Genomic DNA, 72,089 nt, shown 5'->3' with positions numbered 1-72,089 from the left:
TTCCCAAATGTTTGTTTCTCAGCGCCTGCCTTATAGAATCGACCTGCTTTAAAATGAAAAAATAAAACCAGGAAAATGCATCAACAAAATCAAATCTATAAGCTATTGCAAGTATACAGAGGACATAAAAGTCCAATGAAAGTGCAGAATTGCTAAATCAGCTGAGGTAAACATTACATCCTAGCCTGCTTCAGAGAGTCTTAAGTGATGTGGAAAGAATTACCAATATCCATCATAAATAAACCATTTTGTGAACCATCACAATTCTTCATGGTAATAAACAATTGTTAGGTTGTACAATATAGAAGATGTCTACAAAGTGGTCTGTTTCTATCTCTCTGTTTTACCATACTTTAAAGAAATATGTATTTTTTTAATAAACACATTACGGCAAACCCATTATAAAATGTATACAGATCAATGGAAACCCAATTTTACCTTTTTTCCTTCTGATAAAACACAAACTTCCCTTTGGGACCGATCTCCCCATTGGTCTTTTTTACAGGGCCAGTTCCTGAGTATGTTTTGCACTATTTGTACCACTTCAACAATCTCCTCTTCATTGGACCAAGACATGGTTGTGGTATCTAACTTGCAAGTCCCTCGGACATGATGGAACTTCAGGGGATGGAACTGAGGGTGAGGAGGGATATTTCCCATTGCTTTGATGGCATCACTCTTTCCGACATAGAAATATGTAGATACAAAATCCACTATCTCTTTAGTGGAGCGATAGTTCTCATTGAAGATGATTCTGCTTTTGGAAGCTATCTCATGTTTCTCTCCCTGGTAGAAATGGAAGAGGCGGTTCAGCAGAGTGTAGTCTGAGTGCTGTCCGTTCTCCACCGAGAAGAGCTTCGGCCCCATCTGCATGTGATCTCCAGCCAGCACCACTCGGGTTCCTTTCCCAGCCAGACCGAGTGGCATCAGAGCAGCGCACTCCAGCATCTGAGAGGCCTCATCAATCAGGATATGAGTGAAGTAGCCAGGCGAGAGCAAGCCATGGAAACGCCTGGCCATGGTGGTGGTTGTGATGACTATCCGACTTAAATCCAGTGTCATTTTGTCTGGGAATTTGAATGACTGACCGTCTTCTGAAAGATTGCAGTAGTTGAGAGTGATGCGATCAGTGGCAGTGACCCCTGCTCCTTTTCTATTGGATTTAATTCTCAGTGGAACAGTATGCATTGTATTCACCCTGGTGTGGAAGTAGTCTTTTACGTAAATATCTGCAGAGCTGCAAGAAACAGAACAGAAAAATATGTTTTTTTTTATCTTCAAAATACAGAATGATATATCATATTTCTTTTCCACAGTTAGAAGTGTGACAACCGTTACATAGCACATCACAGACTAAAAATGTTTGTACTTTTCCATCTGTCACTCAACCCCATCTAATCTATATTAATGATCTGGACTCAGGGATAGTTAGCAAACTTCTCAAATTTGCAGATGATACTAAAATAGGCTCAGCAGATACAATCTCGGCAGCTCAGGTTATTCAAAGGGACTTAGATAATATTCAGTTGTGGGCCGACACCTGGCAGATGAAATTCAATGTGGACAAGTACAAGGTATTACATGCAGGTAACAAAAATGTCCACTATAATTACACTATGGGAGGAATAGAACTAGATTAAGTATCACATGAGAAAGACCTATGAGTCTATGTGGACTCCTCACTTTCTCCATCCAAACAATGGAGAAGCAAAAGGCTTCAAGGCATTCAAGACATAAAACAGGAGACACTTCTTCACACAGAGAGTAGTCACAATCTGGAATAAACTCCCCAGCGATGTGGTTGAAGCTGAAAATTTGGGAACATCTAAAAATAGACTGGATAGGATCCTTGGATCACTTAGTTATTAATGGACACCAAACGATGGGTCGAATGTCCTCCTCTCGTTTTGTAAACTTTCTTATGTTCTTATCTCCAATTAGTCTTCTCTCCCTTTACCCCTTCCTTTTAACATAGATTAAAAATTGTATTTAGGCATTTTGTTTCTTATATCATTAATGCCCCTGCAGCGGTAAAATGCCTTTCAGAGAACTGAACATTTTGTTTTACTCAGTGTATCTTTGTACCTGTTCGTATGAGTGCAGATCAAGACTCTGGTGTCAGGCTGACGGACAAGTTCGATCGCAGCTGCTGCCAGTGTGAAAGTCTTCCCTGTCCCGAATGGTCCATAAATCAGCAGGGGTGGCACTGGTCCTCGTCCATCTGCCTCGCCAATAATGAAAGCCATGGCTGCCTTCTGTTTGGCATTGAGCTTAAGGAATTCTCCATTGTGCGCAGGTACAGAGCAGGTGGTCAGATCTGGCAGCACTATACTGACCGATGGGAGGAGGTCAACAGCTTGGTGCCACTCGCAGAATTGTAGGCGGTTCAACTGAAACTGGACCTCCATCTGATGTTCTGAGTTCTTCTGGAGACCAAGGTCAGAGCAGCATCTTCCTGAAAGCTCCAGATAGAATTCACCTTCACCACACAGTTGCCAAAGCATGATTGCTTCATACACTTTCTTGTCACTCTGTGGAAACGGAGCTAAAAGAGCAGAGTGGACTGCATTCCTCAACACGTAACCCTCGTTGGTGTCAGGTGTCAGTGCATACTGACATACTGGGACTTTTGCACAGAATTCCCCATCTTTGCCATGCTTTTTCTCCACTTCATCAAAGATGGTCATTGTAGCTTGCAGGCTCATCCTACAATCAGTAAAAATAGCACAATTGTGAATTTAATACACCATACTTATTTTATAATAAATCACAATGACATCATCTCTACCACTGAGGAATCTCAAACTAATACAATTGATAGAAAACATTTCCAATACATTACTGCAAATTAAACGGTTAGACAAAATACTATGAGCCAAATGTATAGTATTACATTTAAAAGAAACGTACATGCATGCATACATGCTAGACTAATAATATTTCACCTTGTGGCTCACATATCTTAAAAACATATCACATAAACGTAAAAACACGATCTGCAAAACAGGAAATGTCTGAAAGGAAGCAAGCAGATTAGCAAATGTCACCTTTTTAACACCTCCTCTTGTGCCAGCTCTTCTCTGTAGAGGAAGCTGTGCATTCTCTCCTTGTAGTTGTCTTGAGTTATAGGTACACTGCCCTCTGCTTCAGGTCTGAACTGCAGGTTCAGCTGAGGGGGCTTGTACTCCTTCAGCAGGTCTTCCTCGGCCTCTGTTTTCTCCAGGCAGGGGATGATCGTTCTGTTGCCACGGTGCCAGCGCTCCAGTCTCTGGAACTGGGGCCTACTCTCTGGTGCGCCCTTAGGCTGAGTGAAGCTCTGCTTACCCACTCTCACCTGGATCTTCTTCAGCAGCACGGGCCTTGTGTCGAAGTCAAACACCACCCACTGCTCGTAGAAGCCTGAGGTGACCGATTTGAAGGAGACGGGAATGTCGAAGGTCAACTCTGCTTTATAGTACTGGGCTCCTATACCATAAGTGCATGGACTGTCAGGGTTGTTTTCCCCCAAAGTAAAAACAGCTCCAGGATCCTGTTTCAGCAGGGCAATGTGTAACAGTGGAGTCTGTGAACACAAAAATCCATGGCTAGAATCCAATAGAATTTGTGACACTGAGACTGATGCAAAGCCTGCTTTCTTGGGACTCTACTCACATTTCTTCTTGCTCCATTTCACATGTATTAATATGAGGTTGAACAGAATCTCCTCCTGTTACTTATAGGAGCATCTTTCTTAAGCACTATTTATAAAAAAATCGACAAACAAACAAACAAATACATATTTTCTAATGTGGCAAACGATTGGATTTCATTTTTTCTAAGTCTTACATAGAGTATGTATGTGTAAAACTGACATAGCACCAACACAGGTGATAATGTCAATCTTTGATAGTTGAAGAAGACGATATTCATTCGATTCTTGATGTTAGCGTGTCCTCTATAGGTAAAAAATATTGTATAATGAACATTCGGCTTTACATTTCTGCTTTCTGTTTACCAATATTTTGCTGAATATGTGCATTCCATGCTTTAACTATACTATTTACGAATATTTTTTTTGATTATGTGAAATGTTTTCAAAGGACGAGGAGGCACCAAAAATTAGATCAGCTTGGCAAGTGGTTCTTTTGACATTGTAGACTAGATCAACAATGACTAATGTCTGACTGCAAATTCTGAGACAGGGAAACGTGTTCCAAAAGTCCAACAATTATAACAGTAGAAACCAGAGCATAACTAATCAAGTTCAGTAAAGGTCAGAAAAAATCAGGAGACTCTTACCTCCGATTCTATATGGAAAACCCACTTCAGTTCCATACAGTCTTCTTTGCAGTGAATGTTTAAATCCGTATCAGAGCTGACTCTGATGCCTGGTATATTCTCTGACATCTGAAAGGGAGATTAAAAAAACAAATCAAATGGCACTATACTGATCACTGCTACAGGAAATGTATCTATTGCCACCCGCAGTTATCAGTGATCAAGCAGATTTTGGTTCAAGTCAATAGGTCAACAAAAGAGGGATGCAACCATCTGCAATTATGGTTAATGGAAATGTTGAATCGTGTCATTTCAAAACATAGCCTTATATATTTTAATTTAGGCTTGTTGATCAAATTATCTCTTACATTGTGTATTCGTCTGATACCTCACTTCTAGAATCAGACAGTTTAACCATAAACATTTGAGATTTTAATAGTCTCAAAATTCCTGTATTATTTCCATGACCCTGAACCTATTACCTTGCCTGCTGTCACAACATATAATACTCTGCCTTGACATTAGCTTTGTAATGCAATATATGTGTTCCCAAGCATAAAAAGCATACACATACCATAATATAAAAAAGAATATATTAAATGTTCCTCCATGCTAAGTTTACATCAGAATTACAAGTAATAAGAATGAGGCTGCATACCGACACATAACTCTTTCACGGCACTAATGTAGATGGTGGCTTTTTACAGTAAAAGAAACTGCAATGGGGTACAAGTTTGTAATTTGCAATCTGTGGGTAGGTCAAAGTTTTGATTTGTTCTAAGCCTTGGTCTTTCTGAATATAGCCTGAGGCCCTTACAATGTGAACTTCATTGCTGCTGTTCTTGTACTCCATCAGTAATTGGTCCTGGTAGGACAGTAAGCCTTCCTGCTGGGCCAACCTCTTCATCTTCTGGGCAGACTTGTTCCTCAAGATCCACTCTTGAAGCTCCTCCTTAGAATGAGCAGCAACACAATTTTGACCATACTCACAGGTACTGGGCCTGTGGAGAAAGGGTTGATCAAAATGACTGATTATAAACTGGTGGCATGTTATACATTATTTTTCTCTGCTTTTGTTAACCCCAAATTAAACCTACTCTTTAGTTAAATCATTTAATTACCTGTGGTGGGGGGCGGGGGGGAAACACAATGTATGTAATATACATTTTTGTATTTCTATATGTGTTCAGTTGTCTCCTATGAAAATTGTTTTATATATATATATATATATATATATATATATATTTTTTTTTTCATAATGGTTACAAAAAGATGCAAAGTATTGGGGTCCTCGTGTAGAACTGGACAAGTGTCATGTAAGAATTACTTTAAAAACATTAATCAAATATGAACCAAAGGGTCTTTCCCCATGAACTTACACAATAAAATGCTAAACCAGTGGTGGAAGAGTTGCATCTCTGCATGCAACTATTCATCTTAGTATCCCAATTACTTAAACCAGATCATAACCAGGTGATGCCCTACCTACCTGCAAGACTGTGGCTTTCAAGGATCAACATTGACCACCATTACTCTAAAACTTCCAGACATTTTCCTACATACAGCAAAGTTATACAACAAGTAACAAATCAAATAAATAAGAAATCAAATGTATAAATTATAACTTTTTTGACCTAGGAACAAGACCACAGATACTTTTAAGGCAATGGGGGTCAGAAAAGGGCCACATCAACATATGAGCAGTGAGTGAATAACTACCTGTAGCAAAGCACAAAACCATCTGTCTGGTTCGCAGGCGGGGGGCGGCATTTCCACTGCGTCATCTGGTCCTCTCTGATCTTCCTGGTGTGGTCCAGGGAGGCACAGTGGTTCCTGAAGCTCTGCTGTGTGGAATACGTCACCTTACAGAACTTGCAGTAGAAATGATCAGCGTGTGGTTCTGAGGCTGAGGCTCGAGCTTCTATTCTCGGGGGCCCTCTGAGCAAATCTGAGCGATTCAAGCCCTCCTGGAGCTCTGCTTTCCACACAACCAGTTCGGCATCGCTGTGAGCAAACCTGCATCGCCAGCGCCCGTGCCGACATGGTTGACCACTGAGGACATACATGCAGCACTGCAGTGTGGTTAATGAAGGCATGGGTCTGATATCATGGAATGCAACTATCCCTGACCCTATGTATTTATGCAAAACCAGGATTGGTTTCCACACATGCCTGGATCTGGAATTACAAAATGGACCCAGACCCTTCATAACAATTTGCTGGGGACTACCAAAGAAGCAGCCTTCGCAAAGCTCCATGAATTGGCCATTACAATAGGCTTGCAGTTTTGCAGCCACCCCACACTGCTGAAAGAGAGATCTCGCCTCAGTGGGCTGAGGTTTTTCCTTCACTAGGTGTACCAAGGTGTTGTAGTCAAGTCCATATTTCTTTTGGAAGTTCCATACGCTGGCTTCTTCTTCACTTGTAGCAAATGTGCATTTTTTCATGTGCTTTGTGCATCCTTGGCCTGGCTTGATAAAACAGCACACCTCATATTTTAATGGGACAGGAGATTTTGGCTTCTGATGTACCCTCTTCCACTTGCTTTGGCCTTTCTGTCTAGCTAGTAACAGTTCGCTCTTACACTGGTGCTTCTCCCGCTTTAAGGAGAACGTTATATAGTCTATGTATTGGATGCACTGGTAACATGCTAAATGCAAGTCATGTGTAACTAGATTGTTCAAAACATGATTGTTTGGTTGAGTTCCCACCATTTTCACTGATTTCTTTTTTGAAATTTACATGATAATATTTGATCCTGAAAGAAAAAGAAAAGTCAAGGTAGGCATATACAGTGCTTATGTTTAAAAACCTCCATTGTAAATTAATTAATGTTGAGGTATAACAATGTGTAAATAAAATAGGGATCTGATACACCTATTAGTCAGTTATTTGTAGTAATTTATAAAGCAGTAACTTTAATTTAATATGGCATTTAGCAACTTATTTACAATCACTTAAACCCCGTCTATATTTTCATTTCAGAGCACATCTTCAAAGAGCAAAGGAAATACAGTGGCTGAGGTGTGGAAATGGAAAATATTATCAATAAGGATAATGATACTGATAACGTCAAAGTGAAATGACTTTATAGTATGTGTAAATAAAGCATTGTTTGTGTTTGTATACTTCCTCTTGGAAACAAGGTGATTATGTGTACCCATACTGTAGATTATATTTATTTGTAGAATATATGAAACAATTTCTGCATCTGTAGTTTCACATGTAATATGTTAGCCTTCTATTATACATCTGTAAAGTAATAGAAGCATTATCATTAGGCCTAATAATACATAAATCAATTATTATTATTATTATTATTTATAATAATAATAATATGATTATATGTCCCTTTTAACTTGATACAAACAAAACAATATACATACCTATGCACGATTATGACAACATAGCCTAATTACATTTATCCTAACTTAAGTAATCGTAATAGTTAAATCTTTGAGAAAACAGTTAAGGTTAAGCGATGCTAACCTACTTTTGCAACAATTACATTAAAATGTGAAATATTTCAGAAAGTGGTAAAAAGGTGGAAAGTGGAAGTGGTACCTTCCCAGTTGTACATGTACAGGTTGAATTTATTAATAGTTATATGAGCTACTTTGATCAGAATGATCAAAACTCAAAATGACTTGTTACCTAGCTGTCCGATAAAACGTTATCCTAGTATAAAGTGCATTGCTTAATATTAACTACTTACGTCTTGGTCCTTTCAGGTAGTTTCAGTTAAAAAACAAAACGAAAAACAAAAACATAATTTAAGTCTCTTCTGAGATAATATACAAACATGAAGAAAAAAGTAAAAATGATTATTTATCCTGACAATGATTGCTCTGACAGGAACACATCGTATCCGACTACGTTCAGCTGGAAATCAACTGACGGCAGTCAACGCGAATAGCGGCTCTGCCGGCGCGGCTGCGGGCGGCAGGATTATAGCACAGTCGGCAGTCGGGTGCCCCCCTCACAGAGGCCGGTCGACTTTTAGTTTCGTTTCATGAAAAAACGAAACATCTTTCGTTACAAAATAGGTACTGAATAAAAACCGCCCAGTAAACGCGCCGTTGATAAGCAGACATTTTTGCAGATTCATGCCTAGTTTTTCTTATTTTAGACTGTTGTATAAGACGACGCAATATACTTATTTAGATTGAAACATTTATAGTGTCAAACGTATATCTATATATCGGTGGGTTGAATGGAGCAGCCTATTGTAATAATTGTCATTTATTTTGAATTACTACTTAGAAAAACGACATATAGTAGCATGCATACGTGTAGATGACGCAGCCAGTCCACAGGCCGTTTGATCCCAGAGGACGGGCGATGAATACATCCCAGCAGTTGCAGAGTGTAAAAGACACTCACCTACATTGTTGTGAAAAGCAGTATATTGAAGTATGCCTTAGCCCCGGATTTGTACAGTACAATCTCCTGAACAAAGAAAATATGGCGACGTCCATTTGGTTCTGTTTCTGTTCATGGATCGTGATTGCTTGGCTGCTTCCTGTAGTTTTTATTCTAAATTGTGTATTTCCTTTGTGTCCACCTTTTCAGCACTTTAATCAAAGAAAGGTTTAAACAAACTGGGCAGAGCTAATCTTAGACATGAAGGTACATCGTTTTTTTTAGGTATTTTGTTATTTAGTGTGTGTGTATTTTAGATAGCTTGCCCTGAGAAAATATACTTCCACTCCAATCAGTACTGGCACTAAATTGATGCAATGTTAAAAATCTGTTTTCATATTCTAGATATAATAATCATCACCATACTATCTTTAGCATAGAAACATCTGGAGCACTTAGTTTTGTTATTGTGGAACAGAAAGCAGAGGTAGATGTTAGTGGTATCCTGGAATGCAGGTCAAGATTAGTGTATCATACTTGACTCATATTCTGGTTACCTCCCATTGGCCAGATCTATTATTTAACACTCAAGGTGTGATTAATGCTTTATCCATTTTTAATTACCATAAATAATCCAACTACTTGACTACGTCACTACCTGACAGAACTGGTGATGTGAGAAACAATCCAGGGTGTATTTTCCAAGACAATATAATTATATTTTAACCAGCAAAACCAGTTCATTTTAATTTCAAGCTATAATAGATTGTCCAACCTTTCACTTAAGAGTTTGTTTCTGTATTTTAAAGAATAAATACTTAAATATGCCCTATACTTTGATGAAAACACCTTGATTTATCTGCAAAAATGACAAGCATTAACATGGGTTTAAGAACTGTACAAATATTTAATATCAAATCTCATGTTGCAGTCTTACATAATTCAAAAAGCTTTACTTCTTGAAAACTAGTACCAAGTACAAAACAAAATCTAGCTCACTACTGTAAATTACAAACCTAAAGTCTGACATCTGTCTTAAGGCATTCCCTGTTATTATTTTTGTATAATAAATGCAAATAACAATGATTTCAGTGTACAGTAAAATACATTTACATGGTTTGTAAACATTATTTGTTTTGTACAACAGAAAACTTTCACTATTTACAAGGCCATGAAGTCAATGTACTTATACACACAACTAAAAACAAAGAAAAACAAGCCACGAAATGATCAAGCTTTTGAAATAAAACACCCTTCGCTGTGGATCGGGTGAAAGGGAAGCAGACATCAGCCAGTGTGTAATGGGTTATACACCCCTATATGAAAACTGCTTTTCTGCTTTGCTGCCCTCTATGCTCAGTCACCAGTATTTACTGCTCAATTAAATGCTTTTTTAAAATTTCTAATTGAATGGATGTGTCTACTGTTGAAAGGTTTAACGTTAGGATTAGGGACCCACAAATTACTGCTCAAAGTCATGTTCGAACCTTCATGCACTGAATTAGATATGAAGAGGTGATCATATTATTGTCCAATAGAAAATGTTAATGAACCAGGAGATAAATTGTTTACCTGTGATGAAACGAGAGACAAAGTGCTATATGTATGAAGTGACTGTACTATTAAAGCAAGGTTAGTATCACACAGCCTAACCTATAATTTTCCAATGAAAGAGTAGCCTATATTATTCTTTTGATTAATCATATATCAATGTGCAGAAATTGAGGCACTATTTTTCAGCATAGCTTTCACTGAAGTAGGTTTGGTTGATGAACCATTATTAAATAAAAAATCAACCAACATTGGATTTAGACAAAACAAATAAACAAATGCTGCACTCACATTTTACTTGATTCAAGGTCTTGAGAAAGTAAATTACCCCATATAATAGACATACATATTGTTTCAACATATCAACAATGTAGTTTAATGTCTATAACCTCACAGGTGTGCAAATATTAAATATGCCACAGAGATTATTTAACATTTTGAAACTGGTCAATTTCACATATTTGTTTCACCAGTTCCTATAACTTATGTTTTATAACAATTAGAAAACAGAGAGAATTGTTATTTTTAAAATGATTATGTTTCTGCCCTATTGTCTGCCCAAACAAAAGTGGATGGGAGGGGGAAATAAATATAAATATTGACTGAAGTATCACCTGGGGCAGACATAAGAACCTTAACCTGAAGCTGCTAACAAGTTTTAAAACTGATGGTTTGTGACACAACTGATTTGATCCTGGCCAGCTATGCAACTGCTTAATACATTATTCCAGTGTTTCTCACACACTGAGAGATTGGTTTTCAAAAGTAACCCTTCAAGGTTCAAACTGTAGACTGTAAAAGTCAGTGGTTTTGTAGTTTTACCTTAAGATACCTCATCACTTTTACCCCCTTCTGAAAGAATTCTGTACACAGAATATGCAAACGACTTACCCAAATTTAAATAAAATCTATTGTCAAATCAAAGCATTATATACAGATTGTACAGCAAAATGTGTAACTTAAGAATTTGAGTATATACAGCCAATTAAATGCTATTAAATGATGAGTAAACAAGACTTTCAAACTAAAATGTGTTCTAAACAGTCATGAGTACTGAGGTTTGACTTCTGATCAATTTGTGAATTTAAGAAAATGAAATGCTGAGACAATGACGGATGTTTCTACATTTGAAAAAAGAACCCCCCTAAAAAAATGTAATACTGACTGGAGCAGGAGCACAGAAGGGAAGTATGAGTGAAGAAATATGAGTGAAGAAAGAGGACTTTGGGTATCCTTACGATTAAGTGCACAATATGATTGCTAAAGATCAGATTTCCTGTTACTTCATGTTGTTTGTTGGAAGGAATATGACTATGGAAGCTTCCTGAACAGCTGTCACAAGAAAATATGACGAAACAAACTGCCACCTTTTATTACACTTAAGTGGGAAGACGATTCTAAATATAATAATCATTTTTAAAAAGTGCTTAAGAAAAATGAATGATTGAAACACTTTGTTGTCACGACTGCTTGACTGAAATCCACTGCTTGCACCAAATCCATCTATGCTGTGGGATATCTGGCAATCATCAAATTCAGTCGGTTAAGGCTGTTGTAAAAAGATGACAGTAAAAATAAACAATGTCTATACCTGTGGGTGTCCTTGTGACTTCACATCACCTTTGTGCATGAAGCAACTGCATTATTATCCAAATTTGAGCAAAAAAAAAAAAAAAAAAAAAAATATATATATATATATATATATATATATATATATATATATATACACATAAAAGCTTTACATACATTCCAGATTGTGCTCAGAAGACACTGGAAAAATTTGCATTGAAATATATGAAACAAACACAGCAGATGGCTGTCTTACACCATGCAGATTAGCTTTTTTTTTTAGACAGTTCACTACCATCACCAAGATGGCGGTTTAGTTTGTGTTTTCATTGCTTTTCCACTTGATCATCCTTGACTTCGATCACCGTGGTCTCCTCGGCCTGCGTCATGGTGGTTTCCATGGTGCTCGTGGGCACCGCCACGATGGTCCCGCCAGCTGTTGCCATATTTTGAAGGGTGGCGCCCAGCGCTGGCAGCGTGAGTAACTGGAAGGGGCTGACCACTTTGACAATAGTGCTGCCGTCCTGGATGGCCGCCGTACTGAGGACAGTCAAGTTGGAAGCGTCAGGCTGGATTTCAACCGCGTTGGAGATGCCCGAGCCAGGAGAAGCCAGGACAGTGTAGCCCCCGAGAAGAGGCGAGTTGGAAGTGGTGAAGGTGGCAGTTTGCTGGGAGGAGTTACTGATGCCGGAGCCCTGGATGGCTGACACTACTTTGCCAAGAGGCAGGTTGGTCAGCTGCGTCACTGGCACCCCTGAGGCCAGTGTGATCTGCGTAGGCTGGGTGGACACGTGGGTGGCCACAGAAGCAGGGCCGGAGGTGGCGCGGGTCAGTCGGGGGCGTTTGGGGGCGGGAGGGTTGGTGACCGGCGTCAGGGTCATCAAGACATTGTTCAGGTGCTGCGATTTGTTCTTCAGCTCCTTGGCCCTCTTGCGGTGCTCGTCACACTGCTGCTCCAGCGCTGTAACAAAAGCCAAAGAGCAGCCGGTGTATTGCATATTCAAAATCGATACATTACAGGACCACTTCATCCCACAGTGCTTTGTTCATTAGCAGCAGAAAGTCATTATGCACATGATTTTCTTTGCCCCCGTTCCATTCTTCTGCATTAACCAAGTGAGTCTTTTAATTCAGAAATTCAAAGTATGTTGTTATTTAGTCAGGCACCCAGTAATCCTTTAAACAGATCTGCTGAGTTACTCACCTACTAGGCTGCGTGTGTACTGCTCCCGGTAGCGATCCATTTGACTCTTGTGGCTTGCTAAGACTTTCTTCACCAGGTCTAACATGCCGAAGTTTTGCACTATGTTATTCAACAGGACAGCATCTGCAATATAATTTCCAGTAAAGCAACCAGCAGATTGAAACTGATATACTAGAAAATCTTAAGTTCCTCATAATCACAAACTTCTGGCACAAAATACAAGAGCCTGAGCCAGAGATGCTTATCCAAGCAATTTCCCAATGGTATGTGTGTTTATTGTGAACTTTTATTGTGACATTTGTGTTTTTTTTTGTTTTTTTTTGCCAGAACAGAGCATGGCTTGGTGGCCGCCATTATAAAATCCCATTTACAATGTACTACTGTTTAATTAACGGAAAGAATAAAACTAAAGACAGAGACAGAAATCACTGTTTTGCATAAAGTGTTCCTCATTCTTGTCAGCATTTCACATAAGAGAATGTTATGGAAGTCCACTATTACAGTAGGGAATTTAGCCAAAGAGGGAGAAAACCAATAGAATTCTTAACTTTTATATTATCAGTGGGACTGTAAGCAGCCCAACGCAAGACTATTGGTGATTCCTGTCTGATAGAAGCAGGTGGCTTAACTCTCAATATAAAATAACAATAATATTATAAATAAGTGATTTAGCAGACATGCTTATCTAAAGCCACATGCAGGGGCGAGGGAACAAACCGCACAAAATAATTACTGCTGTATAGACGTGTCCTTGGTTGAATGTCTCGTCTGAAAGATGGATGTGAAAAAGAGGGACAGATATCTACAGCAGCCCCACAGTGTGTGCAGATTGAAGCGGGCTTGCTGTACTGACCATTGACCTGTAAGGGAGGCTGCTGTATTCGGTCTTGCAGTCCTTTCAGGGTTTCTTTGACCTCCTTCTGGAACTCCTCGATCACTTCCTCCAACAGCCCGGCATCCTTCAGCCCTCGCCAGAAAGCAACAGTATCCTCTGGAAAGTGAAGCACAAGAGGCAAAGACATTTTCCAGGCCCAGTCAGTCCCATAGCAGTACAGCTTTCACATCTTCCACATTAAGCCCAGAAGAGATGGCCAAGCAACATAATTTCAGTTTCACCAACCTCCGATGGTTGTCACCCATTCGGTACTGTCTTCTGAAGCCTCCACTGTGAAAGTGGCCGGTGAACCGTTTACTGCAAGATCAGGGGGAAATGGCGAAATCAGTGATCATTGAAAATAACTAGATGTCGCATTCCGAAATGTTTACATTAATTAAAACAAGTTGCACACCTAATTAAATTCTAGATGAAAAGCTGTGTGACATCAAATTTGTATCTGTACAGTTGTATGGAGCACAGAAGCTCTTCCTAAAAATTAAAGGATTCTGTTGCCATAGTTTAAAATGTTGCTGAAGACTCTAGGCCTTACATTTGAATGAATATATGGTTTTGTGTATATAGTCAAATGTGTTTTTTTAATTACATTTTCCACTTAGGATGAAAGTATCTCCTGAATTTGGGGGACTAAATATAAAACACAATCTAATAAAACAACTACACAGCAAAATATAAGCAACGGCGAAGATTACACTTTTTGTTTTGATGTGGGTGGTTTCACACAATTGTTCTTCAACACATTTATTTTAGTTGTCTTCTCACATGATTTGCACCAATAGGCAGGAGTTTCACTATGAAAAAGTGGTTGTGTAAAGGATCACTCACTGAGGGCTTGAAAGTTTGAAAGGCAGTTACCATCGGCCGAGGCGGGGGTTATGGGAATGAACTCTGTGGATGGCTGGCTGCTGAAGGAGGCCCGATTGCCCACAAGGTCGATCTTAGTGCTACGGCAGGTATTTGAACACACCTTGGAGTGCTGGTAGAAGTCAAGTTCCCCAGAGTCCATGATTTTCCTGAAGTAAAAATGTAAATTCCTTGGTTGTGATCATGGATTCAAGGTGTATTTAAATGTACTACATCGTAACATGTGCATATGTGTATGCATAAATATACTTCATGTCATTATTTTTGTTAAATGTGAATAATGCAAGCGATTTCACACAGGACTTCGAATCCCAGCTGCAAAATGCTTTCTTGCAAATCCAAGGTCAGACAGCTTTCTGACACCATACTTTACATTGTACTTAAACTGTTTAATCATCCAGACAGCTCAAACAGCATCTCTTTAATTAAGCAATAATTCTATTCTCTCACAAGTTTCTGTTCTACTGAACTATTGATCAGTCGCAGCTGTCTGATCTTTCCTTGAAGTTGTCCCTTGAGGAAATGGGAAGACTCGACACACCTTGCAAATACAAATTACAGCACCCAGCAGTCAGCCTAAAGCTTATATGTAAAACCATTAGAGAAATGTTGCATGTCTTTTTTATTTTACCTTAGCATGATACCATTCAAGCGAATCGCTCTCTTCCAGTCCTTCAGCGTTGATTTCCCAGCTAAATGCACAAATTCTTTAGGACTGATCAGGTGCTCATTATACTGCAATAAATAAATAAATAAATAAATATACATACATATATAAAACCATAGTTACAGGTGAAAATGTATGAGAATGTGTGATGTACAATGTAAGTAGTATATCATTAGACATTATAGTATCCCTGTATCTCAACTTAGCAAAGAAAATAAGGTAAATAACTATGTTTTTATAATGTCAGAGAACTAGTGCTTAACTAATTTAATAGCAGTACACTAGAACACTGTTGGTAACAGAGTTAAAAAGAGGAGAACATTCTGCTAATCTATAACTTTCGGAAGACCTTCTACATTTCAATCATTGGAATTCTCCTGAATAAGCAGTGCGTCACAAAGCCAGTGTAACATTTACATTTCTTCTTTTTGTTGACACTGTTTGTCAGTAATATTGGAGAAATAATGTATTGGGGACTTGCATATAACTACAGAAGCCTGTTAAGAAAAACAGGTAGATTTCTGCAGTTTTTAGTGTGACAGTTGATTGGACACTGAACACAATGCAGACTCACTTGGACACACTTTATATTAATTCCAGGACAAACAAATTTCTTCCACACAAGGTTGGCTTTGCTGTCACCACAGGTTATGGGGTAGATAATTTCTGGCTCCATATTCTCCACTTCTTCTGCCAATTTCACAGCTAGGAGAATGCAAATTAAGAGAAAATCATTATGGTGTAATGAGAATACTCCAGGACCAATGGCTTTTTCTGTGGTCAGTAATCACAGGCAATTTTTACATCAGTAAAGCACCATTACTATCAATATAATATGCTTTGAGATACTGTTTGAGAAGTCAGTGCAGGGTGCAGGATGTTAATTAATGTACCTTAAGTAATACAGGGATGATAAAAATGCTAATATTAATAACTAATATTATAGGAATAGAACAGTCATTATTTTAAATTACCATAAAATAAATACACAAATGAAGGATCCATTCATAAAGTAAACGGTAGTGTTGTAAACTTTGCAACTACTACCCGCCCGCTCCAGCTCATCCAAAACTCTGCAGCTCGTCTGGTATTCTCACACGCTACTCCACTGCTCCGCTCCCTCCACTGGCTCAGTTCAAGACAATGACCCTCACCTACAGCTGTCTCGACCAGACTGCACCGAGCTACCTTCAGACACTGACATCTCCCATCTGTACATTCCTTTTAGACCTCTCTAGTCCTCCTGCTCCAGAAGACTAACTTTGCCTCCTCTCCACTCCCCTTCCAGAGCCTTTTCATCCCTGACCCCTAAGTGGCACCAATTATTATATTTAAGATGCTTTTTCCAGAATGTATAGGAAGTAATTTAACTGAAACTACAGGGTGATCTAAGGTGGTTTGTGATGTCCTGGATTTGGTTGAAGCAGCAAGCAAAAATGTGCTGGAATCTCAAATCTTAAATTGCAGCAGAAATTGTTTTAAACTTTGCATTTAATAATCCTTATCTTTAAGCCTCTGAAAGCTACAACTACAGAATATTTGCTTCTGGATAAAACAAAAACAAAAACAATTTTGTTTTATATTTGAGTAGCATTCAGTTTAGATCATACCAGAATGGTGATAATGTGGCAAATACAAATACTATTCATCACTGCTGTTCAAGTGCATTATTTTCATAATACTGGGGAAGGTATCTCATCTGAAAATCTTGCCAAGTTTCATTTTATTTTTCTTCCTTACAGTACAATGTCAATGACGCACATTAATCTGCATCTTGATAATTTGACTCCCGTTTCTGTTCTTTCTCAAATGCTACACAAACACAAAACTTAGGCGAGAGGCAAATTAATTCAGGCACTGTTATCTATGGGTCTCCGGTTTTAAAATAGCTGAGAGTGAACACATGTAATTATGCAGCAACACATCTGAGAACTCCTACACATTGTCCCCCGTGATCTTGATAAACAAAACAAAATCTATCAGGGCTGCTTATTATTCAGCTTGCACAGATCATTTCTCTCTACCAGCGCACTCGCAGTATAATTGCAGTAGGGACCTGCTAGCAAATAACATCACAAACAGGTGATATTTACTGCTTGCAACTGGTGCTACTACTCACACTTCAGGTCATACCTAGAACAGCTTCTTTCTCTAGGAGGGGGGTGGCAGTGTAAGTGGTGGTCTCAGTCTCCGATTCCATGCACTCCTCTGTGAGGTCTTCACTGAAAAACAATGACAATTTGACCGGATCGTAAAACAAACACCTGTTGACTTCAAGCGGCTGTAGTCCTTGGGGATCGTGTGCATTGCATCCCTGACAGCCACAGGAGGAACACCCCAAATACAGAGCAATGGCTGTAAAGGTAACATGGCCCCTGTTTGCGTGCAGTTGCTGTGTCATCCACACTAACGCTACATGACGAAGCAAAGGCATCCTGTTTGTGGTGTAAGTCTTGTTTTATACAATGGAACCTGCATATTAAGGGCACTCCATTCTTGTAAGAAAGAGCAGGGCAAAAGCACAATACCACCAGACTAAATAATTACTGCGTCTATCTTATAGCGTGCTCTGCCTCCTTGACTCAATGAAACCTTTCTTCTAGGTGATAGTACAGACTCGAAAAGCAGTTTCAGTGTATGTCACCCTCTTACAGTGACAGTAACGTCATGAAATGAAATACACACTAAATAGGAAGCAGACGGTTCTTCATGTTTGTTCATTGAAATAGATTGTATTTCCCTATTCTAATTAGCTTACTAGTTTTGGTATCAGATCATTATTTGCCTTGCTAATGGACAAGCAAGGCTTCTGAAAAGTCCACTCAAAGCAGACTGTAACATTTACATACAGAGCAATTCACTCAGCAATACACAAAGCTAAGATGCCCATAGTTTAAGCGTTATTTAAGAAGTCATGGTATGATTAATTAATGAATTACAATGGATGTTATTAATGTTTAATGCAGTTTAGTTCTGTAAAATGTTTAATAAATATTACCTAATTATTTAGTCATTTTTCCCTGCAGTAGCATTAAGTCGATAACAATCCATGATTCAAAACAATAGTTTGCGCAGGGACTTAAAAGAGCTGATTGAAGTCTGATTGAAAGAGGAAGGATTGGTATAATGTTATACATGGATATGGCCAGACTTCAATATTTATAATGTAAATACTAGACTATGCCCCCTGCTCAAACCAGACACTGCTTTTTCACTGCATATCCTTTTTGAACACAGCCTGTTGCCATGGCAGGGAGGTGTGGGCACAATCTGTGAGACGTCTCCCGTGTCTGGTGAATCTTCCGAAACCAGCGAGAGTGCCAAGGAAACGGTGCCACAGTGATATCAGTTTTATACTGGGGACATATACTTCACAGAACACCTTGCTGCAAGTTTTATTTTTGTAATCCATCACAGTTTTTTAAGGGAACATAAATAAATTGCTCATCCCTACATATTCTACATTCCTAAAATGAATCTCAATAGATTCATTCATTTGAAAAAAAGATGGGTGATGTGACTCAAAACATGACATAAACTGTACACAGAAAACACCTCTCCCAAATATCAGCAGTTAGGAAAACAAAAACTGATTATGTTGAGAACAAGTATGCAAATATTAAGTATATATATATATAACACACAAACTTTATACTGTTTATACAAGTTATAGGGTATATTGTTCCTTTAAGTACAGGCATCAAATTTAGGATTATTAGGATTTACTCAATTTGTAATAATATATTTTTACTGGGGTAATTCTGCTCCCTCTAGAACTGTTCTGGCTTATTCTGTCTTGGAAATGTATTTGAAAAATATGAATTGCAAAAGTGTCATCTATTTGGATTTAAATTTGTGTAATTAATAATATATTCGCTTAGAAGGAAAGAATATGCAATTATGTCTAAGTTAGAATCCGATTGATGCTAGTTTAAGTAATCAGTGACACATTCATTACATTTGCATTCTCACAGCTCAACAAGACTTCTTTTCCTGTGATTAGTGTTTTTAGTAGTGCCTATAAAGAAATAATAAAAATATACAGACCCGCAACCGTCACCAGGATAAGCGGTTTCGAAAATGGATGGATGGATGGATGGATGACAAATACATAGAATGACATGTAAATTTAGATCCAGTGTTTGCTTAGTATGAAAAATAAACAAGTTATAATCCACACATAAGAACACATATAAAGTAAAACAAAACAAATAATATTTTTAAATTCTCCATAGAAAAAAAATAGAATCAATCAATCGAAAAATGTATGTATTGGAATGCTATTACTTTAGACAATGTAATACCATTAAGGAAATGTAACCTGATTAATCAGCAGCATAATAAATGTGAGAACATGAGTGGGGTTGTTTTTAACAGCAGGTTAAGCATGGGGCATCACTACTGCAGGAACCTTGGCTTGGGAATGACTGTCATCAGTTCACTCAGCCGGCATGCAGCAAGCATCTACCCACCTCGGCTGAGACAGATCCGTCGTCACCATCATGGTCTTCACTTCCTCCACCGCAGCACCATCGCCAGCGGTGTCAGGCGTTGTCACCACAACCACTTCCTCTACGTGCACGCTGACCTCCGATGATGCCATGGCCGGAGCTGCAGTCAGCTGGGCCACCAAAGCTGGGGGAGGAGGCCACGAAAGGATGGAGTTCAATGTTAAATATAGAGTACAGATCCATCTCTTCCATTGGGCTCTGTGGCAGGAATAACAACTCGGTGTGTATCTGCCAATTCCAACTTTCCAGGATTTTGACTGTAATAGAAATGGTATTGCTACAGAAAGTAAAGGATCAAATTGAAAAAGGTAAGTGATGATGTCAAAAGAGGAAGTCACGTGGTTGAAAGAGCAAAAAGATAGGAAAGCAGAGTAAGGTGTGGTAGTGTTTATTCACTGATGGAAAAAAGGAGGCACAGAAATTCAGAAGCGAGAGAAATTAGCCCTAATCTGAAATAAATGAATGCGTAAACTGAGGATTTTAATTCCTAAAAAAACTGTGTTGCCTTATTGTATACATGCAATATATGCTTTAAAAACAACAATCAAATCCATGTTAAATGTTTTATTCTCTTAATTCATACAAATGTTTATAAGCACACTTAAAAGGGTCAATTCTCAAGACTACACAGGAACATGTTTACTATCCTGGAACAAGATTACTTTAATAGAAATTGCTTGTTGTTTGTTCCTTTTCTTTTAATTAAAGGCTATTGATGCAGTTATCACATTTTCTCATTATTGATGAAGTGTGCAATTTATCTGTAACCAGCTTACACAGTGTTTTGTTCTTGAGCATATAAACTACTACAATCTGTTGATCAAGTGGCACAGGTGCCAAGTAGTGTTTGCCATGGTACTACAAATGTCACAGAAGTGTAATACTCCATTGGTTCCTTAACAGCCTAAATCCAGGTTATTACTAATTGCTCTAATTGCTTATGTTATCTCTCCCTGCACACACCTGCTAAGGTGATGACATCAAACAAGAGTAACAGACATATAATTACAGGAGGCAAAAAAAAAAAAAACTATAGTGTCTAGTGACTTTATATGCCCTGGTGTTCTTGTTTAATAGCGAGCAACTGAAACAATATGAGTCAGTTTCAAATTCAAAGCCTTGTCCTGCCATATTACATTTGTGTGCAATTTATTTTTTCTCCAATTAGCCATTACATTTTTTGGTCCATACATTTTTTGTATTTGTTTATTGGATTTATATTATTTACAAAGCACCAGGGGAATCCTAAAAATTGCTCCTGTATTGGATTTGCAGTCTGCAATGGCTCCACTTAAACACACAATTAGTCTGGAGGAGAATGCAAGCTTGTCCTGAGGGGAATTTAATTCAACCTAAGGTCGACAAAATGGGTCTGAGGACTGCCAATTCCCAGTTGTGTCTGGTGATGAGGCGGCTGTTTCGGCAAACCCGGCCTACTGAGACTCAGCCTGAAAAGTGCCACCATGGCTCCATGCTAAAAACTAACTGCAGACACCACAGACAGATCACAGCTGGTGCCAGGGAAAGCTTTATTGTAACAGACGCATCACACCCAGTTTGTCAGTACACAATTTTAAGCAGCCAAGTACTTTGAAAGAGAGCAAAAGCGCCCACGTTTTTGGTGTGTGTCTATGTGTCAGAAAGCTGCGATCTGTCCCAGAACTGTCAATATGAATAATTAAAGACACTGTAACAGTCAGCTTGTATAAACCTCATACAGCACTGAAAAACGTGTATATGTAAAATGTATATATGCTGATATGTTGCTTAATGCTTCTATATTAGTATCTATACGTCATATTCTAAAATGTGATGAGTGATGCTTGTTGCTGCTGAAGTCTTGGTACTTTAAAACCACGCAAACTTGAATTCAAACAACGTAGCTTCCTGAAACAAAGAGGATCTGAACTGTATGTGAAACTAGGAGGTACACTTGTATATATAACAGAAAAGACGGAATTATACACTAATAATGTGATGCTTAAAACACGTTAAAGTGCGAATAAATGTGCATTTCAACCTGTTGCGCCGTCTATTACAACCAAACCGTTCAGTGCAAACCAAACAACACAGCGCATGCTAGCGCGCGACACTGTTTACGGAAGTGACGCAATGCTTCACAATGTAAACCACGTCTCCAAACGTAGCTACAAGTTCATCGTGTTGATAGCAAGATGGAGAATTTGCAAGGGGGCGACATTTCATGTTTGACTTGATTTTTGTATACATAACGTACAAATTCCCCATCCTCACAAACCCGCGGCACTGACCCCGTGCTCTGGCTGACACAGCAGGGGGCGGGGCCTGGCGCCTCTTCCTCCGCGCGCCCCCGCCGCGTTGCCAGGGTAAATGCTGTCGGGCTCGCGCGGCTGCGTCACCGTGCGTCTCGCTCGTAGCAATGGCCGCCGCCGCTGCGCGCTGCGCGAGGGGCGCCGCGCTGACGCTCAGTGATCAGCGGCGCGGTGGGCCGTATCGTCCGTACGGCAATCTCTGGGTGTGCGTCCTGACGCTCCGCCACCGAAACCACCCCCCCCCAGCCCTTTCCCAGTGCCAAGCGTGCGGACGAAACGTTTCTCTTACCTTCTGGCGACGGAGACGGGGACGAAACCGTTTTTAACTTTCAATGGAGGGCAAGAGGCTGAAAAAGATGTGGTGGCGTGCGAGTCTGAAAGCAGAAATGGTGACGCAGAGTGGAAAAGAAAGCAGGCGCGGGGGCGGGGACTGCGTCTCTGGCGTCACTGGCAGCTGGCCGCAGGGGGCTGCTTTCTCTGCAGCCTGGCTCTCGCAGGCGCTCGAACACCGAACAGCAAAACCGCTTTCAAGTGCATCTAAATTCTTTGGGGGCTGTTACACCAGTGCATAAGTTCGACCATATAATTAAAGAGCACAGGCTTTACACGCAAGATCTGAGCAAAAACCATAATGCGTTAGGTTTGCACTAGCGTATGCTGCAGTCCTCTGTCGTGATGCACTGCTCAGACCACAACTGAAACATTTCTGTTCTTTGTTATTAATACATACACTAAATTCTCTTTACCCTCTGAGTCGTTTATGGCATGCTCATTTGCAAAACATCCATAGCTTCATAGCTGTTACTTTGTGAATAAAACGAGAATAATTTGACATGACTTCTTCCTTGGTTTTATTAGTCGGTCAGGCTCATCACACTTGTTTTCTGTTCGGTTTTTTCTATTACTTTAACATGTTTTGTGGAGCATTTGAAGTTATACATGAGAATGTGGTAGAGACCCAAAGGGAACTGAACAGTGCAACCTGATTCTGCTGGAATCAAATTTCCTATTAAAATAAGTAGTGAATGTCTGCAATGATTTCAGCTGGTATATGATCATTTTAAACAAAAAATACAAATGTTGTACTTACTCAGTTGAAATGCAATTTTATAGGTTTTTTTCTTTTCTTGTTATCCCATAGTCATAGATATTTAACTCAATACTTCATGAGTATAAATGGGTACAAATGTAAATGTAAGTCGCCCTGGATAAGACCATCTGCTAAATGACAAATGTAATGTAATGATTTAGTAAGAATTGTTTTTTCCTTTTATAATATCTGATTTAAAAAAAAGTGTCTTTTTAATTTCTGAAAAAGCAAAAACCTCATATTGTACACCTGATTCAGTTTTTGATGACAGCTAGGGCCCTGTATGCAAGATTCCACAAGTGGCAATCGGCAAACCAGGAACAATTTGAAGATCAGATATAGAGGAAGACCATTTCTTTGAACTCCTTAGTAAGTAAATATACTTTTTTATGTTGTGTAGAACAATTCAGTTATCACAGCACTTCTAAGATCCACCCATGGCTACCATGTAATTTGGTGGTCTGTAAAGCTGAAAGAGATGACTACCCTAGGGCACGAATACAAGGGCATACTCAAGAAATGTTAATATCCAAGTACTCGTACTTCCTTTAATTTCAAGGTAATATAAATCAATTTGAACATATAACAGAAATAATGGTTTGTAGCCTGTTGAATGCTATCTTGCATAGATCCTGGAATGTAAACAAATACACATGGCATGTCAGGGACTGAGGGAAATCCATTTATTTACACCATTTCAGACAGTCTGTCAGACAGACAGTATTTCTGGGATCTGTTGGTCACAATATGTTGAATACAATTGCCAGCTTTTGTCTGTCATTACCCTTCTGTGATAGAAACAGTTTTTTTCAGGTGGTGGCTGTCTGGGAATATCACCAGGTCAGAGACAAGTTGATGGCCTACCCAGACAAAGAGGCCACACAGCAGAAACTGCTTCCTACTACTGCTACTACAGACGGGTGACAAATTAAAGGAAAAACTTGAATAAATGAGTGGAGGGACATAACAAATGCAGATACATCCAAACAGGTGTTATTAACATCCCATCATGCTCTGTGGCATGTATAAAAATGCAGAGCAGGCCCAGTTGACCTTGATGTTGGATCAAGATGGCAATAGGAAAGGATCTAAGCGACTTTGAAAGAGGGGTCATTATTGGGGCACGAATGGCAGGAGCTTCAGTCACACAGACGCTCAACCGGCTAGTGTTCTCGACAAGTGGGTGAGTGCATGTGTGGAGACACCAAGAGAACGGTATAGGCTTGACCCCTAGAGTGAGGGGGTCTGGTGGCTCTGTTATGCTGTGGGGGACATTTTCCTAGCATGGTTTGGGTCCACTTGTCCCCTTAGAGGGAAGGGTCACTGCAAATCATTACAATATTATTCTGAGTGATCACCTTTATCCTATGGCGAAACATTTCTATCCTGATGGGAGTGGTCTCCTCCAGCATGACAGTGCCCCCATCCACAGCGCACGAGGGCTCAGTGAATGGTTTGACGAGTATGAAAATGATGTGAATCATATGCTGTGGCCTTCACAGTCACTAGAGACGAACCCAGTTGAACACCTATGAGAGATTTTGGACTGACGTGTTAGACAGCGCTCTCCACCACCATCATCAAAACACCAAAAGAGGGAATATCTTTTAGAAAATGGTGTTCAATCCCTCCAGTAGAGTCCAGAGACTCGTAGAATCTGTGCCAAGAGCATTGAAGCTGTTCTGGCAGCTCGTGGTGGCCCAACACCTCACTGAGACACTTTGGTGTTTTTTCTTTTAATTTGTCACCCGTCTGTACATCTGTGTCTCCTGAACAAACTCATGCCTAGGAGCTACTCCAATCCAAATCACGATATACAGTGCATCCAGAAAGTATTCACAGCGCTTCACTTTTTCCCCACATTTTGTTATGTTACAGCCTTATTCCAAAATGGATTAAATTCATTATTTTCCTCAAAATTCTACAAACAATACCCCATAATGACAATGTGAAAAGTTTGTTTGAAATCTTTGCAAATTTATTAAAAATAAAAAACACATGTATATAAGTATTCGCAGTCTTTGCTCAATAATTTGTTGAAGCACCTTTGGCACCAATTACAGCCTCAAGTCTTTTTGAAGATGATGCTACAAGCTTGGCACACCTATTTTTGGGCAGTTTTTTTTTGTGCACAGCCATTTTCAGATCTCTCCAGAGATGTTCAAATCGGGTTCAAGTCTGGGCTCTGGCTGGGCCACTCAAGGACATTCAGAGTTGTCCTGTAGCCACTCCTTTGTTATCTTGGCTGTGTGCTTAGGGTCGTTGTCCTGTTGGAAGATGAATCTTCGCCCCAGTCTGAGGTCCAGAGCGCTCTGGAGCAGGTTTTCATCAAGGATGTCTCTGTACATTGCTGCATTCATCTTTCCCTCGATCCTGACTAGTCTCCCAGTTCCTGCCGCTGAAAAACATCCCCACAGCATGATGCTGCCACCACCATGCTTCACTGTAGGGATGGTATTGGCCAGGTGATGAGCGGTGCCTGGTTTCCTCCAGACATGACGCTTGCCATTCAGGCCAAAGAGTTCAATCTTGGTTTCATCAGACCAGAGAATTTGGTTTCTCATGGTCTGAGAGTCCTTCAGGTGCCTTTTACTGAGGAGTGGCTTCTGTCTGGCCACTCTACCATACAGGCCCGATTGGTGGAGTGCTGCAGAGATGGTTGTTCTTCTGGAAGGTTCTCCTCTCGCCACAGAGACACGCTGGAGCTCTGTCAGAGTGACCATCGGGTTCTTGGTCACCTCCCTGACTAAGGCCCTTCTCCCCCGATCGCTCAGTTTGGCCGGGCAGCCAGCTCCAGGAAGAGTCCTGGTGGTTCCAAACTTCTTCCATTTACGGATGATGGAGGCCACTGTGCTCATTGGGACCTTCAATGCTGCAGAAATTTTTCTGTACCCTTCCCCAGATCTGTGCCTCAATACAATCCTGTCTCAGAGGTCTACAGACAATTCCTTGGACTTCCTGGCTTAGTTTGTGCTCCAACATACACTGTTAACTGTGGGACCTTATATAGACAGGTGTGTGCCTTTCCAAATCATGTCCAATCAACTGAATTTACCACAGGTGGACTCCAATCATGTTGTAGAAACATCTCAAGGATGATCAGTGGAAACAGGATGCACCTGAGCTCTATTTTGAGTGTCATGGTAAAGGCTGTGAATACTTATGTACATGTGCTTTTTTGTTTTTTATTTTTAATAAATTTGCAAAGATTTCAAACAATCGTCTTTCACATTGTCATTATAGGGTATTGTTTGTAGAATTTTGAGGAAAATAATTAATTTAATCAATTTTGGAATAAGGCTGTAACATAACAAAATGTGGAAAAAGTGAAGCGCTGTGAATACTTTCCGGATGCACTGTACCTGATGGGGTCTTGAGCAGCAGATACAAGTATTGACAAGGAATAGCATTTGCATGGGCCATGGTTCAAGGTGTTCCTGCTTTTACATGCATTTTTTATTGTTTCCTATTTTCAGTGTATGTCATTCAAATTTTTCAACAAGAAGGATATTTATTCCAGTGGTGACTGGGATAACAAATAAAGACAATGCAGCTGTGATGCAGGATAATGATCAAAATATGATATGATATGATAAGATATTGTACATATGAATATTTTTTTGAGACCTGTTACTTTTGCTTTTGTGTTACTTATTAATATCTAAGAATGTCTTCATTTCTGACTGTAGTATCCTTTGGACTATGGAAAATGGCACACCTTTTCAAGCCTACAAAATGCAATGTGGCAACAGTATTATCAGTTATTTAAAAGGAATTAAGGTTACATCTGCATGGAATTATTCAGAGCTGTCATTTAGGTGCCTCCAGCAAGTGAAGCTGATAGTAAGTACAGTATATACGAAATGATGTACAGTAGAAGAGGTTTCTTAAGGCAAAGTTATAACCTATTCAAGTACTAGCACAACACGTCTCTGCACAAATTAGGCGAAATAAGGCATACATCAATGAAGCTAAGCAGGTTGGCCCTTGTTAGTACTTGAAGGGAAGACTATGAAGGTTATAACCTATCTGGCCATTATGGAAAACAAATATGGAAGTTGTATGGGTGGGTATGTGTGCATGTGCAATCGTTGCACTGCTTATCCAACTTTAATACTTTTAATCCTTTTTAAAGTTTGAACACTACACCTATCCTAGAGCAAATTTTTGGCTGATTTGACACATAACAGATTTTGCTTTGTCATTTCATTGATTTATTTTAATATCAGTCTAATTAATCTTTTTAATCAGTTATTGTAAAATATCTCATTATAGGTGTATTACTATAATAATAATAATAATATTAGACAGATAGATAGGTAGATACCTGTGGATGTTTTCCTTTGTTCATTTTAAGTATAAATCACCTCTCTGTGCAGTCTCATTTTTGATTCCCATCGTTACCTTGAAAAATAATACAGTGCTGTTTTCCCTGGGTGAAACTGAACGTGTGACCCATTGTCACAATACAGAAGCCAGTAGCTGCCATGGCGCTTGTGTTTCTTCTTCGCTGATTTCCTGACACACTCTGTCCTTTGAGGCTGTTTGGGGTTTGCTGGCCCAGAAATGTGAGGACGGTTTTCCGCTGAGAGACGGTGAGCTTCAACAGACTGTGTAACAGGCGGCATTACGTTCGCGTCTGACACCCCGCTGTGTATAGCTTAAATAACAACTTGCAATCATGAATTCTTCATTAATATTTAAGAAATGGCAGCAATCCATCTTCACCTTGCTTTAATGTATGCTTTCCAGGCCTAGGAAGGGGATTCAGTCTGTATTGCATACTAAAGTAAACCTACACTGCAGTTGCAGACCTGAATAATCAGAATAAAGGATTTCAAAATGAAAATGTGTTATGTTTGGGGATGGATGCAGCCAAAAGACAGCATACTATTGGGATAAAACAGGGCATACTGTATTTATAAACTAAATACAGTATAATCTTGGGTTAATGCTAATTATTTTTAATATATCCTCTTCTAATTGAGTGTTACAAGTAACTCTTATTTATACCAATTTGATTAATTAATACATGTATATTTTAGCGGTATTAGCAATATGAGTAGCTTCTGTATATTGTACAACTGCAGGGAGTACAGTTTTGCTCATTTGACCTACTTCAATATTAAACTGGATAGTATTATTTAATTCTCAAAACACTGAATTGTTGTTGTCATCCTTGTTGTCATTAGTGGTCGAGGGGCTTCAAATGACCAGTTACTGTATCAGTGCATAATAAATACAATAATATTCCTCAGCTGTGAACTGTTCTTGCTATCATATGAATAACAAGAACAACAGCACAGTCAAGTAATGCATTTTATGTCTTACTGTCTAAAAGAATCTTCTGCTCACAAAGTGTTTTGTTTTTGTGCTTCTACTTTTCAGTTAATATGTACAATGTAAACACTACCCCTCATGAAAGTTTGTTATGGTACTTTTGAACTGTAATCTCACTTTCCCCATGCTCCCCCACTCCTGATAAAAATACAATACATTTTCACTGCTTTGCCTTAGTTTCTCACACCCTATTTCATTTAAGCATATCTCTCTGTGCTTCATCATGATTGGACAGTACTTTACTACACTTTAACTACACAGTTTGTATTCTCTTGCTTTAACACCAGCCAGGTCAAATGGACTGGACTCCTTATGCTAGACTTACACAGACAGAAAATCAAAGTTTGTTTGTTGCAGACAGTTGGCGTTTGAGCAGGAGTGAGGAATGAAGCAGAATAGCAGTCTTGAGAGAATGTGTTTGGTGGAATGTGAGACATATGAGGCACAAGAAGAAAACGAGTGGTGTATTACCAACTTTATTGTTATTCATTATCACTTCTGTTCACAATAACAATCCCAATTTGACACTGAACTGCAGGTGAGATATCCTAAAATATGATTATACAAGTAGCTGTAAAGGTGTCTTCATTTCTGAATGTAGTATCCTTTGGACTATGGAAAATGGCACACCTTTTCAATAACCTACAAAATGCAATGTGGCAACAGTATTATCAGTTATTTAAAAGGAATTAAGGTTACATCTGCATGGAATTATTCAGAGCTGTCATTTAGGTGCCTCCAGCAAGTGAAGCTGATAGTAAGTACAGTATATACGAAATGATGTACAGTAGAAGAGGTTTCTTAAGGCAAAGTTATAACCTATTCAAGTACTAGCACAACACGCTCTCTGCACAAATTAGGCGAAATAGGGCATACATCAATGAAGCTAAGCAGGTTGGCCCTTGTTAGTACTTGAAGGGAAGACTATGAAGGTTATAACCTATCTGGCCATTATGGAAAACAAATATGGAAGTTGTATGGGTGGGTATGTGTGCATGTGCAGTCGTTGCACTGCTTATCCAACTTTAATACTTTTGTGGATCCTTTTTGTCAGGAAATGGAAAACCCGGAACTGAACTAGATTTAGCAACCATAGCATTTGAATTGACTTTATTTTTGTGTGGTCTTTTCCAATCACCATACCTTGCAATCAGTTGTTTCTAGCAGAGAAATTTGACATTGTGGACTGACATTGCGGTTTGTCTGAAAACCATCAGTTTTGCTAGCGCTGAGTTTAACCTCTCTTGGGTAGTACAATCTCAAGCACAATCATCTAGATCAAGTCGAAATACTGTAAAAATTCCAACACTTACACAATCCTTCTTCGAGAATGTCAATGAGATATACCGTTGGGCAGGCACTAAGTCAGGATGTTGTTTCATTTTGTTTTTGTCTTGTTCCCAGGAGACATGAATTTTGACAGAGTAAATTAATTCCTGGTAAATCAGCTGCAGCCTAGTGATGTTAATATGCCATCCTCTAGTTGACAGAACGAGGAACTATAGGACTCCATAGCACCAAATTCAGCCTCATCATGGTAACATTTCAGTCACGGTATATACAAACTGCAGGACTAAAAAGATGAGTTGTGGTGTGGTAGTAATGATGCATTTTGAGGGATGACTAGGTTAAGTACTAGCTTTCAAACTGCAATCCTGAATTAAGAAAAAGGTATTTACAGGGGTGGGAGGAAAAAAACTAAAAACAAGCTTCAAGTCAGAATTCCATGTCAAGCAAACACTCTTGTACAGCATAATATCTTGCAGGTTTTGTTTCCTATGTCGTACTATCGTTACTGCAGTAATAAGATGAAAAGAAAAAGAAAAGGAAAAGAACAATTTTGGCTCAAGCAATTCTTGCACACGTACATACGATCAGTAAATATTTCGGAACAGACAATTATAATACACAATGACGGAAATGGCAGTTTTTTTTTTTTTGTTTTTTTTTTTAACATGATGAAATTCAACCTTTAGATTTGCATTTGCCTGGGAGATTTATTGGTTGTGCTTCAATCTTGTTAAGTTGCCTACATAATTTCAAATACTTACGTATGCAAGTACAGAAATTAAAATGATCTGGCTTTTTATTTTATTATTTTGGTCAATTGTTTTTTGAATGCTACAAAGCAGTGAAAAATGATTAAATTGCAATCTTTTTATTATATATGTATGTGCACAGGCCACACAACTATGCTTTCTAGCAAAAGCAAGTCAAGATTACTGTTCTAGTTTTGCGAAAACCTTTAGGTCTGTTATACCATTCAAGTAGGGAATTTACCTACAACTATTGTTATTTAATACCATCGCAATAATTGTTGTGTGCCTTTTGTCATCAGATCATTTAAATAAAAATCAAGGAAAACCTAAAGGCTGAATTTTGAAAGTAATATTAGAAGAGGAAAGGTTTCATAGGCAAAATACAGAGTAATGTTGTGAATGAACTAGTTGCAAGTATTCTAATTGTAAATTGATCTCCTATTGCACGAAGAATGGATTTTGTTTGTAGATGCAGAACAATGTATGACCTTTGATACAGAAATATTAAAAAAAGTTGCATTTTCCTAGCCAAAACTCTTCAGATGTGGAATTTCTTGATAAAGTCGTAGAAAATGTCTTCAACCAGAAAGTTCTGCTTGCAGCTCCTTGTTTCGGCGGACTTCAGCGGCATGCCTCTCCTAGTGAGACACAGGAGAGAGAGAGAGAGAGAGAGAGAGAGAGAGAGAGAGAGAGAGAGAGAGAGAGAGAGAGAGAGAGAGAGAGAGAGAGAGAGAGAGAAGAGAAAGAGATGGTCACTTGCCTATAGAGTTTCAACCAGATACATCAGCTGCCTTTGGTGATCAGTCTTAAAATTAGCCTTAGGTTACAATTTCTTAAACATCTCAGCCAAACTCCAAAGCCGGGGAGTCTCCAATTTACTTGTATTTGTTCTCTTTCGGAAAACGTCAAAGAAATAAAGTGCAGGCCAGAACCTTCTGTTTCATCACTTAATAGGCAACCTTTTCTCCCCAGCCATGACTAGGAAACTTGAACAGTGCAACAGAGTCCAATCTGCAGGAGATATTCTCTGAAAAAGTGAGGTGGATCTCAACAACAATGCAGAGTGCACTGTTTGTTTTCTTACTTCCTATTGATGAAACTGTAGAAGGTACAGCTCCAGCTCCCTCTTTTGAATCATTGTCTCCTATTTTTTGGCTTCTTTACACCAGACTGAACCAATTTAATCTTTCATTTGTGCCATTTAACTCCTTCTGCTGTGACCTGCTGGACTTGGTCTCCAGGAACCAATTGGCCACCGCTGCTCTCTGCCTTTCAAAGGAGGATATGGATATTCATTAACTGATACTCTTTCTACTGAAATGGTTAATGACAGGGTCTTTACAGTCTAGCTTGATGTCTGTGGCATTCTGTGTGAATATGTTTATAATCTAATGCTACCATCTTCAAAGTATCCTTGTGGCTCAGAAAGACTGTACATGGCAAGGATCAAGTGCAAGTACACTGCCTAAGAAATTGTCATTGTTGTGAAATGAATCAAATAAATTATAAAGTTTGATAAATGCTTCTTATGACTTATGAGTACTTCCTGTTTGATATTTACAGCTTGTATTAAAACCCCCTGATATGTGGGCACCTGCAACTTCATCTTTATTGAATGAGTACATTTTCCAAACATTAATGTTGGTGCTATCAGGAAATGTAATCCTTGTTCTGAACTGGAATGTCTGTTGCTGTATTATGATGGGAGGTACAGCTCCCCAGAGTACTTAACAGGAAAACTGCTTCATCTTCAGTTACCTCCCCTCAGGATTTCATTTGATCAGCATCTCTATAGTATCATCATAATAGCCTGTCTATACTCCTTGTGTTCTAATTGCTTTGCCAGTTGACTTGTTTTTTCCTTGGCTTTAGTGAGACACAGTCAGTTAGTGTTTGAAAGTTGATGTATATGTATACACCGATCAACAATAACATTATGACCACTGACAGGTGAAGTGATTAACACTGATAATCTCGTTATCATGGCACCTGTCAGTGGGTGGGATATACTAGGCAGCAAGTGAACATTTTGTTCTCAAAGTTGATGTGTTTGAAGCAGGGAAAATGGGCAAGTGTAAGGATCTGAGCGACTTTGACAAGGGCCAAATTGTGATGGCTAGACGACTGGGTCAGAGCATCTCTAAAACTGCAGCTCTTGTGGGGTGTTCCCGGTCTGCAGTGGTCAGTACCTATCAAAAGTGGTCCAAGGAAGGAAAAGCGGTGAACTGGCGACAGGGTCATGGGCGGCCAAGGCTCATTGATGCACATGGGGAGCGAAGGCTGGCCCGTGTGGTCCGATCCAACAGACGAGCTACTGTAGCTCAAATTGCTGAAAAAGTGAATGCTGGTTCTGATAGAAAGGTGTCAGAACACACAGTGCATCGCAGTTTGCTGCGTATGGGGCTGCGTAGTCGCAGACCAGTCAGGGTGCCCATGCTGACCCCTGTCCACTGCCGAAAGCACCTACAATGGGCATGTGAGCATCAGAACTGGACAACGGAGCAATGGAAGAAGGTGGCCTGGTCTGATGAATCACAAGTTCAAGGTGTTGACTTGGCCTCCAAATTCCCCAGATCTCATTCCAATCGAGCATCTGTGGGATGTGCTGGACAAACAAGAAGTCCGATCCATGGAGGCCCCACATCACAACTTACAGGACTTAAAGGATCTGCTGCTAACATCTTGGTGCCAGAAACCACAGCACACCTTCAGAGGTGTAGTGGAGTCCATGCCTCGACGGGTCAGAGCTTTTTTGGCGGCAAAAGGGGGACCTACACAATATTAGGCAGGTGGTCATAATGTTATGGCTGATCGGTGTATGTGTATGTATTAAGACCGTTTCAAAGACCCAATTTAGCTCTAGTCTTGTACTACCCAATGTATGTTAGTAGGTATGTTAGTCAGAAAGTAGTTAGTAAAGTAGTACAGTAGTGCAGAACTAAGACTAATGGTATGGACTGTAAAACCTACTTTAAATGTATAGTACAAGAATAGGTATATGTATGTGTATCTCAATTTAGTATTAATAAGAAATAACTGTGCTTTAAGTGAACTGTGAACAAAATAAAAGAAACAAATTAAAACACTATTTCCGGAGGCAAAATCACCAGCTGGTGGCACTACCCATTTTGGCTCAAAAAGACTTCATATGCTAAGTAATTTTTTCCTTTATGAACCAGAACACCTTGAGAAGAGAAACCCAGGCGAAAACACAAAAAAGGGAAGCCTTGCCTTCTCACGGAGCCGCTCCTTGAGTGCGTTCAAGTAGGCCTCTCGGTTTTCCTTGTTGACCTCCATCTTGTAGTTGAGCTTCTCCTCGGCCATTCTGCTGAAGTTGTTGTTCTCCTCCAGGGCTTTGTGCAGCACCTCTCGCTCGTGCTCACGCTTCTCTGCCAGCTGCTTCAGAACCTGTGCCTCCTGGGACTGCGGAAACACACACACACGCAAGCTCACTCCCACGCCACGTGGCATGCAGCCAGAATGTGCCAGCAGCCATGTTTGGGGGGAGGGGTGAGAAAATTGCATTTTCTCATTTTACTTTAAGTGCATAAAAGAACAATTTAACCCAATTAAATCCACTGCTGTAATGCTGCAGGGATTAAAGGATGTCGTCCAGCTTTAATGGTCATCATTAATATTATAATTATTTAGCAGACACCTTTATCCAACTGATATTAGTAAAGCTAATGTATGTTCTACATATAAATAACATTCTAAGGACAACAACATTACTATATATAGTATAAATCACATATGAGAAACCAGCCAATCACAGAGCAGCATTTCTAAAAATACCTTTACCTCTTATGTTGTGCATAAATGTCTTAATTTAGCACAGATGTTTCAGGACATTTAATGTTAGTGGTGCAAGTTTCATGGGATCTACATTTGTTTTGAATTTTGTTACATTTAACTAGCATGAAAACACAGAACGGCTGCTTTGGGTTAGTTACAGTGGATCCTGGCCCAAAACATTTTTAGACAGAGAACAAGGGGGTTGATTGTTAAATTAAACAAAAATAAATATTAAATAATAAATAATAAATAAAAATAATATTTTTCTGACTGTAAAGATATTTGTGTTTCTTATACAATACAAATACAAAGAGACACAACCTTCACACAGTCTATAACTTATAAAAGAAGTCTGCACACCACTGTGAGTAAAAGGCAGGTATAAGAGAAGATGGTCTACAGATGTGATCTAAACAGATGTGCAGTTCTGTGCAGTTCTAATGCTTACAGGCAACTCATTCCACCACTGTGGGGAAAGAGAGGAGAGAGAGCAAGAGGCTAGACACCTGCAGGAAGGCATGACTAATTGACCTGTAGAAGAGGAACAAAGAGGGCAAGAAGGGATAGACAAGAGACTGGAGGTAGGAAGGAGCGGTTAGGGAAAGATAGTGGTGGGTCAGGGCAAAGGCCTGGGCAGCAATGGGAAGCAATGGGAACTAGTCCCTTTAAAGCTGCCATGAAGGGCAGTGTGTTGGGCAATTTACAGGAGAGATTAAACACAATCCACAGAGATTTGAGGAATCTATGCATTCGTTAGATCTGTAGAATTCAGGCATTAATTGGTCACATCTGTTTTTCCCCCTTCATTCAATGTCAGTGCTTGTAATTATCCATGGGATTGCTTTATATAGCATAGTGATAAGTAAATGTTAATGGGCAAAAGAAAATCAATCTATATATTAAATACTACATGATGAATATTCTGCTCATTAACCTGAAAGGCCCCATTTCACTCTCTGTCTTGGTTTCAGCAGCACAGCTTCCAGTCTCCATAATAAAAAGCTCAGAGCTGCAGCACAACAGTTTTCTGAACAAAATGTTTTTCAATTTCTCAGAAAATAACACTTAATACACAGAGGCAAAACTGTCCAGAGGTCTCAATATAGCTCCTGTGACAACGTACACTCAGTACCCCTAAGGCCTTTTCCTAGAACACCAGACTAGACAGTCTCACTATGAATTAAGATAATAAATGTGATATAATTACATTTGCTAAAATGTATAAGTCTGCATGGGTCTGAGATAAAGATTATATCACAATTTGCATAATTTAGAATCCTATATTAGCCTAATGTAATATTACACTAAGTGTTGCAGTTGCTGCTCTTCATTTAATTGTGTTACATTCACAGTCCCTGTACATCATTTGATAACTGATACACCAAGCAAAGGAACTTGGCTTCAGAAAATGTTTAGATGTACCATTTAACTTTAAATGGAATAAATGGCTTAGGTGAATGAGTTATGCAGTGATGCTTGAAGTGTTGTGACAGTGAACATTTATCTTCCATGAAGGTTACATGCAGGCACAATGCTCAATGCCTGGATTGACTGCAGAAAATCAAAGGCACACTTTCAGTATGGGACTCAGTTTGACTCAAATGGAACATGGCTTTCCATTTGGTAGCTTCTGGCATACTTGTGTACACTGCATCGAAATATAAATCATATATTGTTTTGATTATATATATAATCTAGCCACTGTTCTTGAACTGGAACAGAAACAATTCCACCTGTTTAAAACGCATTCTAGATGCTTGCATCAATGTTCCTTTCAAGTGAACCCAAAAGCAATTCTGCCCACATTTAGATATAAAAATTTGAGATTTAGTCATTTAGTCATTCCAATGGCAGCAAAGAGGCTATTTATAACTGTATAGTAGGTAGCTATTAATCAATAGTGAATTATTAATGTTTAAGATATTTATGAGAACAACTGAACTCGTGTTAATAATACACAATAAATAATTTGTTGGTAATGACCAGGGTATTGGCAATCTATTATTTTAGTCCTATTTATCCATAATTTATTAATGTAATCTAATTTAAAATGTGACAGTTTGGCATATTTTTATTTTAATATCGTCAAAAACTGTTTCAAAACCTCACAGATTATATATGGGTTAGGTATAAGTAAATCTCCATAATGAACTGCCTAACAATTCAGTGTGATGAATGGTGGGAATGTCGCAACCCCAAAGAGGATTTAATTCTCTCCCCCCTCTCTCTCATTTGTTCTAGTTTTCTACCCAGTTTTTGCCTCCACTGGGGAGAAAGTGTCTGCAGAGATTCCATACAGGGGAGAAGCTCAGTATATGGGAGAATGGAAATAAATGAGAAGATCTCCTGAAGAGAATAATATTGGAAAATTCCATTAGGATGCTAAAACTATGTCATAAACTGAATGATAAACAACAGGGAGATTGCAGAGAGAAGTGGATGCCATACTTTAACCTTTAAGGACAATATATTCAGCTTGAATTCCAATCAGAAAATAATGGATCATTTGGTACCATCTTATTGTAAAGCAAATATGGCTGTAGGAAGTGAACTGTATATTTAAGAGTTTTGTACATCACTTGGAAAACATGAAGGTGAGCAAACCTTGTCTTTCTTATAATGGGATTTGGGGCCACTGTAGAGTAATGTTTTGTACAGATCCACTGCACTTTTGTCCTGCCTAGTATTTCAGAAGGGTGTTAGAGTTACAAGCCCTTTGTTTAGAAGGGATTTGGAGAAAAATACCACAGTGTTTCTTTTTAATGGCAACCCTGTGTACGACACTGTGATTTACGATGCCTTATAATTCAGGTCCTGCCACAGAATATTTAGTTTTTCATTCTGTCAGTTATTTAGGTCATATGGTAATAGGGAGATGGTTGTCTCTAATTAGGATAGTGGAATATTGTGCACCAAAGCAATACATTCAAGCTTTCAGTATGTAAAACTGCTTTTGGGGAAAAGGCCTGGATTCGATCATATCATGTTTATTGATGTTCTGAAATGTATCTCTCTTGGTTATACACCATGCTGTCGGAATGAATTTAGAGAGGATTGTTCCTAAGCACCACTAGAATGAATGTACAGAAAAACAATTTGAATTTGGAAAACAGTATTTTATTATTATTCGTTTTTTTATGCTTTTCATTGTGAGACTTCAAAACATCCTACAATATTAGGTTATATTTGGTCAGCTTGTCCTAATTTATAGTACGTTCTGTAAAGCTAGGTAAGTGTGGAATTTCTGATAATTTTATAAGTCCGCTATGAAAATATCACCTTTAGTTTCTGCAAAAATAAGACAGTTTTAACAGTGTTGTTTTTTTCAGGACTCAAACATAGGTTTAAAGGTTTTCTGCTTGAAGTGCTCCTTTTTGAAAGTGGGTGGTTTACTTTCTGAATTTAAAAAAAGTCTTACGTTTTAGGTGTGGTAAGTTATGGGTGCGCCAGGATTTTTGATGAAAGTGCTTTTACCAAATATAATGGTTGCAATTGTAGCAGCAAGCAGAAGAAGAAGAATAAAATTAAGAAAATTAAGATGAGGAAGAAGGTTGAATACATGTCAATCAAAATGCATAAGATGCGTGAGTTTAGCCCATCCATTAAGCAGAGTGCATTGTTCTGCAAATATGTTTCCCTAAAGAGCCTCAATTATTTTTGAAGTATAAAACTCTCACAGGGCTCATAGACACTGGTGTCTAAGAAGGCAGTAGAAAGATCAACCATGGAGTGAATGAGGGCAGCCATCAAGCAAATACTACAGGGGCCTACCACACACTGTGCGTACCAAGTCAGAGATTGGTTTCTACCAAGCCATGAGAGGGAAAAGCAGCAATTATCCCATCAAGGTTGTGAATCTCAATTGTTCATTTCAGAGCCAAAAGCAGAGTGCACAGGAATTGAATGAATTTTTTATGGGCCTCACTCTTTAAATATTAATTTGTAATGAGCAGAAACATTTAAATTAGTTTTTTTTATGGTTCAGTTTTGCTAAGTTGTTATGGATTGTTATATATATATATATATATAAAAACTTAGCAAAAGTTGCCTTTGATATTACCTGTTATAAAAAAAAAGTCAATTTATGTTTAATTTGAAATGGAAAACATTGCATAGAAATAAAAATTATAGTCAGTTTGTCTGAGGTATTTGAAGAGAAATACTTTTGTTCAAATTTCTTATAAATGTTGCCATAGTGGCTGTTTTAGGTCTCATGTTTTTAGTTCAAAGATGTGTTATCTACTTTGATTAATTTAATTTAATGTCCCTTCTGTAGCACATTTTGAAAAATATATTAACATTACTGATCTCTTGTAGATTCTTTTCAGTTACAAATCTGGAAAAATATTACATATTTAATTGTATAGTAGAGTATTGTAAAGTATGATAAGGATTTATTGGTTTGTTTTTTGATGGTGCTTTGTACTTTTAGTAGGGCTAATGCAATAAGATGGGTAACCCTACTAGAGAATACTGAGATACTTTTCAACAACCTATTCATTATTTTACCTGTGCGGAATTCAGGCAGAATACCGATGGCAGAACTAATTCGATTTAGGAGTTTCCCCACTTGTTTAACACAAGGAGAGCTTTACAATGCCATTTGCCTTCTCCTGAGTAACAATTGCTCACAGTTTCTTCAACTGGAAAAGCTTAAATGTATTTTAAATCTTGGACAAATTCACAAATTAGGACATATTTGTATTTAAAGACAAAATGGACTAGCATTTTCAACTGGAGCAGAAGTTTCAAAAAGAGTAATCTAATCGTATTCCACCACTGTGGGGCACATGAGGAGAAAGAACGAGACAAGTCAGTCCAACAGTTTAAGTTATATGTGCTGGCCAATTTAATGATTAGACACTGCTTTGGGAAGTACATGGGGTTTTAAAGGAAATCACTTTCAAAGGGCTGCTAGTAAATGTGCCCATTGCTAGCAGCTCTCCTACTCTCTTCCTGCTGCTCTCCCAAGGTGACTGTACATTGAAACAGAGCTCCTGTTTCACATTCAGAAAGGCAGGGAACACATTGTCACACAAGTGGGGTAATTGGTCTTCAGTGTGTTCATTAAAGCAGAAATACAGAGCAAAGAGATGGCACTTCCAACACAAATCATCCCCAAACATCTTTTAAAAAAAAAAAATTTAATTCAAGCTTGTTCAAGTGCAAACTCTGCTTGCAGACTTTGGAAACAAAACCCAGTTGTATTTGGGCTATTACAAATAGTGTATTTGAGAGAATTGGACCAGATTGTCCAAATGGAAGTTGTTTCATATGGTTATCTCTTTGGTTATTGATATATATTCCCACTTCCCAAAAGCCCTGGGAGGATGAATCAGAGAGAACCTGATTTGCAGGGCTCTTATGATGGGCCAGTGACTAAATAAAAGCAGGAAGAGGAGACTTGCTGATTGTTGGAGAGTAGGAGCTGGAAGGTGAGGTAGAGAGAGGGTAACACTGGGAGGAGGGAGCAGATCCCAAGGAGTGCTCTGCACTAGGGAGAAGGATCTTGGCTTTGACCTTGGCTTTGGAGCTAGGCTTTGTTTTTGTTCTGTTTTCCTACACCTTCACCCCAGCACTGTATATCATAAAAACATCATCAATTGCACCATATCCCAGCCTTCATGTGTCTGTTTCACTGTCAATTTCAAGAGATCTATTTAAATATATATAGAAATAGATGTTGATGATTAAATTATTTCCTCACATTTTCAGTTGGTCATTTATATACAGCACTGAGTGAAAGTACATCTGAACCAAAATTTTTTTATGTGTGTGTATATTTGGGGATGGATTAGGAGAAGCATAAACAGATAATGGCCTGTCAAATTGATCATGCGCTTTGTGTGTATGTTATCCCATTCCTAACCATGCACCCCCTGCCCTTTCTAAGCCTTCCTCTTTCTTTGTCATATGTTACTGTAAACAATTGGGGAGTTTTAGTTGGTAATACCAAGGAGGACACCCTGCATTTTGGTAGTTTGCAGTGTTTAAGAAAGCAGTGATTGTGTTGTTTTAAACATTTTGTTAAGGACTCATGGAAGATTAACCCTTGGGCTAAAAGAGATCCAAATATAATATAATATCAAATCAAATCAAATCAAATCAAAGTAAATGTGCAAAAGGTTGGCTTAGTGATGCTTAGTGATGCCAGACCATCTCTCACCTTCCTCCTCTCCTCTGCTGCCTCCAGCCTCTTCTGAAGCTCGTCCAGAGACATGTCCTTCTTCTTTGGGGGGGAGGCCAGGGGCTGGGGGCGGTCTGGGGATAGGTCAGCTGGGGCCTTCAGTATCACCTCAAAGGACTGTCCAGAGGCACGCTTGTTGATTGGCTTCACTTCCATATCTGCTGGAGAAGACAGCAGTGATAGAAACACCAACAAAACGACTGAACTGTCTTGGGTCCTTTATAGCTGGGCTGTCTGGCTGTGGCCATCAAAGCCTGATTTCTATATGCTATCCTTATCTTCATTCGTTTTTTCTGTTTTGTCTTTGGCCATGCCATTGTTGCTTGTGGAGAGCCACACAATTCAATGCAATTCAAGGTTTGAATTTGGTTGACACATTTTGTCAGAATGTCACACATTTCCTCCATTCTTAGTTTAGTTTATAAAAAACAGGAAGCCAAAAGCTTAAATCTAAAGCTTCCATGATGAAGTTTGGGATAATGTAAAATTTGGGCAATCCCAGTGTAGTTAGTGTTCATTAGATCTAACACACTGTGAGTCTGTTCAGCATGTTTCTCTCCTTGGAGTATTGCTGTGGGATAGCCAATTCAGAGAACATGGTACAATTTACCATAATCAATGGATACATTCAGTTTCTCTCTTGCTTGTTACTTGGCTTTGCAGACTGCAACATATTCCCTGACTCACATGTCAAATGCAGAAAATGTAATGCAACACCTGCTAATTAACACTGCAGGTGGCACCATGTGTTTCTGAATATTACAACAAGTCCAATAAGCCCAATCAATATACTCAAGGAACCATTAATACAAAAATATTCCTTTACGTGGCATATGCTTTACTTTATGATACTCAATTAATGCACACAAGGCACAAGGTCTTAATTTTAACAACACAGTTCAGAACTTCCTCGGCATTTCAAGTTCAGAACCAACCTCCATATTGGTAGATGCTGTTGGGATGTGGCTGTGAGTAGAAACAGGAGCAGATCAGAGATAGCATGGACATCTCCTTCATTTTGTCCTTGTAGGCTGGAAGAGAAATAGAGAAGAAAGTGTGAGGAATGTTTTTTTTTTTTTTTTACCCTCATGTTTAATAGCTATGGTCAGCAGATGGAGTTGGATAAATCCCATAAAGAAGGGGATAGTCCAGCTGGATATCTTGGGAGGATTGTGTAATCACAGGCCCCATTAGAAGTGCTGCAGGAGCCAGGAAGCGGCACATACTGACAGCCTGAGAGAGTTGCACTGCATCACTAGAGAAACTAGAGAAACACTGACTGAGGAAGAAAGGGCCATTTTGATCATGTTTCCAAATCCTGTCAACCATTTTGTGATGACTGAGAAATATGATGTGTATTTAATTTGTCTTTTGCAGTGATTTTTATTTTATTTGTATATTTTGTTTAATGCACCCCGCAGATCAATTAAGTGCATTTCTGAACCTGAAATGTTTCCATGGAAACTGTTTCCCAGGAAGAAAGTCAGACAGAGACTTGAGGATGCAGAATGGGTGGCACTCCCCAACATGGATGCTGCAAGAAACCCTGACGCTTGTCAATTGTCTACAGCCTGCTTTAAGATGATGCTACCAAAAACAGTTTTTCAAACTCACTGTGAATTAATGTATGTGCTATATATATATATACACCCATGATGTGCGCACACTGGAAAATAGAGCTATGTAAAGTAAAGAAAAAATATTTAAGTAGCATGACATATAAAGGCCCAAGCACAATTCTGAAAATGTCAAATTGGGGTTTTACTCACAAACCTTTAGAAAGTAGGAATGATCTGTAATATGTAGGGTAAATCCATGTAAGTGCTCGATAAGAGTATATACAGTATGCAGTTTTATTCAAACTTCCATAGAAAACAAAGACATCCATGGGGTTTTGGGACAGAATTACAATTTGGGCCAAGCAAATTAGGAAATTCATATTTATATTTAGGAATATATGTATAAGTATAGGTCGCATTTGGTACATATGATTTTCAGTTACAGGAATCTACAATACATTACAATACCAATGCACCAATGCAATATTACTATATTCAGAATCTAATAAGTGTGAAATGCATCCTGACTTTCAAAGGGAGCAATGAAAGGTCTAGCTTTTAATCTTCCATTTGGCTTTGATTGTCGGTTACTTAAAAAAAAACTTGTTTATACTCCTTTAAAAAAAATGAAAACAGGAAAAATGAAAACAAAACAAAACAAAAAACTTTCAGAGCCTGTCTCTCCTACACGCCACCGAAGAAGTGAACATAATAAATGCACACTTGTGTCCCGAGTCTATGTAACATTTAATATATTAACATATTCAAAAATTTCAAGGAGGTATTATGCAGGAACCGTTCTTTCAAGGCTTTCCACGACATTGTGACAATGGCGTTAACCTCCTGAGGAAACAAGCTATGCAGCCCAGATAAAAAGGGACTTTGTTTTCATATCTTCTGTGGTTAAAGCAAATCTCCATACGATGTGTGTGTCAGGGGAGTCTGCATTTTGTTAATCATATTTTCCAGGCTTCCTCTAATTAGAAAAAGTTTAGTTTTCAAAGTTTAATTTAATAACTTTCTAAAAAAATTAAAAATAACATGTTCGACATGCTTTACTCCAGTGGACTATGGGAATATCATGATATACCATGTTAAATGTTTCTAAGGCATTTTTACTATAGTACATGTAAGTTTAATTGAGGTCCGGTGTGGCACAAGTAAACCAGAACATGTTTAGGTTGCTGTTAAACAGTTTTCACTTTTTTCTTTTTTCTTTCTGGGTCCTTCCCATTTAGGAACGGCAGTATAAAAGAACGTATAATTCTCCTTCTACCCAGAATGAATTACATTGCTTCTCATAGTGTTGGAAGAAGCCTAAAATTGAAAAACTCAAGACAACCATTTAAGTTGAATTATGCCAGCTCCAAAATGTCTCAAGTTCTGTGACAACAGAGAGGAATAAAATAATAAATAATAAATAATAATAATACATTTTTCAACAGTTTTGTTATTGAAGATGTTTTCATTGTGCCAATCTATGCTTCCATGTCGTGAATGTATGGCTCTATGTGTTTTTGCTTTTTAGACAGTGTTGGTGTAGTAACTTGTCAAGTCAAAAGCAATTTCTCTCTACCCCACAGGCATACCTAATTTCCTGGAAAATGGCCATTTAGGACTGTAAAAAAAATGAAATCCTTCAGATTCAATATTTTGACCTCTTGAGGTCGGAGAATGTTTTTACTGCATTAGTTAATTGATAGACAGGGTGAGTGATCACTGTGAAATGGTTTCCAGTCAAAGGCAAATTTATGTTACTCTGATGCTGTTTCCACACTTTCGAGCTGATGTGAACTACATAAACTGTGCGCATTATCCTCACTTGGCAAGATAGAGACTGCAAGGCAAGACACTTGAGCTGAGCACTTTGACATTTGAATGGCTGTGCTCTCTAAGTTTAGGAAACAGAAGTCTGCTTTGATTCAATAGATGATGTGGAAACTGAAACACAGAGAAACGACAGACACATTGGGGTATTACAAAGGCACTCTTGGGCTATTTCCCATTGTTTTATATATATATATATATATATATATATATATATATAGATAGATAGATAGATAGATAGATAGATAGATAGATAAAAAGAAACACCAATACAAAAAGTAGTTAGTCATAGCTTTAAATACAAATCAACACTGTTAATGGAGTATTCTATTGCTTAAGAAGAGAAAAGCGTAAGTGCCCATTATGTATGTTCTGCTACAACACTCTAAAGTCTGTAACAGATGCTACCTCTGTTGGGGTTATATGTTCTCTGAGGGCCCATCTGCATTTACAGCAGATCCCCCCTCTCACAATAATTATTCATATTTCCCCCCCAGTAATTGCTAGAAAGATATTTATGAACCTGGAATGCTTCTTTTGAAGCATTTCAGCCCACAGTGAAAGATAGGTAACAGAACTGTACTTCACCTTGCACTATTCTGTTGGAGTTCATATCCTTTCCAGACATCTCTGGCTGAGCGTGAACTGAAAATAAATACCACAGAGCTAGAATCATCACAGGTAAATACAAAGCTTATAAAAGTCAATACTGTACAAGGCTTTCAAAGATAAGATTTGGTTGTTTTGTGGTTTTAGGGGACTGGGAGGCATGTGCAGTTTGGAAACATGGTTTTTTTTTTTAAACCTTTTTGCAAAGCAGTTATATCTTTTAATGCATAGAATCAACATTGAATACAGTGGAAAAAGCATAACAATGTTCCTGTGCAATCAACCAATCAAAATACATTTAACTGGTGTACATGTCTAAATATATAGAAACCAGAACCTCAACACAGCAACCATAAATATATTTAGTGTCAAATTTGACTTTAGAATATATGTTTAAAATTGTGAAGGAAATAGTATAAAGTGTGACAATGTCATAATAATTATTTTAGGTTTAGTTCACACTGTCAGTTGGTCTTGCAGCAATGAAAATGACTGGAATCTAAGGCACTGAGAAGCTGAATTGGAAATGACTGACCAGCAAACATAGCTCAATAGTTTTTTTTTTTTGTTGTTGTTGTTTTATTCTTTTAAGATGATGTTGTTACCAGATCCAGAAAATGGCTGGTGTGTGAGGAGGTTGCCTAGAAGAGTGTTGCAGTATCTAAAATGGCTGACAGAAGTATAGTGCCACACTCTCTGCATGGCTGATAATTTCATATACAGAAAAAATAAGAATTCAGGTGAATTACTTCATGGTCTCGACAATGTGGAATAGCGTATAGTTAATTAAGCTGCAAATCAGTTCATATATCTCAGAAGACCCCTAGCAGTTTCTTACAATAGTAATAGCCTTGAGCCAGGAAAATACTATTTCAGCTTTAAGCACAACTAAACAAATACCGATGGCAGACTATTGCTGATTCATAGCGTTCAAACCACACTCCAGATTTGATCTTAACAACAGTACAGCACATCACACCTTCTGCATTTTCAGTCCATTAACAGCATGGAAGCACATTTTATTTGCTAATGTCACAAAACAGTGCATACACACTTAAAACATTAATGCCCTCAGAATTGTGCTTTTCTTTACTACTTGCATGTTGTCTCTCTGACTTCCCATATAGTCCCTTTGGAGACATTCTGGAACATAATTAAGTGCCATAAATATAGCAAAGAGCATGCATATGCATCCAAGCTGGCTGTCACAAATTTCAGTAATACAAGGTCAGTCGCACATCATTTAAAACAGAAGGGATTTATTACTTTGAAATCACAAGTTTAAGAAAACAAATTCCAACAATGCCAACTTCATTGATATACCTTGAAGTGTGTTGTCCGACAAAATAACTCATTCACGTTTTTCACTTATAATATGATGGTTACTGTCTGTGTAGGCATTGAAAATGATTTAGGTTCATAGCTACTGTGAAGGCAGTCTTCTGTAAACAAGTTGTTCTTTTATTGGGACAAAAGACAAATAGTACAGGTTTTGCAGTCTAAGAGCATTTGCTTAAACATGCTTGATAATATAAAATCTGTATTGTAAACATTACATTTTTACTTCAGTCTGACTCCAAAAAACGTATCTAGCCTTACTATTTGGAAGATTTTGTAATATAACGGGGAATTACACTTAAGATTGCGCACATGTATCAGGGTAAAACCATATGTCTTTACTAGGAAAATGATCAGATAGCCCTGCCTGGTTTACAACACGCATTTTACAAACAATATCTGATCCCATATTAAAATAATACTGTGACCTCAATTAAGAAAAACACTGTACAAAAGATAATGTCCACCTAATGAGTTTCTTAATAGCTCATTAGAAGCTAAGGAAATTACTAATTAAAGCCAACTAACCTGTCGGTGATTACTGAAAAATTAGTTTATTAGGTAACTGTACAACTGATCTCATTAACATGCTAGCTCTGGATATCTTTTTATGTCTGTGTCAGTCACATGTTAAGGAATCATAAATGGTCTGTAAGAATATATTGCAGCAAATGGACAATGTAAATGGTGCATAATTGGTAACTGTCTCATGGGTAAGTTAGTAAATGGACAATTTGTGTGTGTGTGGGGGGGCGATGGTTGTTTATTTTTGCTACAGGGGAAAAAACTGTTAAGCTATTGATATACTTCATTCTTTAACTATGCTTGGTCCTCTGTTTATAGCTGCTCTTTCAAAGGGAGTGTTGATGTTTTCAGCTGATTACACAGTTAATTATGGTTCCAGCACCCTCACTAAGCAAAGCCTGGCCAGCTGCAGTGTGATGGATTTGAAGTGAAAGCCCCCCCTTAGGGACCGGCTGGTAGAGATCGGTAGAAAAACACTCTCAAATCAGAAGTGACCATTTATTTTTTGTGGCCCTTGGCCTTGTCCAGTGAAGCATATTGCATCGCCTCGTAAGCTGCCAAAAGAGAAAAGCAAAGATGAAAGAAAAATGACAACTAAATGGACCACTTCTCATCTTGACAAGCCCAGAGAGAAGTTGCATGGAGGGGAGGAAAAAGGAGGAGGAATGGGGAGGAAACAAGCAAATAAAATTAGCCTAAGAAATAACTCCAGTACACAACCAATAAACACATCAACTGCAGCCCGAATGCATGTTTCTTTGTTTAAAAGCCTTCAGTAACAAAACACTCCTTCTTGCGGCCTTTCATGGAAGAAAGCTCATATTTTCCTGTGCCCAGACGCAAAGATTATTTATTTTCTTCCCTCCAAGACTTTATTACACAATGTTACAGTCACCGGCTTCTAGTAAAGAAGGAGAAATTAGAGGCTCCACACCCATCTGAATATGGATACTGGAAAAGCTCGCCAAAACAAGGGAAATCAATAGAGTAATCAAGCATCTGAAAGAGCACTTCAATTAAGGCTGTCAAGTTCAGCTCCCTTTTTTTCCCCTCGACAAACACTAAGTGACGCACAAGGAATTAATCACGTTCTCGAGCCTGGGCCCAGACTGGAATGCATTTAGTTTGCATCGGGTAACTCCTAATGGGGGGCATTTATTTCTCATTGTCATGCCTGGTGATAAAGTGACACATTCCATACTTCGGCATTTGATAAAGGGCAAACCTTTGAGTGGCACTGTACTGCATTTTATATAGATTGGAAGAGAAGAACAGCAAAAGGCTGGACATTTAAAGACACAGTTGGACTCTACTTTACTGCAAATATCCAACTTGATCTCATTCACTGGAGGCAATGTACTGATGATGTTCTTGGCAAAGGCCTTGGTTTGGTTTAAATTGAAACACCTTCAAAGGTTTATTAGAAACAGCCATTACTTTGATTTTATTCTACTTTATTCAAAAAGGAAAGTTGCCTGAAATTAAGCTGTTCTTGTCTCATGTGCTCAAGGCTGAGAAACTGCATTTCTTGGTATTCATTTATACTTGTCTCTTACCATCTATGTTCCAAGGCCGAGTTCAAGTTAATCGTGCTTGTATTGAGTCAGCTCAGAGACACACACCAAGTTAGACAGCAAAACTCGTACTAGTTTTCAGTAAGAAGCCATCAACATAATATTAATAGGCAGCTTCATTAAATTCCAATGAGCAAAGCAACCGAGTGCTACAGTTAACATATTTATACATTAGGAGCAGTATAAATTACTTCTGGTTGCATGTTTTGTTGCCACAGTGACTCAGGCAGCTTCCGAGCAACTCAAGAATAAATGTACATAACATCATGATTACTTTTACATCTGTACATCTACACATTAAATTCTAAAAAGCATTAGATTAAAGCTATATGAGGGGGTCAACAGTCTAGACCTGGCTGTCAGACCAGGGGCAGTCACTCACAAGCCAAGGTTCACATGCATGAAGGCACAGAGAGGGTGACAGTAGTCCCGAGGACAGCAAAAGTGGTGTATAGTAGTGGTGATGCGTTCTGTTGAGAAATTCTTCTGCACAGTTTAGTCTGGGTGTAGCTGCCTCCACCATGTTTAAGACACTGTGTATTTTGTTATTTTGAACCATCCAATATCAATACATGCCAAGATACCTTTAGGGTCAGTTATTATGCAGAGGCAAGAAAGGCAAGCAGTCGCTATAGCTAAGTCTTGTCTGTCTTAATTCAGTCACATATTAAAATAATACAAAATGTACTGCATATAAATAAGGTACTCTATTGCAATTCCAACAGAGGATTTTAAAAGTTATAACATTGATAGAATGGATGAGTGATTCAAGTGGATATGTTTACAGCAGGAAACAAACAAAGAAACCAAAAAAGAGAAAGAGAATCATCATGATCAAAACAAATGGAAAACAATCCTATTCATTGAGCTAGTGAAAGAAAACTAATTTCAGCATCTCTTATTTGGTTGTTTTTTTCAAACGTTTTTGTACTTTGGCTTGCAATGTGTTTCCTGTACAGTGCATTAAGTCCTCGCTTCACGTGCTGAGCACTCCTTTCTTCCTCCAGCTCCCTGAGGTGCCACAGATCATGCAATATTAATTCATTGTACTTGCTGAGATAGATTTTTGCAGACAGACTTGGCCCCTTTTCCAACATTTTCTTTGCAGATGGTTTTTGGGGAGCTCTGCGTTGGGAACAGACCAATAGCATGCCTCTCCTGAGATGAGGCTTGTCGGACGAGTAGCACGGAACCCTCTCTGAATGTCAGAAAACATTAGGCCGCACCGCTGCAGGTTAGGATCCCATTGTTAAGAAACCAGCCTGGAGTATAATTTACGTTCAAGAGCATGCAATCAATTAAAAAATAATAAAGAAAAAGCTAAGGTAGCTATTCAATTTGTGTCAGAACTACATTGCAGGATGCCGTGATGTGCTTTGGTTTAATGTAAAGTGACTGGGTAAACAAGGGCAGCCTCCTTTCCAGGGGATTTGCCCATCAGATACCATTTGAAATGAGCTGGTGCAGTAGCTGCTTTCCATTGAAGGTGTCTATGAAATAGCTGCCAATACACTCATCTTCATGTCATCAAAGCCTTTATAATGTCTGCACCTAAAATGTTGTGTAGCTAACTTTCTAAGCCCTTTAAAATATCTCTGTTATGATGCTGGTTAGCAGGAGTGGTACAGTGTAACCCTTTGGAACCTACATTGGCTTATATTACTGATGGAAACTGGTTAATTCTGTTTGTGAAATATAATATATTTTCTAGAGCCTACTAATTGCTTTTGGGCGGTGTTAAGCAAAAACAACTCAACTGTTTTTGCTACTATAAAAAAATAAGATCTGTTTATCTTGTAATACCCATAGGACTGTCTGTAGGCACTCTCAGTTTGTGTACATATTTGGTATCAGTTCATATGGGGTAATGCTGAACTAAACAGATTTGTTTCATGCTTGGTTAATGAACCTACATATTTAAAAAAGGAAGAAAGAAAAGGGAAAGCAGTTGAGTGTTTTGGAAAAAAATAAAAATAATTTAAATAAGGTTAGTCCTGCATTGTGTTCATGTCAATTAAACACTCACATTGTAATCAAAATTAATTAGTTTGAAGCACAGTGGAAATAATTGTATGTGCATATTTTATTTTTCATCTTTTGCAAATTGTTGTGCAGTTGTGCCCCAATTTTTAAATAAACCACTTTGTGGGGGTGGGGGGGAGAAAAAATAAACAAGGGGAAGAAAACAACAGAGGTCACTTGGTCAAATACCACTTAAGATAACTAATTTCTGCATTGCATCTCCATGTCTCCCATTACTCCGCCATAGTAGGGGAAGCAAAGTATAAATCAGCAGAAAAAGGAGTGCGATTGGTGGCAGGTAGATATTTGCCTGAATCAAGTGACGCGCTAATGAGGCTCGGCCCTGGCTAGGTGTGCCAGTAAATCACTCTCTCCCTGTGGTGCAACCGGCTGACAGTTATATTATTCTAGGAAGTTGCTGGGGAATGGATCCTTGCAAATCTTAAGGCTGAGCCATTCAACTGTCTGCCGTATATTTGCACAGCCCATCAGCAGTGTGTTTTATGTGACCTTAAAGATAAAATGTCTGGGTGATAAATTTGAATTTATGGCGGCCATCAGCAGGAGAGATGTCTCCTTATCAAACACAAAGGCTGTCCTAAGTTATGAAATCTCCAGCAGCTCAAAAGTGAACAGTGTAGGGGGATCTCTCTCTTTAAAAAATATAATTATGTTTTTCCACACAAGTTGCTTATTCTTTGAACCAAAGACTCTTTTCATATTTTTTGACAGAAGGGCGATGGAATTTGTCGTATGTAGGTGGATGGAATTAAACCTCCCTCCAGAACACATTGTTCTAAACTATAAAATAAACTGCAAAACAACACACACAAAAGCATGTTGTTGGAAACTCAACTCAAGGTTACCTCCTATCAAAACCAGTATAAATAACAAATTGTTTCTTTCCTCAATAGAGGTGACTTGTAGAATCCAAGGGTACACACTGAATTAAAAAAATGAAATTTGACTTCTAACTACAGACACCTCCTAACTACCTCCTCCCTCAGGCTATTGAGGAAAATTCCAAATGCGAGAAGTCCGGTACATTTTGGTGTTTATTGTATTAGCAAAATAAGTAATTGCCATTGAAAGCTACACCTTACCACAAATTACTTTAAACCTGGTGTATTGGTCCTGAAAATGGGTTTGAAAGAATATTTTGTGTATGTGTGTATGAGTATGTGTTATATAGTTTGTTGCCTCTTGTCTTTGGTTACAAATCATCCATGTCCATGTTCTTACTTTGGAAACATTTATTTATTGATCTGATCAGGTTAATCTACTAAACTTATTGCAGAGGCTCATTAAGGTGATAAAAGACATTGCACAATTGGCCCTTTACATTGAACTTTAATTAAAAGTGACTTTAATAGGGTTTGTTTGATACCAACACTTTGGGTAAAATCACCTGTAGCTCAAATGCACCAGGTGTCCAATCTGCCTTGGAGTGATGTGTGGATGACATGAATATTCCATCCGATTGCTTTGCTCTCAGAGGAGACTCGTATTATCCCTCTTAACATTTGGGTTTGTTGCACAGATGTGAACTGCTGGCAAAACAGAAAAAATGAAGAAAAAAAAAATTAACCTTTGCCCAGGACTGATATAATCCTGGCAGAAAGAATGATTTTGCATTGCCTTTAGATGTGTGCTGAAGGGTCCTATTGTCAAACACAGGAACGGGATGAATGAACGCTAGCAGTCACAAGTCTCTTCAAGAACATTCTCTGCAGCTGACAGTAGGAGTCAGCTGGCCCGCTCTGTGCCAGAGGCGATAGGAGATTTCATGAAGGACATCTGCGCCTCGTCTGCGCAGCACTACTGGAGACATGCAGCTCCTCTCCGGCTCTCTCAGACCACTGCAGGACATCAGCACCGAGGCCTTCATCTCCGTCTCGCTGACATTATTTACTGTGGCATTTCCAAGAGAAGGTCTAAAGGCTGTAACACACTTAGACTCCTCTCGATTGAGCACTGTCATCCTTCACTTTCGCAGCACTGAAATTATTCTCTTTGTCTCCGCAGGACGCAGTCATAGCCGATTTGCTTTAAGAAAAATCTTGATAGCCAATTGCATAGAATTTCTGAATGCTCCACAGGTATGAGTGTTGTGTTTTGTGTGTGTCCCCCAACTCCCCAAGTGCATTTTTTTCATTTGACAGTGAAAGCGGCTCATCTTTTTAGTTAATAAGCAGTTTAGTGACACAGTTCAAGTAACGACACCCCTGGACCCCAACAGACATACATTCACCTAAAGGATTATTAGGAACACCATACTAATACTGTGTTTGACCCCCTTTCGCCTTCAGAACTGCCTTAATTCTACGTGGCATTGATTCAACAAGGTGCTGAAAGCATTCTTTAGAAATGTTGGCCCATATTGATAGGATAGCATCTTGCAGTTGATGGAGATGTGTGGGATGCACATCCAGGGCACGAAGCTCCCGTTCCACCACATCCCAAAGATGCTCTATTGGGTTGAGATCTGGTGACTGTGGGGGCCAGTTTAGTACAGTGAACTCATTGTCATGTTCAAGAAACCAATTTGAAATGATTCGACCTTTGTGACATGGTGCATTATCCTGCTGGAAGTAGCCATCAGAGGATGGGTACATGGTGGTCATAAAGGGATGGACATGGTCAGAAACAATGCTCAGGTAGGCCGTGGCATTTAAACGATGCCCAATTGGCACTAAGGGGCCTAAAGTGTGCCAAGAAAACATCCCCCACACCATTACACCACCACCACCAGCCTGCACAGTGGTAACAAGGCTGATGGATCCATGTTCTCATTCTGTTTACGCCAAATTCTGACTCTACCATCTGAATGTCTCAACAGAAATCGAGACTCATCAGACCAGGCAACATTTTTTCAGTCTTCAACTGTCCAATTTTGGTGAGCTTGTGCAAATTGTAGCCTCTTTTTCCTATTTGTAGTAGAGATGAGTGGTACCCGGTGGGGTCGTCTGCTGTTGTAGCCCATCCGCCTCAAGGTTGTACGTGTTGTGGCTTCACAAATGCTTTGCTGCATACCTCGGTTGTAACGAGTGGTTATTTCAGTCAAAGTTGCTCTTCTATCACCTTGAATCAGTCGGCCCATTCTCCTCTGACCTCTAGCATCAACAAGGCATTTTCGCCCACAGGACCGCCGCATACTGGATGTTTTTCCCTTTTCACACCATTCTTTGTAAACCCTAGAAATGGTTGTGAGTGAAAATCCCAGTAACTGAGCAGATTGTGAAATACTCAGACCGGCCCGTCTGGCACCAACAACCATGCCACGCTCAAAATTGCTTAAATCACCTTTCTTTCCCATTCAGACATTCAGTTTGGAGTTCAGGAGATTGTCTTGACCAGGACCACACCCCTAAATGCATTGAAGCAACTGCCATGTGATTGGTTGGTTAGATAATTGCATTAATGAGAAATTGAACAGGTGTTCCTAATAATCCTTTAGGTGAGTGTATTTAATTAAATGTAACACATAGCCAATATCATTGTGATTGTCTATGAGTAAGGGGCAGCTGCAGGGTTACATTATAGGACATAACACAGCGAGGGGCTTTTAAAATAAATGTCCCCATTAATCTTTAAGATTTTTACTAGACAGATCCTACAATATAAGTGTAGGATGGTTAACCTTTAATTTCCTATGCTGTGGGCTCCCACCTTTTTTACACAGTTTTTCAGTTTGTTGTGTTCGCCATCCTACACAATATTCCTTGGATTACATTGGCAAAACAATGGATGGTTATATTAGCATAGAGGATTCATATTCGTGTCACAGCATGGTATAAATCCCAAAGAGGCACACGCATTCATAAAATGACACCTTAAATAATAGGTATCAGAACCATTTCCTCCCAGGCAGTATCTGGGATTATTGTTGAACCAGACACAATGATGTTCACAAGGGTGGAGCAAAGTGTAACTTAGACATGCCTTTGATGATTCTATTGATATCCACACTGTGGTAACACAATCAAATATGGCCCATCCTAAGGCTAAGATTTCGACCTGAACTTCCTGGCTCAGAAAATACATTATCCATCAGGCAGGTGCTGTCAGTTGCCTAGTAGGTAGCCTTGTTAAAAAGTGCAGCCTCAGCTGGGTGGCTGTTCTGCTGGAGCCTCCCTCCCTCCCTCCCCCTCACTGCAGCAGGGCTACTCAAATCAGCAGCTCTCCACACGGAGGAGCCTAGTGCAACACACACACACACAGTGAAAAAAAGAGAAAGAAAACTAATCCAATCAACTGCTGCTGGCAAGGTGACATTTCATAAAGAATCCCGTACAATCCTGTTTTTTGGGGGGAGACGATGCTTCATACTGCTGCCTGTTTCAAAGTCCTTTTGAGGAGAAAATGAGCAAGGGACAGGTGAGGAGAGCTGAGGCAGACAATGAGGAAGCTAGGTTTGGGCTGCCAGCTTTCTGTCTCTGATAAAGAGTCGACACAATTGGAGACCCTGATGCAGCCTTTGAGACGTGGCCAGAATGTCTTGGTGTTATTCTGTTTTAGTCCTGGCTGTCGTTGTTTTCCACTCTCCCCGTCGCAACTCAAGCTTCATGGATTTCCATGCTGACAGGGGACCTTTGGAGTTGTCCACACAGTAAACCATCCATTCCAAAAGAAAGACTCCATGAGAGTGAGAATGAGGTGACATAGACACAGACACATATTCATCCCAGTGACGGAGATAGCTCACATAGGTTTTTCCTTTCCAGACCAACGTAAACCAAAACTGCAGCTGTTTCTGGGCAACTGAGATCAAGAGGGCAGCGATCAGACAAGTCTTTACAAGTCTGTGGTAAAGTCACTCACTAGAGCGCCCATGACAGATAGGCAGATACGTGCCTTGTGGAGCTTCTCAGTTCAAAGCTTAATAGCTTCTGCCACTCTGTCTGACATCAGCACATCCAGGCTGGCCTGAATTGTGGTGCATTGTTGCAATTAGTAATTTGCAATTCCTTTCCTATCACACTGAGAAAATGTAAGCTTATCCATTAAATTGCAAAACCATATCTTTCCACATTTGTTAAAAAATATAAAAAAAATGTCTGCAGGATAGATACATTAAAAAGCTGTTGTTATTTAAATGGGAGACAAACAATTTATACTCTGCATTTGCTGCAGTACAAAGAAGTGCATTCCAATTATATATCAGGTGGTATTCATGATAACAATTGTTAAACTATCACTGCTAGATTTCAATGTATTTGAAGTATATGTATTGCCTGTATATGTATATGTATAGCATCAAGTATTGCCAGAGCCAGGGACTGTGTTTGAAGATAGTGGAGCATGTTTTCAACTTCAAAAGAACATCCCATTGTTTCTGTCTTCTCAGTCCCTAGGTAGAGAATGACAGAAAAATGTATTGCCATTTGTGTTACAAAGAAGAAATAAATCAATAATAATTATAAGGGAGTATTTCCTATTGAAATCAACAGATTCAATAGTTAATCTTTAACTGTTGGACTCCTCCCTAGCAGAGGAAGAAACAGCAAATCCACATCTAATAAGGACCATTTCTTGCTTAGTGCTCCCTCACTTCATTAAAAAAACTAAAAAAATTGATTGTTCCCCCCGTCTTGGCTCTTGGTGGATCATCTCTCCAACAAGTAGGGAGGAGTGAGCGAACCAGTCATCTAATTTCTGAAGTGAGCTTTAATATAGCTAACTAGTATGAAATAAATGAATCAATATATAAAAGGCATTGCTGTTTTATGATGATGCATGAACATTGCTGAAGAAGGCTTTTATCCAATCCCACTGGCTAAAAAGGGAGATTATTCTTCAAGGAATTGAATAAATGGGAGAGCCACACAATTTCTTTAGATGTCTGGGTTTTATCTTTATTATTTTCACCCCACACAGAAGGCTTGTAAATCCCCTAAAAAGACTTCAGTTTACTACGCGGCGGCCTTTTGTCATGAATACTGTCTGGAAATCCTATCAGCTTGTAACGGGAACATTAGCTTCATAAAGCTGCCATGGATTTGCAAGGGCTGCATTGCAGTGTGCCGTGGGCTTTCCAAGCAGAGACTGCCAGCTGAAAATCTGTTTTGTATGAACCGTGTAGAATGGATGTGTCTCGTGCAGAAAAACCTCACCACTGGCTGCTCCCCAGAAACCCTGAGCTATATTCTTTGGAGATCTGAACTGTCCCGCTGTGAAAAACATCCTAGACACAGCATGATGCTTCTGATCTCCATTAAAAGTTATATTCCAGTTCTCCTTTTTGCAGATTCTCTTTTTTTTTACCCATCTGTTCAGTATATTGCTGTTTCAATGGGCTCTTTTTAAAGAACCGGTGCAATAAAAGCATTTTCTTCTGTTAACCATGAGGCCCATTTCAATCTAAGACTTTGACCAGTCATGTCCTTAATTATTTAAAGGAACTGTTAAGCTCCCATCAGACTTAACAATCATTAATTATGGAGTTGCTCTTATTAGAAATGCAGTGTAACAGCCTAGAGATGTCCAGGGCTGAACTGTGACAAGCAGACAGTTTGCTAAGTGGATACCACTCCTTTTTGTGAGGCCAAAAATGTAAATGCACTTCAGTCAAAGTGGATTCCTCTTTAAAGGGATAAATAATGCCAAAGCATTTTAAACATGTTTTAGTATTCTCCAAAATTAAATTACAAGTTTTTGCAAGAGATCTGAGATGATTTCCATATTTGGAATGTTAAACCAAGGTCTCTTTCAACACCAAACTAACTGTATGTCATTAATACAAACATGAAGGCACAATTAAACAAATCAAAAATAAAAGGAAGACAATTAGCTATATGGTCAAGTCATTCAAAACCTCTTGTATATGTTGTATATGCTAGTTATGCTCCTTTAAATTAGAAAACAGTTCTAATTCTGTTTGCTGTCGTTTTCAAGAACAATGTCCAAAATAAGACAAAACTAATTCTCTAACAATGCAATTTATGGCCATCTCTTCAAATGGTAAAACTCCAAAACAGCCCACATCACTTTTCTTCCCAAGAAGGCAGCCTGTGTAATTCTCCATCCACATTTTTAATCTTTGCCTTGGTCAAATACTATAAATCTAAAAACAAACAAACTGTACATCCCACATATTCCAGTTATCAGTAAGAAGCATTAGACATGAGAGGGGCATGGAGAGATATACGCCAAACACTGGCACAAAACACGTCACTACCAGTGAATGCTGGTCTGAAGATATATGTCGGCCTAGGTATACAATTAGTCAGACAAGCAAGTGCTTGTCTTTAAAACTCTCCCTCCCGGCTCAGATGTGTTTTATTTAATTGGTCCAAGAAAGGTTTCTGAGAGAAAAGGACCACTAATCCCTAGACCAAAGAACAAAGGAGGTGATTTCTCACTCTTTGGAAGAATGGCATCTGTTTCCATTACTGGTTTTCTGGGGGAGTGGAGGTGCCTACTCACTGCATTGCAGTTCTGTGTTCTTCTGGAAAGGCAATGCAGCAGAGATTTCACAGCTGCTCTCCGTGGTGCTGAAATGTACTGCGCTGTGCTTTACAGAGCCGGGGAGAGGACAGACCAAATTAGAGGAACAGAAGGTTGTTCTAAAAAGAGTAAATAAATAAATAAGGTTGTCCCTGTACTGGCCTTTCCCATCTCTTAAGATGAATAGCGACTGAACTGCAGATGTTAAGATTTCGTACTGGCCTTTCCCATCTCTTAAGATGAATAGCGACTGAACTGCAGATGTTAAGATTTCTGTTAAAAAATGTATATATTTTACTATAAAATATAGGATTTTCTTCCCCATGCTGTGCATACGAATGTGTTCAGTGTGTGTGTCTCTTATTTGATTTGTGTACTTAATAGATTGACTGGATCAGTCCTTTGTTTAAGAAAACTGAGAAAAAAAAGATAAATGAAATATATATCAAAAACAAAGCAGTAGTTATTTAATGTTGGACGTGTATATAAAATCATCAAGGGCTTAAGAAATGTAACATTTTACAATGTGAACTTGCATGCAATGCCAAACAAAACACAAACACAAAAAACACATCTTCGTATTGCTTTATATCGCAACTCAGTAACGGGGAATGGTAAATTAGGATTTATATTTTCCATTATATTTTGCTCCTTGAAACCAAAGACCTCTGATTAAATCCTCGCTGGTAATGCTATAATAAAACCTCTAATTTACTAGCAGTAAGTTATGGCTGTGGCAGTTGTGTAAATTGACTATGCCACTGTCTGAGTAGGTTTACAGATTTCAGCTTGGGAAAAAGAAGACTGTCCTATGTTTCTTTCATGAAAGATAATAAAAGCCCCATTCAATTACAGTAAAGAAACGGTCTTTAGAAAGGATTATTTATTTCTATAGGGCTTTTATGAAATTGTAAATGTGACAAATGTACACAATGTATTTCACTTACAAGTCTGCTTTATCATAGAGAACTAGGGAAGACAAATTGCTTTGTATAGCAATATACACTAACCTAAAGGATTATTAGGAACACCATACTAATACTGTGTTTGACCCCCTTTCGCCTTCAGAACTGCCTTAATTCTACGTGGCATTGATTCAACAAGGTGCTGAAAGCATTCTTTAGAAATGTTGGCCCATATTGATAGGATAGCATCTTGCAGTTGATGGAGATTTGTGGGATGCACATCCAGGGCACGAAGCTCCCATTCCAACACATCCCAAAGATGCTCTATTGGGTTGAGATCTGGTGACTGTGGGGGCCAGTTTAGTACAGTGAACTCATTGTCATGTTCAAGAAACCAATTTGAAATGATTCGACCTTTGTGACATGGTGCATTATCCTGCTGGAAGTAGCCATCAGAGGATGGGTACATGGTGGTCATAAAGGGATGGACATGGTCAGAAACAATGCTCAGGTAGGCCGTGGCATTTAAACGATGCCCAATTGGCACTAAGGGGCCTAAAGTGTGCCAAGAAAACATCCCCCACACCATTACACCACCACCACCAGCCTGCACAGTGGTAACAAGGCTGATGGATCCATGTTCTCATTCTGTTTATGCCAAATTCTGACTCTACCATCTGAATGTCTCAACAGAAATCGAGACTCATCAGACCAGGCAACATTTTTTCAGTCTTCAACTGTCCAATTTTGGTGAGCTTGTGCAAATTGTAGCCTCTTTTTCCTATTTGTAGTGGAGATGAGTGGTACCCGGTGGGGTCATCTGCTGTTGTAGCCCATCCGCCTCAAGGTTGTACGTGTTGTGGCTTCACAAATGCTTTGCTGCATACCTCGGTTGTAACGAGTGGTTATTTCAGTCAAAGTTGCTCTTCTATCAGCTTGAATCAGTCGGCCCATTCTCCTCTGACCTCTAGCATCAACAAGGCATTTTCGCCCACAGGACTGCCGCATACTGGATGTTTTTCCCTTTTCACACCATTCTTTGTAAACCCTAGAAATGGTTGTGAGTGAAAATCCCAGTAACTGAGCAGATTGTGAAATACTCAGACCGGCCCGTCTGGCACCAACAACCATGCCACATAACACCTTTAAAATAGGACATACAGTTTCAATAAATATCTACAGAGTGAAAGCTTAGAATAGAGATCCCACAATCTCCCAGCCTGAAAATCCTTTCATTATATTTTGTCAAGCATGCAGTCATCAGACCTATATTGAATGATCTTTGAGCTGGATGCTATTGACATGATAACGCTCAGCAAGAGAAGAGAGGTCCTCTGTTAAGCAGTAGATGAGAGCGATCATTCCGGCTGTATTACCATAAAATTGACAAGCACAATCCTTTTTTCTCCAGTAAATGCCTACCTGCCCCCTGCAGGAGCAGTAACATTGATTAAATCCCTTGCTCTTCTTTGACAGTGCTTCACTGTGACAAGCAATGGCCAATCCAAAGAATGCTATTTGTGATTCATCATCCTGTAAAGCACTTTTAAAAATAATAATAATGTTCAAACAAGCACTGAATTCCTATTGAGCAAAACTAAAAAACAAATGCAGATATTGTTTATAGAAAACACCAGCAAAAATGCAAGGATATTTAGATTTTTTAGTATTAAGACAATACTTTAATGTTGGTATAGATGAATACAACCTCTCAGGCAGTCACACCTGTGCTCACAGTGCAGATCAAAGTCAGGTGTGGGATAACAAGGGGAAAAGAGCATCTTAAAGTGAGTGAGCTTTAATAGCAATGTTGTGCTCCCACAAAGTCAGTACATGACTCTCTCTCCCTGTCTGCTGCAATAGCACTCCCTGGTTTGATATCTGCCCAGAGGAACATTGTCCACTCCAGCAGACCATTTCCCTATTTTGGATAATTTTAACACATGAACAAACCCCAATATTCACAAAAACTCATCAGCTGCAATGTTGCTTTTGCCACAATAGCACTGTAATATTGTAAGGCTTGCTACAGTTCTCTCATTAGACACAGCTCATTGTTCTTGTTTCAACTTCCACACCCATGAATAGTCATCAATGAACAGCAAACCTCATCAATATATTGAAGGCCTTTATATAAGGACATGGGAAAATTCCTGTTCAGAGACAGATGGTTTTATTTCAAAGTCTATTTTTGAAGGTGGTACATATTTTTGGCAAGCAATTGTACATACAGGGGAAAGTAGTATTAGCATAACGTGCTCTAATTAAGCAATTATATTCGTTCCAACCAAAGACTTGCATTCACTTTATATGCTAATTATTAATAATGTATTCCTGATTCAGAACTTGAACTGTCTGGGGTCTCTTGATAGTAGAGAGCCATTTTGGCAAGTATGTGTCCTTTATGAATAAAAACAAAGCAATACTAAATTAAATTTAAAAATGTGTGCATAGCTAACAGTATTTTAAAAAAACAACAACAATAAATGTTAAACCATACAACCATTCATATTGTCAAATATGGGAAATCAAAGTGTACTAAACCACACTGTCAAAACATCCAGTACAAGAGTAATAGGTAATACATTCACCAATGGTTGTTTTCAGAAAACAAAAAGCAGCAAGCAATAGTTGCTATACAAGACAGTGAAATGAAAATGAAAAAGCTGAAAACATTTTAAAATGTATTTGTTTATTTACATACAGTCATAGAGCTTTGATAAATTGAAATGAGCAGCACCGTGTCTACTTTGCTGTAGACCTGCCCCCCTCTGCTTTGACCATCTGCAATGGAGTCTACTTAAATTCAGCGTTCCAGGCATGAATGTATCTCTTGTCTGCTCCATTTTGTGCTCAGTGTTTTGCGACAGTGGTGTGCTTTCACATCGTCAAAAGCGTCTCTTTTTAATACGGTAGGCCATTAACTGTAGTCAAATGAGGCTCCAATTCTCAACACAGTCTGGAGAAATCTGACTGAATTTTTTTTGGCAGAGGTGTTCATAGAATAGTATTCCTCTGAGCTTGGAAATGTATCACAGATTGTTGGAGGCCTCCTTCTAGTCTAAGAATCTTGGAATGTGAAATTAGTGTCAGATAGCTCATGCTTATGGTTAGAGACTGTATACAGCCTGCAATTTGGAGCCTTTAAAAGCCAGAGCCAGTGCTGTTACTGCAGAAGCTAATGAGCAATGGGAGAGGCAGGCCCAGGCCGTCTACGAAGCTTGTTGAGTGGTTCTGCAGTGTGTTGAGAGGCTAGTTAATGTCTGTGTGTCCCCCAGCAGCAGCCTAACTGATTTCACAGACACGCTCCTGCACAGTGCGCTGTAAATCCATCCTGGAGCAGTGCCTTCCATTTTAATGCAGCCACAGTTAAAACCCCGCTTGGCTACCTTTGAGGTGAGTTTTACATTTCAGAAAATGAAGAAAAATCCAATAACCAGGCCTTAAAGCAGTAATCTAATTTTCTGCAGCTCTTTGCCTTCTCCCACCCCCTACACCTTCTTCATCCTGCGAGCACCCAATTGCACACACTTCTCTCTATTAACATACCATCTCTCTCTCTCTCTCTCTCTCTCTCTCTCTCTCTCTCTCTCTCTTTCTTTTGCTATCTACCTAATTGTGTTTTTTGCATTGAATCAGATTACGGTTATTTTTTTCTCTTCTAATTTCATCTTCACATTCTCCCCCATCTCCTACCTCTCTATATTGGTTTGGCAGCTGCTCTGTCTTACTCCCCTCTCTATCTCTCCCTCTCTCTCTCTCTCTCTCTCTCTCTCTCTCTCTCTCTCTCTCTTTCTCTCTCACTCTCTCTTTCTGGGGCCTCGGAGGAATCATCTAATTGTCTTCTTATTCCTGAATCTCCACTCTTCACTCACTCTCCGCTCTCATCATTTCTCTCTCTAGTGCACTAGCTTTTTTTTTTCTTTATGGAGGATTTTTTCTTTTTTTAGGCAAAGAAAAAGTGCTCAGTTGGTAAACAACATGTCTTAGATTTGGTCCTTAAATTAATGCAAAGGAGTCCCATTCATTTAATCATTTCATGCTGTCTCTTCCTCTTCCTGCTGCACTCCTTGTGTTACAATGCATCCTGACAATCAAAAAATGTCATGCAGACTTAAAATGTCTATGCCAGTTGCATTTTTTTGTCTATATATAAATGAGTCTGCAAAATTTCTATATCAGAGCACATTGATAATTTTAGGTCAGCACTTCAAAATTAAAACAAAGGCCTTTTTGTTGACCCCTGGATTGTGTTCCACTAAAATCTGAAATTTAAATATATTTGGTGTTTCAACAGGAAGTTACCACAATACGAATATAGATGTCAGGTTAACGGCTAGTATAAAAGCAAGAAGTCCGAGATGTTTCTAGGTTCAAAGGTCAGCCTGGCCTATGACTAAGTACATAACCTTGGAGATGTCTTGTGACCTCCACCCATCTCCTGTGCAAAGGAAGAACAGTCTGGAAATACAATGATTGGTTGAGCTTTTTAAAGTAAATTGTAAATAAACCTATTGGTAACTAGGACTTAATATATTCTAGCTTTTGAAAAGTGGGTAAACAATGCACAAGGGTACTATGCAATAACCATATATACTGAATAATACAAGAAACACCTCTAAACAGAAAGTGTAGATAGCAAAGTATAGAACAGAGAAAATGTATCTGGGGAAAAAGCACAATGCCATTGCATTTTACCTTATGAATAAAATTTTTCATTATATCTTTCAAAGCTTTGCCACATTATTTCAGTGTTGCTTCCTGTTGATGTGTTCTATGCAATTGTTTTAAAATTGACATTTTCCGTAAGAACTCAAATGCAGTGGTTGCTGTCAAAAAAAGAATAGACTTTTGCAGATAATATAATTTATGTTTATAAAACTTCATAATATTTCTTTCTTTCTCAAATTTACCTCCCCAGATTTTTACAGGAAATAAACTTAGCTCTCTCCAGATAAGGCGTGTCAAAGAAAAAAAAAACGATAATACAACAATAAATACATAACTAAACACATACATATATAAATATAAATAAAAAAAAATAATAATAAGCAGTTCAATTTGGCCTTCACAATGACACGAGCCTTAGGTTTCTCCTCATGCTATTGTGCTGTCTCTGGTGAGAGCAGTGAACACAGGCCCTGATGCTGCACTGAGTTGGGCGGGGCTCCTGCTAAAAGCACAAGAGCTTTCATCCTCAGCATGTGGAAGCCTCATGTAACTGTTTTAAAACACTGCTTCCTTCAACACGCACATACATGACTGGTGCTCCTCACCACACACAAGCCGCAGGGCTCCCAAAGTGCGCATGCCAAACACGGCTGCGTCCTTCTCCCAGCCCCAAACCCGCCGAGTTGTGCGTCAGCGCCAGTCTACAGTTAAAAATGTCCACATCTCCCACCCACTTGTGGCACACAAAAAAAAAAAATGGCTGAGCTAGCTGGGCTGCAGAGGCGAAGGGGAATGAGATGGAAGGAAAAAAAAGAAACACTCCTCAAAAGACTCCTATTGTTGTGGGAGTGAGGGCAGCAAAGGCATGTAATCTTTTTGGCTGGTTTGTTTGTTTTCATTTAAAGAAAGGGCCTGTTGTGTCTGCTACGCACAGCAAGAGTTAGGGAAGAAATGGTCCTGTTTTGTTCTTTTTGGGGTTAAATATTTTGTAGTCAACATGAGATGTGTTTATTTAAATGGGTGTTATTTAATTAATATGTCTGCTCGGTATAAGTATATTCCAGGTAAGGGTGGACACGCCTTTTGCTGTCTGTTCCCATAACCCCCCCCGATGTTCACAGGGTTTCTCTTTGACAGTGGTGAATCATAGAGCTCAAGATGGAAAATGGCTACAGGGTGAACCTCCTGCATTTAAACATGATACCCCCACCACCATCCTTCCCTGACCCCCCCCTCCCCCCCCGTGCACAATACGCAGCACAAAAAACTGAACGCCTGGCATTTCTTTGGCAGCAAAGGCAAAAAGCTTCCATTTGCCTGCATTGATAACAAGCCTAATTACACCGATTTGGCCGGTGCATTGTTTGACGCATTATCTGCCTCTGCAGCATGTGTAAATTCATATTAATTGCTTGAGATCTGGATTGTGAAACAGGTATTCCTTGTCAAGCACAATTGCCACTGAAAAGATGCACATCTACATCTGAGCTGCAGCAAAATCTTAACTGTCTTGCATCTATGCTATCTCCCACCTTGGTTAGTCACGGAGGCACAGATGTACCATCTCTGCATGAAAACTTGCAGGGAAAAGAAAAATAGCAAAGCTAACCCTTTTAGTATGGAGATTATGCATTATTTATCATTTCTAGTAATTAACCCTAGACATAAATTAATCATCCCCCTTTTTTGGCACGCTTTATTACAATTTGAATTATATTTAAAAAAAAGAAGGAGGGGATCTGGGAGGGCGGGGGGCAACAAAATTATAACAGGGGATTTCTCATTAAGGGAAAGCAAAAGAGTCACAGAAATCAAACAAGCTGCAGAATCAATTATAAACTACAAACCTCTGAGCCCTCTGAAGAGCATACAGCTTTATTATTGCATAGTTTTTTCTCCCCTTCTTTTACCAAACTATATATATTTTTTAAAGGCAGTGAATTCATGTCAAATGCAATAACAGCAATACATGCAATATATATATATATATATATATATATATATATATATATATATATATATATATATATATATATATATATATATATATTCAATATGCATGACTCAGTTCATGCATCAGTGCAGATTGGCTCTGTAGGTAAGGAAGTAGCCTCAACCAAATGCAATCATTTGATCTGTTATTATTATTACTATTCTTTCAAAAAGGACTGCACTGTTTCACCAATGCATCCCAGGACTATGCAATCTGGACCAGAGAATAAAGCTTAATCCTACCTGAGACTGTGCTAGCCATGGCTGCTGGAGGTGGAGAGCTGAAGGATGTTATCAGATGGAAGAGAAGAGAGAATGTGAGCCAGAGAGAGGAGCGGGGCTGGGTCTGTCTCGCTTGTAAGTGGTGCAATGCTGAAGCTTCCAGCTGCCTAATGAACAATGAGGAGCACACTGTCAGCTCAATAGGGCTGTAACCTGCCAAGCTCGCAAGAAGGGTGGGGGGAAGGCAGAGAGGCAGGCGCACACACACAGACACACACAGAGAGCCAGACACACACATGCAAAGAGGAGCACTCCTTCTCTTGGAATATTAATCAACAAATCACAAGCCGTACTGCTGAGCCCTTATTGTCACAGTCCTGCTGTCTTGTCTCTGGACCTGATAAATATTTATATTCTTGCTTTATACTGAAGCAAACGAGGAAGAAGGAGGGTGAAGAACCACACCCTGTCTGTTTTTTGTGTGTGGTTTTCTTGTCCAAGGGGACCGTACTTGGGCTTGTAATTTGTTTGTCAGCATCTATAAATGATGCCGTTAGCATTTTGCATCACTGAGATTAAAGTAAATATGCCATCATCTTTGTTTGTTTGATATATTTTTTCTTTTTTTACTGTCATTCTACTGTAATTCTGTCACCTTACCAAGTACATCAGCATCTCCAGTTTTCAGTTTTCCAAAAAGATGCTGTCTTGGAGAAATGCAAGTTTCTTTCAAAAAAGGGAGACAATAAACTGGAAGCATTTTTTGAGGAAAACAGTCAATTAAAGGGGCCAATGTCTCATATTTACATGGAGGATAAAGTAGAAGTCCTCTTATTAAAATGCAGGCAGTCATCAATTGATTGTCAGTGGCAGAGCTGGTTTTACCTTCATAAGTGTAGCTCCTTTGCGCCTGTCGAATATATCATACTGTAAACACTGCATCTTTATACACATAAATTATTGAGGCCAACATTTTCAGTTTAAAATTCATAAAAAAACAATATGCTGCATAATTGAGTCGGGGGAACTTGTACATTTTCCAAAATGATCATCAGAATTTGCTTCCACATTTTGCTGAATAGAATTGACTGATTACGGGCACAGGAAAAGCCATAGCCAATACATTTCATCAGTGCAAGGACTGGGGGACAGAAATAATTTTTTTTGGTTTACTGTCCATATAAGACCACAGCAAACTTCTGCTGTTCAGTCACATACCAACTCTCCAAGAGACATCCTTCAAAAGCACATTCAGCTATGCCAAAGTGGTGATCTCACTGCGCTGTGATGATATCATTTCAGTCCACTCGGACCTGCTTGGTGCAATCATAAAATTGTCTCTTCTGACAGTATCCATTATGACCTCATGCATTTACCCCAAAGCAAATAAAAAAACAGCTATGAATGGCATAAGTGGACTCCATTAGTAACTTAAATATAGTTATGTATAGTATCACGCTTTAAACTGATATTTGCTATACTACCAATACTAATGGATCAAGTCTTCCTTCACCAGTAATTGATAGCACTACAGGTGTACATCGCCTCATTTGTGATTTGTTGGGGTTGGGGTTTTTAAAGGCAGTGACCCCCAGTAGGTATTGTGATAGTTTGAAAAGCAGCAGATTGTCAGAGGAAAACACACACCTACCAGCAAAATAATGCACTGTCACAAAGCTGTCAGTCTAACATTGTTGTGTAGTAAGAGAATAATACTAAAAAAAATCCATAGCAATCTCATTCTCATAACCCTGACTGCATACTATAGAAGCCCTCCGGGACGGCGTATCTAAGGATTGTGTGAGTTGTTTTGCCTTATTGATAATGTGGTGAGCAACTGTCTTTTGGTATTTGTCTGCTGTCTCTCTGCTTTTGTCAATATGTTGTACATCCTTAATCTTTTTCAACATGGGACTTTAAAAGTTTAATTATTTTCTATTTCTATTTTCTTACTTGTTTGTGTCATTTAGGATTGTACTGTACTGAACCTTCGCATTCATTCGTTGCAATACAGCAGTGCAGAAACAGCTCACTAACTTGACAAAAGGCCTGCTCACCTTTTCAGATTTAGTTTCCAGTGTACTTTAAAGGGCAGCATACCAAGACCTATATGGTGCCCATTCCAATACGAATGCCATGCCATGCTCCTTCCCCAAATGGCTATTTCATGTGCTGTCTGCAGTATTATTCCTGAGGCCTATGACTGAATTATGCATCACAGAAAAGCATCTACTGTACTCCGCTCTGAAAATGAGGCAGAAACTTAGCAGGCAGGAGGCAGGGATACCGGGGTGTACAGAAAATTGAGCAGTTATTGTCAGAATGGGATCAGAATCCACCCATTCTCGCTCTTTGACCACAAATAAGGCAGGCTTCTAGATATAATGTTATTTGAACTTGGGGGATGTTCTATTGGAAGCTGAAATCATTAGAAGTACAAAACCCTTCCGTTTAACATTTGCAGGATCCCACATGATGCATTTTGGTAATTTAACTGATCCCAACTTAATTCTATTCAACATCCCAAGAATGGGCATGGATTGAAAAGGCAACATTTGCAACTTACAACAGAGAACAGGATCACTGCTTGAAGGAATCCAGTTTCTGCAGCTTGGGGGTGAAAGCCATGAAAAATGTAATAGATGACACATAAGGGGATATTACTCAGTTGTGGTTATGGTTATAAAATTGTTGATATAAATAACAATCATAAATCACCTTCAGTCTGACACACAAGCATTGAGTGTGGATATGCTTTTTATATGCTCCTTATTTTTGAATTGGCTTTTTTTGGTGAATGAGTCCTTCTTAGACCAGAAAGGGTTCCATGGAAAGATTTGGTTGAACTGCAGCATATAACGGCTTTTCAAAATTTGCAACAAAAATGTGTTACACAGCTCTGTGGGGAACACCACAGCTCCAGATTGGAAGAGGCAAAAGTGATAGGTCTGATATACTGATGACTGATTGCTTCCTGAATTGTCAGTGCTTCTCTTCCTGTCTGGTTATTACTATGCACAGTGCAGAACGGTACCACACAGTGTTCATTTAAATACAGATTTCATTTAACTTAATCTAATTCATAGCAATCCACTTCCTTTGACCTGCATAAAATCTCAAATTTCAACCCCCTGGTTCCATAATATCCATTTGATATTTCTGAAAACAAAATGATGATCTTTCTCGTTGTGGTCAAGGCTGAAATATTCCATCCCGTAAAAAATAAAGACAGTAAAATGCAAAGATCACAAAAAATAAACAACAAAAGAACCCATCAACCGAAAAACATAGTCTACATTACATTATATTACACAATGTTTAGGCAAGATTTTTTCTTTCCCACTAAGGATTTTTCTATCTCTTTTATCGTGTTCTATCAGACTTGATTTATTTGCCCCATTAACTGATATAGAAAATTCCTTTTGTCCTCTAAGTTACTCACAAGTTACCTCTTTCAATCTTTGTTGTGTCCGTAAAGAAAAGATTTCTTGTTATTGCTTTCCTGAGCTGAGAATTTCTTAATGGCGTGCTTTCCTAGTAGAAAGTAACCATGTCAGAAGCATTTCAAAAAGGAGACCAAAGTCACTGCCAAATCCTTTCACTTCTCAAAAAAGGAAGGCATCTAAAAAAAAGACGAATAAATGAAATCACACTGGATGCTAAAAGTCACTACATCAAAGCTAAAAATCTCATTTCCATGTCTGTTGACATCTTCGGATTTTTAGATGTGTACATAAGAGCAGAACAATCGATGAACTGTGACGTTTTCAAATTAGACTGCTATTTACCACTGAAAGACATTCTCTCTCTCTCTCTCTCTCTCTCTCTCTCTCTCTCTCTCTCTCTCTCTCTCTCACTAAACTAGCATAACCAGCACAGATAGAGACAGAGATAGTTCTCTAAAATGTGTTGTCCATATTCTAAGGTGATATTTGATAACAGAGAGTTGAAAGATTTGGCTGTAAATGGGGGCATTCAAATAAAATACTACATCCCACTGAAGCACTAACTGGACATTGCAAAATGGTTTCAATGTGCAACAAAAACATGCCTCGCCTTTAAAGTGCAGCATCTGAGAGAGTAGCTGTCTTTGGCTGTTTTCAAATGCCTGTTCAGAGGATTTCTTTCTTGTGTCAACCTCACAGGCTCAGGAACACACAATGAGCATGTCTGTCGAGCTTTCCAGTAAAACAACTCAATAACCCAAACAGATTCCAAAAGTGGATGATGAAAATCGGAGATTAACTAGAAAACGTTAACCTTAGGGGTTATCTGACAAAAATAATTATAATTTGTGCCAGCAATATATCATTAATCGCATGCAATGGTGGTAACTCAAAATTGTCATTAAAAAATGATGAGTCACAGCAAACAGAAAGCCAGTTGATGTTTTACGTAATTGGCCAGACAAGTGTTCATGCCCTGTAATTCAAACAAGCAATGATGCTGGATTTCCATTTTCCTTATAGCAGTAGGTGTGGTAGCAGCAGATGTACCAAATCCTGGGGTATCCCATGTGTCCTGTGAATCTGTGTCCTCAAATAATGTTTTTCCAATGGGGATAGACTTATTGGCTAGTAGGAAGTTCTCACAAAAGAAACTGTAACAGTAGATAGCCGGCACAAAAATCAGATAGTGGTTTGTTGCCATACATCCCAGGGATTTTTTGGGTATGTCATTTTTGGTTGGGCACAGCTCAGATGCAGTATTTTAATATACTGTGTAATGTATTTTAATGTCCTACAATTGTTCCCTTGTTAGTTCCCTATCATTTCATAATGTCAGTTCATTGATTGAGAGATACTTTACAAAATGGTAACAGCCTGACAAGGGATCCAGTGGACTTCGAGCAGTTTGAGAGAAAACCAAACTATATATTCTGTGAGGAAGCTCAATCCGACTGTACCTGTCTGTCGTCTCCAAGATTTGACTGACAAAACCGATGATATCTTGAAGTCTGAAGCAAATGCATTTTACAGACAATGATTCTTGCCCAGTTCACCTTTGTAACTGAAACAATCAATTTGACACAATAAATACTGCAACTTTCACATTATTTTTTGTTTTGTTTTGTTTTCAAGGCTTACAAGGCTGGTCATACATCCATGTTCACTGTCTGTCTTTTTTTCTTTACAGAGCATCAACACGTTTTATAATGTCTCACATGTCTCCAGAAGTAGTTGATGCTGATGCCATTACACATTAAGACTTGAATACTGTCGGCAATGTTAGGTCACCAGGCATATCTGATTCCACCAGAGTGTGTTTCAGTCATTCTTCCTCTTCTGACTAACAACAACTGAAGAGGCCTAGATATAGGTTGTTTGGGTTTGTTACTGTCACACATCACTGGTGCAGTCAAATACTGTAATATGCTTCTGAAGGAGGTTTAAGCACAAAGAACTCTGAACCCCCTTCCTCCAAGTTGTATTCACTTTCCTTAACCCATTTATATGTGATTGTTAACAGCAGTGTTTTCTTATTATCCCTGATTAATTTAATGTATTTAGTACAAAAATATCTGAAAAAAAGTCCCCCAAGACATGCATTTTTCTGGACTGCTTCTGAACCACTGCATTACCAGAAGATATCCATGTCCAATATCCTGACAGATTAGCAAAGCTTCCACAAAATAAATTATCACTGTTTACAAATTGATAGGTAAGTGTGATTTTTCTGTTTCACACAGCAGGCGGAGCAAAGAAACAAGATTGGGGTCTTTTCTTGCACAGGTTTCCCTGGGAATACTCATGCTAATTACATTTGTTATACTGTTATGTTTTCATAGTTTCAATGCCACATTCTGTGTTTTTACAGAGTTAGTACAGAGTAATTTATTCTGTAAGTGTTTTAAGTGATTTCAATCAACATTGCAGAATAATTTCTCTCCAGTACCACTGCTTGTTGTTGTAAATGAATATGTGTAAATAAAATGTGTAAAATTGCCTATTCCCCCCTCTGTATGCATTTCTGGATGTGAGTTTTCCAGATTTTTCCTGAAGGCCGAAACAGTCACAGGTCCTATCCAAATCTTAGTTAATAAATTCAAATGAGTCCCACTTATAATAAAAAAATAAACACATAATATTTATTGATGTTGCATATTATTTGAATATTAGATGAGAGTGGAACAGGACAAGAAAACCAGATACAAGAAAATGCCTTGGGCCACCTTTCAGGAGCAATAACATCTGCCTTTTGTTTTGGCCCAGAAATGACATTTTCTAACTCTGAAGCTCCCATCCCCCTGCACATTAGGTTGGTGAATAGAAAGCACTGCGTTTTACAAGATTTGAAGACGCCGATGATCCCCATGGAGTTGAAGCCCTGCTAGAGGCTGCTAGTGCAGCGTGCTACTCATATTTACAGCAAAAGGGGTGTGTGGGGGGTGGTGGGGGTGGGGGGCGACAGAGTCTGGAACAGGAAAAGCAGAAGGAAAAATACAAACCTAGAGTCAGATTCACTCTCCCCTCTGCTAATCCCCAAAAGGTATGAAGGCCAAACCATTTCTGTGCCTAGTTGTTTTTTCCAGACAGGGAGGGAGCATGTAGAATGCATTCTCTCCTCAGTGCACTGTGCAGAAAAACTTCCTGTCCTGATTTGGAAGAAAAAGCAGCAGCTGAGAGTGGGTGGTTACTGGGTGACGCAGTATTCCCAGTAGAGATGGGGCCCATGTGCCAATGTGTGGCTGCGTGGGTGTGTGTGGGGCGCAGGGGCACTCGTACACTCTTGCTGCATCTGGGAAACTGGCCTTTGTGGGCGAACTAAATTAGGAAT

At 38.9% G+C, this 72,089-nt stretch overlaps 3 protein-coding genes across 8 annotated transcripts in view; all 3 read right to left on the bottom strand.

The window, feature by feature from the left end:
- helz2a (helicase with zinc finger 2a) overlaps positions 1-8,724 on the bottom strand; it is a 21,139-nt gene extending 12,415 nt beyond the window's left edge. The window contains exons 1-8 of one of the 3 annotated variants that reach the window (XM_066702827.1): positions 8,641-8,724; positions 5,977-7,015; positions 5,075-5,258; positions 4,279-4,386; positions 3,048-3,562; positions 2,086-2,706; positions 439-1,237; positions 1-46 (exon numbers count right to left, since the gene is read on the bottom strand). The exon at positions 1-46 is cut by the window's left edge and continues 33 nt beyond it. In XM_066702827.1, coding sequence (XP_066558924.1) covers positions 1-46; positions 439-1,237; positions 2,086-2,706; positions 3,048-3,562; positions 4,279-4,386; positions 5,075-5,258; positions 5,977-6,971 — 3,268 coding nt within the window. In that variant the 5' untranslated portion in view covers positions 6,972-7,015; positions 8,641-8,724. Of the gene's footprint in view, positions 47-438; positions 1,238-2,085; positions 2,707-3,047; positions 3,563-4,278; positions 4,387-5,074; positions 5,259-5,976; positions 7,016-7,972; positions 8,203-8,640 lie in introns of those variants that run through there. The other 2 variants (XM_066702828.1, XM_066702825.1) reach the window with 2 other exon arrangements.
- A 3,151-nt stretch (positions 8,725-11,875) lies between these two features.
- On the bottom strand, positions 11,876-22,578 carry gmeb2 (glucocorticoid modulatory element binding protein 2). Of its 2 annotated transcripts, none has more exons than XM_066702820.1 (10): positions 22,461-22,578; positions 19,842-20,004; positions 17,503-17,591; positions 15,944-16,074; positions 15,334-15,437; positions 14,664-14,851; positions 14,064-14,135; positions 13,797-13,934; positions 12,944-13,066; positions 11,876-12,700 (listed from the first exon to the last, which is right to left on the bottom strand). In XM_066702820.1, the coding sequence occupies exons 2-10, from the start codon at positions 19,970-19,972 to the stop codon at positions 12,066-12,068; spliced, it is 1,611 nt and encodes a 536-aa protein (XP_066558917.1). In that variant the 5' UTR covers positions 19,973-20,004; positions 22,461-22,578; the 3' UTR covers positions 11,876-12,065. The 2 variants fall into 2 exon arrangements, with proteins under 2 accessions (XP_066558917.1, XP_066558918.1); XM_066702821.1 differs by having other exon boundaries at positions 14,694-14,851.
- Positions 22,579-29,061: 6,483 nt separating this feature from the next.
- Positions 29,062-65,419, bottom strand: stmn3 (stathmin-like 3). 3 transcript variants are annotated; one of them, XM_066702822.1, is made up of 6 exons: positions 65,334-65,419; positions 44,597-44,653; positions 41,558-41,653; positions 40,602-40,783; positions 33,872-34,063; positions 29,062-31,278 (listed from the first exon to the last, which is right to left on the bottom strand). In XM_066702822.1, the coding sequence occupies exons 1-6, from the start codon at positions 65,350-65,352 to the stop codon at positions 31,219-31,221; spliced, it is 606 nt and encodes a 201-aa protein (XP_066558919.1). In that variant the 5' UTR covers positions 65,353-65,419; the 3' UTR covers positions 29,062-31,218. The 3 variants fall into 3 exon arrangements, with proteins under 3 accessions (XP_066558919.1, XP_066558920.1, XP_066558921.1); XM_066702823.1 differs by having other exon boundaries at positions 40,602-40,780; XM_066702824.1 differs by lacking the exon at positions 44,597-44,653.
- Between the last annotated feature and the right edge of the window lie 6,670 nt (positions 65,420-72,089).

Source organism: Amia ocellicauda, chromosome 4, assembly GCF_036373705.1.
Source record: "Amia ocellicauda isolate fAmiCal2 chromosome 4, fAmiCal2.hap1, whole genome shotgun sequence".
Lineage (NCBI taxonomy): Eukaryota > Metazoa > Chordata > Actinopteri > Amiiformes > Amiidae > Amia > Amia ocellicauda.
This window is presented reverse-complemented; position numbering and strand designations above follow the sequence as displayed.

Bases quoted from the DNA above. Each gene is read 5' to 3' on its own strand.
- gmeb2 (XM_066702820.1), bottom strand. From the start codon at position 19,972: ATGGCATCATCGGAGGTCAGCGTGCACGTAGAGGAAGTGGTTGTGGTG. The intron at 15,438-15,943 runs GTGAGTCTGCAT...TATTTATTGCAG, and splicing joins TTAATATAAAGTGTGTCCAA to TATAATGAGCACCTGATCAG. The intron at 13,935-14,063 runs GTTGGTGAAACT...TTCACTTTCCAG, and splicing joins ATGGGTGACAACCATCGGAG to AGGATACTGTTGCTTTCTGG.
- stmn3 (XM_066702822.1), bottom strand. The intron at 34,064-40,601 runs GTGAGAGATGGT...GTGTTTCCGCAG, and splicing joins CAGCAGAGGAGAGGAGGAAG to TCCCAGGAGGCACAGGTTCT. The intron at 31,279-33,871 runs GCAAGGCTTCCC...GTGTCTCACTAG, and splicing joins AGGAGCGGCTCCGTGAGAAG to GAGAGGCATGCCGCTGAAGT.